At 45.3% G+C, this 60,948-nt stretch overlaps 1 protein-coding gene across 5 annotated transcripts; it reads right to left on the reverse strand.

Annotated features, from left to right (window-relative positions):
- Positions 1-30,954: 30,954 nt before the first annotated feature.
- Positions 30,955-56,080, reverse strand: DACT1 (dishevelled binding antagonist of beta catenin 1). Of its 5 annotated transcripts, XM_030483087.1 has the most exons (5): positions 53,016-56,080; positions 52,309-52,490; positions 43,072-43,204; positions 41,306-41,461; positions 30,955-38,980 (listed from the first exon to the last, which is right to left on the reverse strand). In XM_030483087.1, exons 2-5 carry the CDS (start codon positions 52,339-52,341, stop codon positions 37,122-37,124), a joined length of 2,181 nt encoding a protein of 726 aa, XP_030338947.1. In that variant the 5' UTR covers positions 52,342-52,490; positions 53,016-56,080; the 3' UTR covers positions 30,955-37,121. The 5 variants fall into 5 exon arrangements, with proteins under 5 accessions (XP_030338947.1, XP_030338944.1, XP_030338943.1 ...); XM_030483084.1 differs by lacking the exons at positions 52,309-52,490; positions 53,016-56,080 and adding an exon at positions 45,352-45,794 and having other exon boundaries at positions 41,399-41,461; XM_030483083.1 differs by lacking the exons at positions 52,309-52,490; positions 53,016-56,080 and adding an exon at positions 45,352-45,787.
- Positions 56,081-60,948: the final 4,868 nt, after the last annotated feature.

Genomic DNA, 60,948 nt, shown 5'->3' on the forward strand with positions numbered 1-60,948 from the left:
GATATTGCTGAGATGGCTGCAGCTAGCAGAAAGGCTGGAAAGCACAGAGCAAAGCATCTGCTAAGATACGTCTCTGCTTGGATCCTCATGTGGACAAAACTACCCACAGGAATAACCTAGCTTAACTTTTTCATTTCCACTGTTCTCCTCTTCTCCTCACTGCTCCTGCTCTCATCCTCACCTCCTTTGCAGCACTTGTAGGAGGGCTCCCTACTGCCTCCTTCTATCTTTTGAACCTGCAGCCCAACCTCAAAGGGGTGAAGCCTGAGATACACTGACTGAGCTGTTCTGCCCAGCAAATTAGCATACTGCCCCACCAACGGAAGTATCTCTTCCCAGCAGAGCAATTTCCCCTTGCATCCCTGCTTTCTCCCTACTTCCCAGCCCATCAAGGAGAGACAGAACACCTGCAATGGGAGCAGATAAAGACTCAGTCCTGCTGCCAACTCAAGCATTCATTGACATTTGAGTAACCTCCCAGCACAGAAAAAACCTCAAGCCAAACTCCTGTATGGCAGTGATCAGCTCACAGACACCCATGTCTCAAACCCCTCCCAAAACCCCATTGCAAACTATTTACTGCTTATATTGTGTTAAAATTTCTTTCCCAAGTCCCTGCATGGCACCAAGCATGCCAATCCCAGCCGGAGCCTCGAGTACCACTGTAATGTTAATAATAGACACAACCTCTTAGCGCAAACCAGCTATTGTATATTGCCATGCACACGAGCTTGCCTTTAACAATGTCTGCATGCACAAGCTGTTATTCCCTGCATCAAACCCAGCGAACAGAGGAACCTGGGGCAGTACAACATGCTAGCTTAAGGTAGGGTTAAGTAGCTGATGATAAACTATCACCGCCATAATCGAAACCCACGTACGCAGCGCCAGATGTATTCAGCATCCTTCAAACAAAGGCTCCAGGCCAGCACTTAGTGATGTGTGAGTCAAAGGGTTTTCCCAGAACTAGGCTAAGCCTGGCATAAGGGTTAGGAAGGAAACTGCTCCATGTGGCAATATTAGCCTCCAAGCAAGTTCATGCGACACCACCAGAAAATGGGCCTGAGTCTGGCATTGTCCTCCATTGGTAATGTGGGAGCAGAGGCTCCTTGCTGCAGAAAACCCCAAGTAAGTTGTGGGGAGGGTAGGTTGCTCCATCAAAGGAGATTTTCCAGACCACCTATTGCAGCTACACTGTCAGCCTCATAGGCAAAGGAGGCAGGCCCCAGCACTGGAGTCTTCTCACTGCCTTTGTGTTCATTAGGAGGAAAAGTGTTGTGAAGAGGTGGTTAGCAATCAGCCAAGAAGCCAGGGGCTGCCCAGAGAAAGGTTTTCCTGCGTCACAGCGGTTCGACCATGTTGAGGGCTCTGGATTCCTACCATTGCCACTTCACACAAGGCCCTTTTTGGTCAGATACAAGACCACAGTACTCACCAGGAGCATTTATAGCCACAACCTTTGCACAAGGCTTCTGCCCTTGGTTGCAGCATGGATGAGGAAGGGAATAACCCTGGGAGCAATCTGTGTTTTTCAGGGGCAACAGAGGCAGAGAAGAGCCCCATACCATGCTGGATGTTATCGTTGGCCTCCTGCTGCCAATACAGCATATGCTCTGTCACTCCAGCATTTAATGGGAATGAGATATAAAGGATACGCGAGGGAAATGAGGGCAATTAAGGAGACAAGTCCATTCCTATGGCCATTGCCTCAGTGACGCAGCAGTAGAACCAGGGCATGTGTGTGTGCCAGGGCCCACAGGTGGTCATCACTGATTTCACCCATGCAACGCGTAGAGCTGTGGCATTAGGCTGCTGGTCCGTAAGGCTGTCAGTCTGTAAGGCTGCCAAACACATCTAAGTCACAAAGCCTGTTTTCATGTGCCCTGGATGGTGCTCCCTGTACAAAGCATCTCCTTGAGGTGGGGATGGTTATTGCAGACAACTATTTACCTGCTTCATACACAGGATTGGAAAAACTGCCTGATTTAACCCACCCGAAAGCACTCTGATGGCCTTCCCTGCTGCAAGAAGCAAGGGGTGGGAAATAAGTGAGTCTTTGTAGCGGGAATGAGCTTTCTGCCCAAATTTTACGCCTTTTCTTTTTTTCTCCCTTTCTAGCTTTCCTCAGGAAAGCATAAGCATATAGAGGAAACGAAAACCTGGATTTAAGTAGAATGCAATGACAGGACCAGGCAAGGAAACCATGAACGGGAAACAGATCACCCCAGGCAGACCTAAGGGTAAAACACAGGCAGAGAGTGGAAATTAGTGCTGCCCAAGCAAAGTCACTTCTTGTATTTCCCAACTTTGCAGTGCTTGGCTTGGCAAGCATGTCATCTTGTGCACAAAAGCCTCCAAAATGGAGGGTACAGAAGTTGTTTTGATGGGAGATGTCTGGAGCAAGACACCAGGGTTGGGATCAAAAGTCAGCCAAATCACATGAATCAGTGGGATTTGAGAGACTGATCTCAAGGCTTGTAGGGAACTTAACTGACATTGCAGATCTGGAACTCTCGCTGGTTCAAACCCCCTTGACAGTTCAAAGCCAGCAGCATTTTCTTGATGCATAATAAATTGATTAATTCTTGCCAGGAGTAGAGATAATATGCTATTAATGTCCTTAGGTATGGGTATGTTCATGGACATTTAACATACACCATCCTTTCTACATTAAAAAAAAACCCCAAACCAACAAAACTGAAACACAGGAAATCACTTGCAGAGCCATAAGACCAGCTCCCTAAACACTGCGCTGCATCCCTCTGCAATCATGCATTTCCTCCATTTCCCCAGCTTCAGTTTGTAAACTATTTGTATGCTGATGGGTTTTAAATAGCTCCCAATGAGGATTTTACTTGCAGGGAATGGCAGAGAAAAAAAAGCAAAAACAAACTTGTGGGCTGGAGATCTATGTAAACACAAATTCCATGCAACATCAAGTTCCTCACTGCATGTAGCTCCTTTTACACAAACACACCATCAGATAAAGGAATGTATGTGATTCATTCACTGCCCTCTGATGTGGTGGAGCTCTTGAATGAAACATTTAAACAATCCTGCTTTACTATGCTGCTTAAAATCAGACTCATAGGGCTTACTAGCTGAGGTGGAGTGGCAAAAGGCAGGCTGAGTTTCTAGCAGACATGGACTTGTGCAAAACAGATTGCACCATGGGTGCTAAAAACTCTCATGGGGTCTAGAAAAGAGGTTTTGTTTAGCTGTGCTGAGCTGTTGGCTTGTGGAAACTAGGAATTCATATTTATATCTGTTGGCCTGCTCTGCAAGCTGTTACAGGCTTGACATTTATTGCCAGTGGATGTTTTATCTTTTCTTGCTTGTGCTAGAAATATCATGGGACCACAATGATGGCAGACTGCTAGATAGTGCAGTCATTATTAGACCAAAATAGATGGGTCCTGTCATTCTATAGTGCTGCTGATGCTGCTAAATTTTCAGTCACATTTGCTTCTTTCCAGGAAATGGGCCAAAGCTGCTAAATTGCTAAGCATTTTGGGAAAGAGCTGTAGGCACACATGCTTCATGGAGGGCTGGAGTGAGCCCACACAGCTCTCTGAGAACTGAGCACTTTGGTGGTGGAGAACCAGGACTCTCTGCAGGGAAGTCTGGTAGCCCCATTCCTCAGAAGCCAAACTAAAGCCCTGGTAGAGTCACTTCCAGTCCCATAAGAGGCTTACACTGGGCTTCAGCCCTATCTGCAGATACCACCGAACTGACCCCACTGGTTGTAATGGATCAAGCACCTCCCATATGAAGACAGGCTGAAAAAGTTGGGACTGTTCAGCCTGGAGAAGAGAAGCTGCGTGGAGACCTCATAGCAGCCTTCCAGCATCTGAAAGGGGCCTACAAGGGTGCTGGAGAGGGACTCTTCATCAGGGACTGTAGTGATAGGACAAAGGGGAAGGGGAAGTTCAGGTTAGATATAAGGAAGACGTTCTTTGCTTTGGGGTTGATGAGGCACTGGAATAGGTTGCACAAAGAAGTGGTAAATGCTCCATCCCCGGCAGTGTTCAAGGCCAGGCTGGACAGAGCCTTGGGCCGCATGGTCTAGGGTGAGGTGTCCCTGCCCATGGCAGGGAGGTTGGAACTAGATGATCTTCAGGTCCTTTCCAACCCTAACTATTCTATGATTCTATGATACCCAAAAGAAGAATTTGACCTCCAAATCCCCAGGCTCTATCTCCTTGACACAGTCTCCCTAGCCAATGGTTACTCACATGAAATGGGGATGGTTTTGAGCTGCAGCCCAGAATCCTGTTTTGTCCCCTAAGTCTGTGTGGAAAATGTGAGCAAATGCCCAGTTCCTCCTTCACACCACCAGCAGCCCCATTATGGGTGCACCAGGGACCTCTTCTCACATTAAGAGACCTCACTTTCCATTAGTTCTCCAAGTTATAAAACACCAGGGTAGGACTTGTGCAGAGAAGGGAAACCATAATCCCTGATCTCCCCTTAGTTTTACTTCAGAAGAAAAGTTAAAAAAAAACCCTGTTTTTAAATGGTTCTGAGTCCTCGTACTGCCTCCACAGGCCATCTGCTGAGATCACCCTCTCCTTTCCTATGGGATGTGTTATTTCCAGCTACTCCCCAAGGACCAGAGAGGAAATTCCCGTCTGAACACAGCAATCCCTGGTTTGTGTAAGGTGTCTCGCAACCTTGGAGTTTCCCTACGGAAGCCTGCCCCTTTGCTCCTGACCACAAAACATTTGCTTTGCATTTAGCAGGAACAACCAGTTTAGTGTTTGGATGAATGATTGGTGTTAATTAGTAGCATTCAAAATTAAAATGAAGGTCAAAAGAGGGTAGGCATTATCAAAGAGCCTTGTTTGCTCAAAGGAAACATTAATGACACTTGTTCAGTGCTTCAAGATAAACTTGTTCAGGCAGCAAGTTAATGAAGAACTAAATCCTCCTTTCCACAGAACGCCACTACTCCTCGAACACAAACCACACATCTTTCATCTCAAGGTGTGCCCTGCCCTATCTCTCATCTCTCCTTGCCATTTCATTTCTCCTTGCTCTCAAGATGCCAGCTCCCCTCCCTCAGCAGCTGCAAAGTGGGCCCACCACCAGCTCATTGGACTTGGGCTGACAGCTTACTATTGTAGAGGTGTCACCCCAGAGGCTTCTGCAAAGGCAACTCACTGCCCTTCTTCAAACTCTACTTTAGTGTGACAAAATGGACAAGGGGATGTCACAGAACTAGGGTGTATGGGGCAGATGCTCTCAGGACCTCAGGCTTCTCCAGCCTACCTTGGCCATTCAGGGGGACCTTGACAGGCTTGAGAGGCAGGCCCATGCGAACTTCATGAAGCACAAATGCAAGGTCCTGCACCTGGGTCACAGCAATCCCAAGTATAAACACAGGCTGGGCAGAGAATGGATTGAGAGCAGTCTTGAGGAAAAGGACTTGGGGGTGTTGGTTGGTACTAATATGATCCAGCAATGTGCACTTGCAGACCAGAAAGCCAACTGTATCCTCAGTTGCATCACAAGCAGTGTGGCCAGCAGGTCAAGGGAGCTGATTCTCCTACTCTGCTTTCATGAGACCCCACCTGCAGTATTGCCTCAAGCTCTGGGGCCCCCAACATAAGAAGGGCATGGACCTGCTGGAGTGAGTCCAGAGGAGTCCCATGAAGAGGCACACCTCTCCTATGAAGACAGGCTGAGAGAGCTGGGGTTGTTCAGCCTGGAGAAGAGAAGGCTCTGGGGAGACATTAGAGCAGCTTTCCAACATCTAAAAGGGCCAACAAGAAAGCTGAAAAGGGACTTTTGACAAGGGCATGTAGTGATTTGACAAGAGGTAGTGGCTTTAAACTGAAAGAGGGTAGATTTAGATTCAGTATTGGGAAGAAGCTCTTCTCTATGAGGGTGGTGACGCATTGGCATAGGTTGCCCAGAGAAGCTGTGGCTGCCCCATCCCTGCCAGTGTTCAAGGTCAGGCTGTACAGGGCTTTGAGCAACCTGGTCTAGTGGAAGGTGTCCCTGTCGGTGGCAGGGCGTTGGAACTTAAAATTTACTTCCAACCCAAACCATTCTGTGGTTCTATGATTCTGTGACCTGAAGCTCCTGGTTTTGCATCTATCTGGGTAGATGCACCACCAGATCACAAGCCCCCTCAGACAGGGCCACCTTCCTGCCCCGTGTCTGTGTGCAGCACAGCGGGGCCTGGCTGAGACTCCTGGCAACACAGAATGCATGGGTCCAGACCCTTCCCAGCTGCCTGCAGGCACTTTGCTGGCACAGAATAAACCAGAAGCAAATGACCGGATCCTCTCACCTGAGAGCTGGGTCACCTTCTGCAGGTGCTTCACTTCATCGACAACAGAGGGAGCCCGACGATGTCTGTGCTCCAGAGTCAGGCACCTCAGGCAAATTTCGGGTGGGATGAATCCAGGGCTAAAAAAACATTAATGCATTCAGAAGCCAGCAATAGCAGCATTGGAATATATTTATATATACACAGAGAGGAAGAGGGAGGGAAAATGCGTGCGCACCCTTTGGCTTCTCCATGACCCCCAAAACGCCATAAATCACTTTCAGCAGGAGAGCAAGATGCAGCAAGATTTCCCTCCTGCCCCAGCTTCCATGCTGCCATAATTACGGCAAATCCCATCCTGCCATCAGCAGTGCAGTGAGTGGGGCGCGGATCCAGCAGAAGGAAACCAGGGTGCAGGAGCCGGGGGCTTTCAGGCTGCACCATGGCCACCGCGCCAAGAACGCTGCGCTCCAGCTCCCGCTGCTAAAACCACTGAGGGTCAAGGAAGATGATATTTCCATCTTTTGGAAACAAAATACTGGGAACACGCCTACACAGTCTTTGTAATAATCTCCCAAATTCAGTTAGAAGTAAAGAACAGGCAGAGGCCAAACTTTTCCTGGCTTAATAGAAATGCTATCAAAATTTAACCTCTTCCCTGCTGGCAGCACACAGATCTCCCATTCCCAACAAAGACAGGGCAACAGCATTCATGTGCATGATGAACATACGCTTGCCTTTGCAGCAGTGTCATTTTTCCTCTCCCCCATCCCTGCATGCACAAGCAATGCAGACAGAAACATTTCCAACACCAGCAAGGATGAGCCGACATGGTTGCATGACAACCGTCTGTGGAAAGATGCAATCTTGCATCCCACATCCCATTCGGCTGCAGACGTCTGGCAGAGACACTCTGTTATGCCATGAGCACCCGTGCCACCCCATCTCACACGCTAGAGAAAAGGCATGAAAGATGGGCTTCCAGGGGAACAGATGGGCACCTGTCATCAGCCATACATCAAAAGATCAGTGCTTTGGATTGTACATTACAAAAAAAGAAAAAAAGAAAGAAAGGAAAAATAAAAATAATTTAAAAAAAGACACCTTCTGCAAGATTTTCAAACACATGATTCTCAGATGCTGTATGAAAAAAAAATTGGCAGCTCTCCCTCTTTTTTTGAGTAAGCAGGAATGAAACAGCCCCGTATCCCACATTTGTCACAGCATCTCTCACCATTTTGGAAAAGCAGCAAAAAGGGGTCTGTTTCTCTCAGTTATTTCCCTCTGACTTTTCAGGGCAGCAGTAGGCAGCTGCATAGAGATGGTCAACCTGGAGAGCAGGAGCAGCAAAGTGTTAGAAAGCTGAACTCTGCAACTCAGCACAACCACTTCCCAAAAGGTCAGGAGTTAATTCTGATCTATAGGCTGGTGGCCATAAGGATCCCAAGCCCTAGAAATCGATAGTGGACTCCAAATGTGACACGTTAGCAATGTGGTGAAGATGCTCAAGTAACTTTATCTTGTCTAGCAGACCTCTTTGTCAAGGCTGTTTGCTCCAGCCCAGCTGTCTCCAAGCTCAGGAGCCATACGGCTGGTAGGACTTCAGAGAGGGAGATCAAATTCAGAGGCAGCAAAGCATGCGGTTGTTTGCTTTCCACATCCCTGCTCAACTTTTGGCCTCCTACTTTCATAATGAATTTCTCTAAGGCTCTCAGCATTGCTTGCTTTTTTGCAGACTGCACTTCCAGCTACAAAAATAGCACAGACACTAAAATGATCTTCAAGAATCAGATAAGAGCCCCTCCCAGGAGGAAGAAAACGGTTTCTTTCTTCTCTTTTCTCTTTTTGTTCTCTGTGTTTAAGAAGGCTGATGTGTTACAATTATAGATTGTGATTTCCATCCCAAAGTGCTTTGCAAGAGCTCTGCCAGCACCTCTGCACAGAGCTGGCAGCAGGTACTGCTTGGGGCGAGCTGCACAACTTCACAGAGGAGCACAGCCCGCCCTGGCTGCTCACATGAACTGTCCAAATGACTGCACAGCATAACTGTAATACACCTTCTGGTGCAGAAATAACCAAAGACGACAGACAACACTGCTTTCTGACATTACTTCCTGATACAATGCAGCTAAGAAAGGAAAATGCATAGGTAAAAGCTTTGTCACGTAATAGGTTTCTGTGGGTCTTGGGCAAGTGCCACTGAGTTTTGCCAAGGAAAGCCTTAGGGAGCCTCCCACATCTTCCCCAGTTTCCAGCTGGCCACCCCACGCCTCCCTCCCGCAAGTCTGATGCTCACCAGGCTCTTCCCCAAGCCACCTCAGCTCATTAACTCAGGACGAGTGCCTGGGGCCATGTTGGGCTGGCGTTCTCCCATCCCTGTGAGTTCTACCAGCTCTCAGAGGGGTCCCACCAGTCCTGGAGCTGGGGTGAGATAAGCCCTGGGAAAATGAGCATGGGAGAGGGGAGGGAGTGTGGGACTTCTACCAGTCCTTCTCCCCAGTCCTTGCTTTTCATGGAAACTCATTTGAAACCTTTCTCTTCTCTAAAATGAGAGCTTTATAACTCCCTTATCTGCATATCCTACTGATAAGCACTCTGATGTATGTCCGGTCACACTGTGAACTCCCTGCCCCTTGCTCATATATATGTGCACAGAAACAGATAATCACAAGCCCCCAAAAAGAGCCCTTAGATGCTACATAAACATAAATAAATAAATACAGTACAGCAAATGGGGCCAATAAGAGACCTCGAGTGATGTCCTAGTTCACCCCTAAGGAAGGGTAAAATTACAGCTTATTGCCCAACCCAGTGCTAAAAATATCCACTGGCCGAAATTCCAGTCTTCCAGGGCAACTGCTTCCCTCCACTCCCTCCTTTTCACCCTTCAAAGCTTTTCCTGGGCTTAGATGTCCCTCACTGCATTTTAAGCCCAGGCACTTTCCTGTCCCCAGCAGACACAGGGAACAGTTCGTTCCCATCTCACTAGCAGCACACATCTGGAGACAGTTAGTCTCCTACTCGGGATCTGCTACGTTTGCATCTCTTTTCTAGACAAACAGTGGTGGTTTGTTCAGGGAAAAACAGAGTCAGTGACTGGCCATAATGCACAAAGCAGAGCTGGTGACTGTGCTGAAAGGAGTGGATGATAGGGCTCATTTGTTGGTGAACTGGTGATAGCATGAAAATAGGGTTCAGCAGGGGTACTAGGGCCAGGTATGATGAGACCCCAGCGATATTTTGCAGCACAACTTGTCTGCTGCTAACAGCCCCAGCATTCCATTCCTGTTTTGCAGCAAGACTGTGTTTGCAGCACTTTTCCATTTTTTTAATGCTCTTTCAAAGATTTTCCTTGCAGGAGGTCAGAAAGAGAGGCATAGTTATAAAAACAGACTGAGCATAGTCTCACCAAACCCACATGCTCCAGCCTGAAGGTATAATTGGACTGAACATGGCCTTGTTTCATCATTTATTGGGGTCCTCACCCAATGCACCCCCTCTAACATGGAGCATGGTGTCTGCATATGACAGCACCTTGCAACATGACTCACTTCCACCAAGCAAAGCACATTTTCCACCCACAGAGCTGCAGCTGCTCTGCTGGAGGTGACCAACGTGGCTGCAGACAGGAACGCACGTCGATCTGCTGCTGCTGCACCCACTGAGCAAATGTGCCCTGCCAGCAATTTGCACTGACGCACCAACACTGACGCACCAACGCACAGCAGCCCCTGATCCGAGGGCTCATGCTCCCATTCCTCCTTGCGTCTCCTCTCACAGAGCCCTTAAAATGCAAAGGAAGAACAAAAGCATGCAAGAAGTTGAGTAGTAGGGATAGCAGAAGATAAAATATGCTGCACACGTTCCTGGACATAGCACACTGATGCTCTTTTTTCCCCTTCAATACCAGCAGACTCACTGAGCCTTAGCTGTAAAGCTGCAATCACCTAATTGAAAGGGAAAATATCATTTACTGCAAAACCCACAGTTTAGCCGTCCTGTCCCTTACAGAAACTCCACGAGTTTCGCCTAGCTCAGTATAAGACAGCTGATGAAATCCCATCTGAAGGTGTCAGGGCCTCAGGTCAGTCTAAACACTCTCCTGGGAGCATCCCGAGTCCTCTTCCCGCCCCCAGCCTCAGAGACGCTGCTCCATATTTTTGCCTTACTGTTTTTCTTGGCAGCTGTTTTCTTTCAAGGCAAGCTATGGCTGTCTTGCTTTGAGGTACTTAAATTCATATTCTTGATTCATTTCTTCCCTAATCACTTGGGATACTGCGTTTTACAAAAGGGAGTATAATTAATCTTCCAGGTTTGTGCACGTGTGATGAAAAAGATGTGATCTGTGACAATTTAATGCCCTAGCTAGCTGCTAGACAATGGAAATTTCTGAGTTATACCCAAAAAAGCCACACCCAGGCTCACAAAGACTGCAGCAGCTGACAAGCATCTTCTCCAAACTCTTAAACGGGAACATTTTTTGAGGGCTTTTTTGTTATTGTTTTAAAATCGGCCCCAAAAATCAGTTGCAAAAGAGCAAAGCTGACAACTTATGCAGTGGTTCAATGAGTTCCAGAAGCTGTTGAATTTCTCACAATGTTATCAGCAATGTGGGAGACCCACCGAGGTGCATTTCGTACGATGATTGCTGTTAACGTGCTCCCGCTCCACTCTAACATGCATTCCTGCTCCCGCTCCCCTCTAACACGCATTCCTCCCAACCTCGGTGGCAGTTTGGCAGTCAGCATCACATCGCTTGCAGACAGCGCCATCCCATCTCAATCACTCTCTTAGATGTTAACAACCCTGCAATGGCCAACTTCAGTGTTGGCTGCCCATAACAAAGCTATTAGAGTGACATTTTGGAAGGAAATGGTGGGAATGCTGCAGTAATCAGACAGAGTTATAAAAGGTTAATGAAGATGAAAGGACAGAAAATACAGAGGAAAAGCCCAGGCAGCCAAAGAGATTTTGGCAAGATTTGCTAAGCTGCTGCTTAGCCACACACTAATACATTTCCTGCATTTCCCAATCCAGCTGCTCATTTCCAGTAGCCTCAGCAAATCTGTATCGCTGGGAGAAATGCTGAGCTACTGTGTGGCTGGTAGCATTTGTAGCTACTCTTACCCATCATGGAGCAAAATGGTTAAGTTTCCAAAAGGAATTTGGGAAGAAAGTTCATTTCATCTAAATACAGTATCCCTGGGGAAGCTAAAGTCACAAGTGCTCCAGTTCAGCCTGGAAACACATAACTGAAATATTATTGATGTGTTGCTCACCTAGAGGAGAACTCTTCCAAGTCACCTCAGTATTTTTGGAAAGAAAATTTTTCACTCGGAGTTATCAGAGAGCTGTTAAGAACAAGCAACCCTCTGGTACTGCTGGGTAGAACAGGATAGTATAAGGCAGTACTTCAAACCAGAAGGGAGGAAACTTCTTCATTTCTTTCCATCTTCATCATGGGACAATTCCTGACAGTACACTTGTTCTGTAGTATCCAGATTTCACACTATGGGACTCCACTCATTTCCTTTAAAAAGCTATTTAATGCCTTAATAGGTGTCCTTATCACACTTTTTTTTTTTTTTTTTTACCACACCATTGTTGTCTTCATTATATCTCTCACCACCTAAAATATCCCTTCTTCCTCTCTAGCACTTCAGGCTTTCAAATGACTGCAGGCTCTTGCCTAATCTCTCTCCTACTTCTCATCTGATGTCAAGACTGGTGCTTAGCTAAGCTATGCACATAGCTCGCTGTCAGCATCCCCACATAAATCAGTCTCTCCAGCTCCAGCATGTTGCCGGTGCTATTCTCTGAATTCCTGCCACTCGTCACCACGTCTCCACCGGTGGGTGCCAAGAAGGGGACATGGACCTGCTGGGTGGGATCAGATGAGCTCAGCAGAGGAGGACTTGCAGCTCCTGGTCTCCCCGACACAGGGCATCTGCATGTACAACCTAGCCCATCACCCAGCAGTTTTGCTGTCACCTCATAAGAATTCATTCTTCATATTATCTTCCACCAAAATTTCTTTAGCCATGTTATTTAGCTTAAGTATTTCCAAAGTAAGCTTTGCTCTCCTCTTCTGATGCTCATTTCTCTCAGTTCCTCCCAGTTCCACAGTGACTCCAGGTTTGACTATGCTGCATTTAGCACTGACATCATTTATGCAGGTACCATGCTCAGCCAGATTTCCCACCAGCACCGTCTGTAACTCAAGAGACACCTCTTTCATCCCAGACACACATCGCCCTGCAGTTATGGCTGTCAATACCGATGTTAAGGGTGCATGTAGGCAGAGTTTACTTCTAGTTTGGACTCCATACAGCTTACCCTTTGGGGAACTGGGGAAATTGCTGCCTCCTTTCTCATTCCCCATCCCAGTACAGACTTTTATGTTGCATCAGTGGTGTGACCACTGCCATGGTATACAACACTAGCCACCCCAGCTGCAATGCTGGCCATCCCAGAGACTGCCCAGCCCAGGCACAACAATGGTGCACAACAATGCCCACGACTGGCAGCAGCATCAGCCTTTCCAGCCTTGGGATTTTTGTGGCTGTGACAAACTTCGAGCTGGCTTTCAATTTATGATGTGAGCTGCCATATCCATGCTGCTTTGAACTGCCTGGATGAGTAAACCCTGACAAGCTAAAGTTCATGGGGACTGCAGTCAGTCATATTACAGCCCCTGACAGATTTAATTGCAGATTAGAAATTCCATAGCAGAAATATTACAAGAGACTTGAGATACTAATTGTTTCCTCATAAGGTAGGAGCTTAATTTTATTTTTAAACTCCCAAGTGCTGACAGCCAATATTTTGGTGTGAAAAAGCTAAAGAAGCAACTGCTACCTCACCGTGAACAGGTAACAGCTTTCAGAGATTTATCTTACACCTTAATTTGTTCCTAATATTCGGATCCTGACAGCAGGCAGAGTATTATCAAGCTAAGTGCTCCTTTGTGTCAATACACAGCAGTAGAAAAATTCCCTGCCCAAATGAGCTTTGATTGTTGTATCTGTTGGAAGAAAGCCATGTTCTCTCTTGTGCCATACTAATGCACTTTTAGTGACAGAACTGATTAGGATTCCTGCTTTGGATTTGCTCAGATCTAGCTTGGTTGGCTTTTTAATCTTTGGGATAAGCTGTGGATAGAGAATTAGCCATTTAGATATAAATGCATCGCTGGGAAACAGTTTGCCAGCACCCGCCACAAAACGACTTCAGTGTCTGATCTGCGGCTGCTAGATAATGAAGTGATAATCAGGGGTGTGGGGGCAGAGGGAGGTGGAGAGTTGCCTTTCAAGAAGCACCAGACATCTTTGCCTAATTCTGTCTCCACTGGCACAGAAATTAGGAGAGTGTTGAGGAATGTGTGCTGAGAGCAAAAACAAGCACCCTCCACTCTTCTCAGACTTAAAATAATGCTTGATAGGGGAATTACAGAGTCATCACTGGCAAGCTGAGGCACAGGGTGCATTGCTTGGGCTGTTGGAACCTCACGGCTCTCCGGTGCTGTATTTTGATACAGCTGCCTAATGAATTCTGGCAGGCCACACATCCTTTCAGTCTCGGCGAGGCTGACAAGCAGCACTGCAGAGGTGAGAGACACCAGGTCTCGGGTTTAACCCAACAGCGAGCTTCTCCCATCTGAGTCTGCAGTGTCTGACAAGGGGAAATGCTCCCTGGCATGCTCTCATCTTGCGAACAAGAAGCACACCCACATGTCTTGGGTGTGCTTCTTTCAGAAGACTTCTTTCACCAAAGGTGTTATTTTTTCCCTGTCCTAAAACACTCGGACGTAGCCACCTCCCTCTAGTTACCCAGCACACAGTAGCAAAGCCTCCCGAGGCTGAGCAGGACCCAAAAGTGACAGAACACCATGATGGACTCTGCCACAGTACCCAAGCACGGCAAACTGCTGCGTGCTGTGGCAGACTTATCACCCCACTTACCATCCCACACACTTACCACCCCACTTTCTCGAGGGCTGGCTTCAAATTGGACAGCAGCATAAACACACAGACCTCAGCCTAAAGATCTCAGATTCTGAAACACTCGCCCCACTCTGCCTGAAATCAAGGTCATTTCTAATTCTCATGGATGTCAGAAAGATTTATCCAGAGAGATCTTATTTTACAGCCTGTGTCTTCTGGTGTATTTGCTCTTTCAGTGACCTGGGTTCACAAGTTACTGCACCCTCCCCAAACCTTCTCTCACCCATGTTGGAGGGCTATAAATTATAACAACCTCCAATGCATTCAGCTGTGGTTCTGTCCATTATCTGTGCATGGCATTAACCCTGTGAAACTTGGTCACCCAGATCTGCATTTCCCAAGCTTTGAATCCTTATCCATTGCTAAAGCCCCTCAGACAGCCAAAGAATGAAGCGTGTACAGCAGCGGCATTTCTAAAGAAAACTTGATGGCTTTCTGACACCCGACACATGCAATTCCCAACAGAGTTAATTCAAGCTAATTCCTCAAAGGCTAAGATGAGAATATCCCCATAAATTATGTTCCTGCTTCATTCCAGACAACGGCGGCATGAATGCATTACACACAATCTCCCAATTTACAGTATTAAAACTGGCAAGTCAATCAAGGAGACAGCATAAAGTCACTTGAAAGTTGAAATTAATTTTCAGCCTCACTGCATCTGTACTGTAACCTGAAAGGTTGATTTTCGAGGGCATCTTTCATATTTCACACACAGCAGGACCCAGTCAGCAAGAGAAGAGCCTTCTCCATGGATGTGACGTGTTTGGTACAGCAGAGCCCCTGCTTGGGGGATTTTGCTGTGGTGCAGGATTTGAAGGCCATTTTTGAGGCAGCTTTCAAAGATGTCTTTAGAAACCTTTGAGTTTCCAGACATACAGAAAACAAATGTAGAACCAAGGGCACCATATCTCTGCTGCCGTCACAGAAAGCCAGGGCTGATTGCTGAAGAGGGTGCACACACAGACACACATGCACAAAATCTAACCTATAACACTGCAACTGCCAATTCGCTCTCATTAACAGAGAGTTATTTTTAAAGCCTGTGTTTTTTGGACACAGTCCTAATGACAAGTTATTTTTAAATGTCACTTTAAAGAAATAAGCACATTTTGTATGCCATTCATGTCACTCTTTTAGGGACTGAAATATCACTGAATTCTACTGTAGGGATTATGTAAATTAAAGTCAGATTCAATAAGACTGCCCAGCTTCTGTGCTGCTCAAAATCAGAAGGACTCAAAATACATTTACAGGAACTTCTATTGCCTTGCAGAAGCTCTGGACATGCAAACGTCGGAAATTATTTGAGCCATGGACTTTACCCAGTTAGTTATCTGCTGCAAGATACAGGGTGCTGCATATTGGATACAGACAAAATGAATACCCACATGAAGTAAAGATGAAAAGCTTAGCCCAGATCAAATAGAAAAGCTGTGACAGAACCAGGGTCTTGTGAGTCCCACCATAGTTTAACTCCAAAGACATGCTATAACCTATGGACTTCAACATCATATGCCATGTTATAAATGAGCCATAGGTCAACACTACCGCATCACATTTTCATTTATAAGGCATCTTAGGCATGCAGTATTTGGCAATTAATGTTTGCACCAAGTTCAAGTCCAGCTATGGTGAATCTGCAGTAATTCTCACTGGAATCCATAGACTTTAAGGGCTCAGGAAGATCCTAACCCTTTCACCTGACCTTCTGCACAACATATAACACAGTTTCTGCCTTAAGCCCATAACTCCTGACTGAGCTATGACCCATCCTCAGGGAAATATGCAGACTCAACATAAAGGCTTAGAAGATGGAAAATCCAACTCGTCCTTGAATTACAGTTCCAAGGTTAGCTGCCTTCCTTGCTCCAAGTCCTCCAGCTCTAATTAAGCTGACTCTCATTTCCATTGTCACCTCTTCTGCTACAATGAAGCACCACCTCCTATTAGAAATTTCTTCCATACACAGGTGCTCCAAGACCACAATCAAGTCATCTCCTAACCTTTTTGATCAGCTAAACCAAGGAGGTTTCTGTATAATAATATATTCACCACCAGCTGCATTGTAAGTCTGTACATGCAGGGATGCTGCTGCTGCTCTGTAGTGAGTAGCAGTTGCTGCTGCTCAGGTCAGCTGAGGTTCAGTAAATGTCCACACAAATGCCCTTCACCCAGAGCTAACACAGGATTATCTTTGTAACACAGCTCAAGAACAACAATAAACTCATATATATACTTTTCCTTTCATCTGGTTGCTTCGGAGAGAATAATTCATTAATGAAATGCTCAACTCAAGAAGTGTTAAACACATTGACACAGCATCCCAAATACATTTAAATCAGGTAATATTTACCTATAAGAAAGTATAATGGTGATTTAAACACAGTTTTTAATGACTAAACAGTAAAAAAATTGTTACCAGTTCAAACTCACAGAAAAGAGCCCACTTTAGGACAACATATTTTCATTTCTATAAATGAAAGGTGGGAAAAATATTGCTCGTCAGTGATACATGAGCAATATAATGTTCTGTTCCGCTATTTTACCCAAGAGATAATGTTAATCCTTTTGATTTATTCACAGCTCCTTAACTAATACTGTAATAGATGGTATTGACAATTGAACTCACTTCTGTAAGAAATTCATTCTATTTGCAGCACCTACAGTAAGAAATGCCTTCACGGTCCTGACAGGAGATCTAAATAAAATTAAAGAGCTGAGAACAAAGGCTGTAGAAAAATCAGATAGGCATAACTGATTAGGAAAAGTGACTTGCTTATACAGGGGCAATTTTTGTATATATCTAAGGCAATAGATACACATAAAAACGTTGGGGGGGTTCAGTTTAAACACACACATCTTCAACTGTACAACATAGAGATGACTGAACTACTGACCACCATACACTACTGGCTCTGAAAAGGCTGGCAAAGACCTGCATCAATTTAATCTTATTAAAATACAGAGCAATTTAAAGATATTATCCCCAGTGACTTACTGATGGCTCAATTGCTGCTATAACCTATGCAAGGCTTTGAGTGATGAAACTATCTTAGTTCCTGCCTTGTCTCTCCTTTTCAAAATGGTTTCAGAGGTTACTGCTATCATTGGCTCATCAGTGCTCAAAGGAAATACTTTCAGAAGCAGAACTAGAAATGTCTCCTCTTGTATTACCAGTATGTAATTAGGGGAAAGCTGCATTCCTTTCAGCTGTACACACAAAGTCACACAAAGCGTTTTCTAGAAATGGACTTAACTAGGGTCAGACAACAGTAATCAGCTATAACTCATTCAAAAGCATTCAGAGGAATTAATACCAATTATGGGGTATGAGCTAATTTACTCACTTTTTCTAAGAAAAAATTAAATAAAATCCCCCACTCTTGTTAAAAACAGAGCACCTGGCACAACAGAGCGCTGCCAGCCTGTCACAAAGAGTCATCTATTACACCCCTGTGGTGCGTTTGCAGCAAATCCACAGAATCAGCAATAGCTCAGGATGAGGCACCAACCCAGAACCAAATTTGTACCATTTAAATACTGACCTATGATTATTCTCAGGCAACAGTAGCAAAAGTAGCAAAAAGCAGCTTAAGGTTTGATTACTAAAAGAATGTAATATTACACAATTGCACAATAATAATTATAATGGTCCTAAACTGCCAGGGCTATGGCAACTTCCCTCTAAGCTACATGCTTTAGGAAGAGAGAAAATATGGACTATATCTGAAAAAACAAAATCCGTTCCTTCTTGGGTAATGCAGGAGAAAGAGAGGTGCCTGTGCTATGCAGTACAGCCACCTTTCACTTGGTCCAGCAGCACTGAGCACGCACGCACCAACAGCTCAGCTAGCGCAATCAGCAGGGTGAATTGTCAGCTTTAACAATTTTGAAGTGTCTCCCAGGCAAACTACCTCATAACAAAACAACGCTCGCTCTCGGCTAAACTCACAATCCCACACAATGGGACCACCAGGAGCTACAGCACAACCAAAACTCAGAGCCTTGGCTTTTTAAAGGCATTTGTTCGGTTGTCTTTCAACAAGCGCTAAGCAATGTGTATTTGTACCTGCCATTTATTAAAGCTGGTTCAGGAAGGAGAAGGATTCAATGCCTGCTTCAAATCATTCCCCCTATAAATGGTCATTTTTACCCATGGTGAAAATAGAGGATTCCCAGTGCTGGGAACGCATAACTTGAGTCAGAGTAATCCCTCTGAAAACTCCCTGTGAGGTGATGAAAGAACAGGAGTTTTTCTGAGAAAAGGGGGGATTCCAAGCACAGCCATCCTCTCTTTGATGCATGGAACACTTTTTAGCCTGCAAGGAGAGGAAGAGCTCGGAACAAACATGAAGACATGGAGATACTCACTCCCAGCACAACATGACATTTTCTGGAAAACTTGCAGCAGGAGGTCCTGTTATAGAAAATGTTAATATTTTAGTGGATGGCAGAAAAAAACATAATCCATACTGTTTACAAATTAAGAGTTACCCAAAACATTTCAGTCCTTCAATTCTATTTTAAAAGGGCTGGCATGCTGAAGAAGACATGTAGCTGTTTCTAAGGAATGCTACCCATTCTGCAGGGATGGAAATCAAAATTAAGAAGGGGGTGAAACAATATTTTCAGCCATCCATGGGATGTCTCCCATTGACTTTCCTCAGAGCTCAATAGTCAGAGAGGGAACAAAGGTGGGCAGAGAAGCTGGATATATATTTTATCAGGAAAGATAAGCACAAGAAGCATATGGTGGGGAATTAGGTGATCTGAGGTGTGAAAGATGTCTCTGAAGCTACGGACCTCTGTGTTGGGGTCCACTGATCAGCCTGGAGGATGTGACAGTCTCAGCTGAGGGGAAATGGCAGGAAATTAAGCCCAGAGAGTTTCCTGGCCATGCCAGTCACCTTCTCACTCAGAGCATGACCAGACCCAGATGTGGGCAGTCACCCTGGGATCATGCGTTACCAGTGATACACAATAGCAGGTAAAAGCAACATCATACCAGTGAATCATGAGATTAAAAGGAAATAGAGATCATTGTGCTTCAGGTGGAAATATGCTTTGTGGAACTTCAGAAAAAGGTGTCTTTTTGTATAAGGACTGCACTCTGCTTGTCTCCCCATTCTGCAGACACCTTAACCCGTTTTTGGGGTTAATAATCTTTTGCTTATTTTCATTTGCACCTCAAGGCCAGAGTCAGCCTGTTCAAATCCTCTGCTGCACAGCTCACCATCTAGCCAATGGGATAATTTTGCAGCCAGTGTTCTGACTGCTTTATGATCCTTAACAAGATTTAGACCGTTCCCTGCTTTACCTCTGTGATGATGCGGCAGATTCTGCCAAGACAAATCTTCAAAGGACTTTGCATAATGTCATAACAAAGCAGCAACAAGCCAGATCTGGACTCCAGATCTCCCTTGGTGAGCTCCACTGTATGAGCAGCCCCCAGTTATTCCTCCACTCTGCTGCTGCCCAGGGAAGACCTTGCACACCTGATACTGGTTTTAATGCAGAAGAATGCTTGAGAAAGCAAGCAGTAGCGCATCCCAGACCTTCCAGTTCCTGATCCCATGCCTTCCACAAAAATCTGGTATTTCCAGATATGTCGTGAAGCTGCTGCAACATCCTTTTGCGAGATGAGTGCACAAACTTAAATCTGAGGCAGATCAAGGAATCACCCTGCACAGATGCCTCTTTCCAAATACCTAGCGCTATCGTCCAAGTCTTTTAACTGAGTCCAGCGTCCTCTTGGTGATTATCCAAGGCTTTGTTAGACATGCAAATGAGACACTCATCTAGGATCTTCTTAGATGAGGACTTCGTGACGCGCTGCCTTCCTTACAGTGACAATGAAAGAGGTTTTTTGCTCATACTGGAGGCTTGCTGAGTGTGCACAGAGAGCAAGCCCTCAGAAACCAAGGTTTTGAGGAGCTGACAGCATTCCCAACTGACGGCACACCAGTTCGCCTGTTCAGCGAAACCACTGTGAACAGCAGTGAGTAGGCAGGCAGCCAATGGAGATTGCTGCCTCCTGTACTCATCTTCACCTTCCTTTCATCCTGCAACCTCACTTACCCTTCTCACCAAAGCTGTAGGCTTCAGGCTGAGGCTGGCTGCCTGCTTATACATTATTACTCTGGCCTCCTAAAAGGAGCTCTGGACACTGGTAGAGTGCAGAGTAAGAAAGCAAATTACCATTTCAGAATCAGCATCTAACACACCCAGTAGTATCTGAAACACTAGATTATCCCAACAGTCATGCTAAGAACTAGTTTTCCAACTAACTGCTGAGAATTGTTGACATTTTGAAACAGGTTACCTGATGGATTATTGCAATCAAGTTATGGGAATGGCACAATTTAGTAGCATTTATTAGGTGCTGCAGTACTGCAGTGTTTAAACATTATCAATGAATGAGACAGACAGGTATTAGGTAATAACCTGGAACCACTAAATATACACCTTCTCTCTGTCTTATTCATTCCCTTACCCCAACATTTTGTGATTCTAAAACATTTTGTTAGCTTGAACATATTCTGCAGCTGTAGGAATGGGAAAGGCAGGGATCAAGAGATGAAGGGGGATAGTAAGGAAGGAGAAAGAGCTCAGAGTAACTCATGGAAAACTGGCAGCTCGAAGGCTGAAACTGCCAGAGCCATCCTGGAAGTGAGCTTTTGCAAAACAGCTTCCTGGGACAGGGCCTTCAAAAGGGCAAACAGCACTTGAGAATCCAACCTGCCAGCAGCTAAGGACATGCAGCTCTGACTCAAGGTGATGACAGAGCTTGAAATCCCAGTTGATCTGCATGGGCAGCAAGAGACACACACCCAGTGTTATGCAGAAGAGCTCATTTCAGTCCACAAAGTGGCCAGCATGGTGCTGTACCCACAGTAATAAACTTTGCACAATGCAGCTATATTCTGCTTGTTCCAGAGTCAACCAGCTCTCCACTGCCCAGCATCAACTTGCTCCAAAAGACCAAGACTTAAATGCCAATACTTACAATTTTAGAGTCCAGGATGGGCTCCCCCATACTGCATTTGAGCATTATTTCCACATACTGCTGTGTTTTACTAAGCCATTTCTGCTCATTTCCAGGAGGATCTCACAAGGTTAAGGAATTAGCCTGGGGCATGGGAAAGTTGAGCTTCATTCCTTGATCTGCCACAGAAACCCAAAGTGCCACTGGGCATATCACTCAATGCCTGTACTTGGGTCTCCTAACAGTAAAATAGGGATAGGAACCCTGTGAAGGTGTTGGCAAGAAGATAAAACGTATTACCATCTGGGAGGTGCTGTGATGCTGTGATAAGAGGGGCCATGCAAGAAACTTAAATAAACAGTTTCAAAACTCTCAGCTTTTTGGTGCTTTCTCTTCTACACTTGACTTACCCTGTGATTTTACACAGCCAGCTTCAGTATTGTTTGCTCACAGCTTCCTAAGCAGTAAAAGTTTTCAGCCCAAATAACAGGTCTTCCCTCAAATTGCAGAAGGTTGTGATCTTTACAATGGCAGTTTGCACCCTGCGTTTTAAAGGGAGTAAGAAGAAATCTCCATAGTGCTTTGAGGCCAGTGCACCTGAGGCTTTACACTTTGAGCACAAGAACATCTGTGTCATTTCCCAATGCTATCTCATCGACCACAACATTCAACCTCAGAGCACACTACCAAGTGAAGCCTCTTCCAGAAATACTACATCTCTAATGATTGTAAGCTCTATTGTTTGTCCATCAGCACTCCAGCAGACTGTTTAGGAGAAGGAGCGAGAAATGTAGACAAGTCATTCCTCAAAAGCCCTAGAAAAAGAAACCAAATGCTGTAAATACTTTCTAGGATCAGTGGTTTAATCTTTCATAGGCACTGAAGAACTACAAGATGACATGAAGTCACTGCAGGAAGATGTAAACAACCCATGAAAAAAACCCACTGCGTTTCAAAAGATAGGGTACTTCTAAGGCCATGGCATTCTAAACAGAATTATCTGATGCCAGCATTGTTTATTTGGTGTCTGAGGTCTTACACGCAGGGCAGCCACAGCTTATCAGAGAAGAGTTGTCACCCATTTAGAGAGAAGCTTTAAGCTAACAAATTCTTGCACTATGGAGATACCAACCACATGTGAGAATGGGGCTGATCATACTCATTTTCCACTAGGGAAAGCAGTTGCAAGCACCCCTACCTCCTTCCCCAGGATTAATGCCAATCAAACAGCACAAGGAACAAATAGGTGAGCCAAGCAGGAGCCCTAACAGTATTCCAGTTATCCAACGTGCATATATATACAGCTAAACACATAACATATTCAGTAACTTCAAAGCACCACATTGCCTGGCTGAATTAACTCCCACTTCCACCCTATTAGAAGATGCTTAAGAGAATAAGAAGCTTTCAGTCATGTTCTGTGCACTGGGGTACATTGCATAGAAATCCAGCAAGAAAATGGTGAGAACAAAATTTTCAGTTTCTGAAATGACTTTGCTGATGGGCCAGTGTCATGTAACATCAGATATCCTTCTGGCCCTTTGAGAACCTGTGAATTACAGTTAAATAAGGCCTAGCAGCTTGTTCCTTGACATTAACTGTGGAATTATGGTGACATATGAAGAGTCAACTCATGTTGCGTTGCTCAGCATTTACCCTGTGCCAGCCAGGAACATGCTTGGATAATTCTGTCTAAGTAGTTACAAAACCAGCAGAACTTGGGAGGAAAGGCTTCTGCAAACTTTGGCACCATTCCAGTTCACCAGCTAAGTGCTTCCACCTGATATTCAAAACAGGCAGGTAGAAAATTATCCAGAGACACACCATCACGTTCTTCCCGAACAAATGCAAGAGGGGCTAAAATACCATTTTGGGCAGTCAATTTAAATCTAAGTATTTCCACATTCATCCTCCAGATTTTCTGGAAGATGTACAGGTTGCTTTGCTGTAAAAGAGACCTGTGTGTCTGAGGGTTTGGAGCTGCGTGTTAATTTAGGTTTTCCTCCTCACTCAGTAGGATTCAAAGGGAGTCCAGCTTGTTTCATCATGCCAACCTGTCGTTTTATTCCACCAGGCCTCCTATGCAAATAAAATCACCCAGTGTGTTTGTAAGGTCTGCTCACAACAGTGTTATAACTAATTACCCACAAAAGCCATGATGAATCTAAGCAGAGCATGCTCAGAACTGCATCTCACCTGACATCTAAAAAAATTAACGCGCATTACAAACACTGATCCCCATGGTCAATGCCCCTCGCAACAAGATAGGGTTTGCTCTCATGTAACAGGAGACACATCAGATGTAGTTCTTACATGGTATGGTGTCCATACTCAAGACACTACCAACTTTACAGGTTGCAAGGAGTCAGCAATCATGTCAGTGCTTCTGACATTGCAATGTCCATTAGAAAGATGTATTAAGCTTTATTATAAACAAACAGGTTTTGGTAGAAGGAGCCATATTTCAATTACTTAAGCCCTAATGCCAACCTTGGTCTGCTTCAGAAGCAAGATAATACAGCACTCACAGTATATTATCCTTGCTTTTCAGTAGCCATAGATAAGTATCATTATGTCACTGTGAAAAAATGCACTCAATTATCCTACGTTGTTATTACTTAATCTGTGTTTCAAAAAAAGCTTTAGATTGAAAAGATGTTAGATAAAGGCTAAGTATTGTAAATAAAGGCATTGCTTCACTGAATATATGCTGTAAAAGCATGAGCTGTGGTTGCACACATTTAAATGAACAAGGCTCCTCTAAGCGCTTTCCCATACTGGCAGAATCACAGTCACAATGGGCTGCTTGCACAAGAAGGTGGTTGGAGTGCTAAAAGCGAAGTGCCAAAGTAAGCTGGGGAAGGAGGCTGCATCATGTAGGAGAGAAGCCTTGCAAAGACCTCCATAATGCTTGGCATTCTCTCCGACACATAGAGACTGGGTCCCCACTAAGGTCTGGCCAGGCACCACACATAGGACCAAGTTGTGTATGACATGACTGAAGGTGATGGTCCAGCCTGCGGCTTTCTCAAATGGGAAAAGGAGCTGTATTCAGAAGAGCATGTCAGCCAGATCCTCATTCTCTACACAGTCACCGGCGAGAGATAGCAGGACTCTTACTTGGATACCTTACTTTGGACACCCATGTTTGGATTACGGCTGCAACCCCGTGTCAGTGTTGTGTACTTTAATGCTCCCAGAAAATGGGTCTGGCATTCTGAATTGATGACAAATTGATTGAAACCAGATGTCATGAAAAATGTCTTTTCCAAGTTCAATGGCACATGAACGGTCTTAGCATGCCCCCGGATAATCTGACTTATGTGCCCCAGCCTGCTGCAGTAAACTAATTGAGAGGATAAATATTTTGTCTCTGCATTGTTAACTCCTTGGGGAAAAGAGCCTTTTAATTGCATACACTGCCCATGACCTGGTAGGCTCTAAATCTCACTGGATGATGTGCAAAGTTATAGTGGGACCTCAGCTGGAAACCCTGAGCTCATGTTACTGTCTGGATTAGCAAAACTTCAGACTATTAAATTGTCTGTATTCTTCAGGCATTGCTAGGAGTTTGGTTTCCTCACTGAGCTAAGCTCTGTTTTGGCATAGTCAAAAGAAGACAAACAACACACCATAGGTACAAAAGCACAGAAGTGAAAGCAGCATCAAGCTGTCGTTTAGCCAAGTCAGCAGATGCACTATGGCAATATTGGCTTTGCAGGAGAGCAAAGATGGCCAGAGCCTGCATGCTCAAGCCTCATCACTTTGCAGATCTCATCATAACAGATATATTTATACTGGCTTCACCTCATTAACATACCTTGCCAGACCCAACCTTGTGCTCTTCAGCCTGCACATGCAGAGCAAGGCCCCAATTTGGTCAGCTTGTACTCCCCAAGGCAGATAAAAATCGCCTCAAAAGCCAAGCCTGATTCATGGACTGCCATTAGACGGTCCCTGGGAGGACGATTGATTGATCCTGTTTACCTTTGGCACTGCAAGGCATTTAACATCAGGTTGGGAGAAGCGTAGCTCTGTAGTTGTTCCTCTAATGGGCTTCAAGACAGAGCTATTTGTTTAGGAGCATGATAAGACTTTTCAGACCACTGGCTCCCTGGGCAAGGCTCTGAAAGTCTATCACAGCACACACAAAGTCACAGCACTAAATATGCTCTGCAGAATATTACCAAGAAAACCTGTCCCTGTTACATTTCCCAGTCAAAATGACAAAAAGCCCAACAAACCCTACAGTGCTCTCCTCACATTATTTCCAAAAACTGGGGAAAGAAGCCTGCAGCTCAGGTACAGAAGAGAAAAGGTTGAGAGCAGACTCTCTTGGTGACTAATGCAGCTGAGATAAACATCTAGATGCTCACTAGAACATACAGGATCACATGCAGATTAAAGGCTCCTTCCGAGATTTTGCAAGCAGCCACTAACTCCTACCCAGCCATCTATCCAGAAAGGGCCTCTGACTTGTCAACCAATCCATTTCCCGCCAGTGCCACAGGCTGGGTGATACAGATCTCTGCTGTGTTTTGTTATGAGAGCTTTGATGTATGAGTCTCCGCCACAGCGGCAGCCCCCTTTAGGGAACAAAGCCACAGTCTAGCCAGGCTCTTTGCCAGTTGTCCAGGTATTAGGTTCTTTTTTCCAGCTTCGGGGCAACCCTATCACTAACCTTTTCCTGTGACCTTTAGCAGGGAACCTTCTGCTCACAGCCATCTGCATCTTCCCCCTTTTCTTTTAGAGCATTCACCTGAGTGTTTGCAGCAATTACACACACACTGGTTTGCATCAGTCACAAAAGCTGTAAGCCTCCAATTAACAGCCTCATGCCTTTTAATGATACAACGCTAAACAAGGAAGAGAATTAGAGGGAACATCCTCAGAAATGGTTTGCAGCAGGACAGAGCAGTCTTTATTACTGTTTATACAAGGGTAGCACCTAGGAAACTCAGCTAGAGGCTGTGAAAACAAACAGAGAACTTGGGGAATTACTTTAATATGGAAAATTTACAGTCTGTAGCACAAGACAGAGTAGGCGGGTGAGGTGTAGTGTAATGAGGAGAACACAATGATTTTCTAAGGATCTGAATAACCTGCCAGCATCCTTCACTTGTCACTGCCAAGTTCCTGTACTCTCCCTCCTCAACACCACTTCAAGAGTGTGAATGCTGGCAGAGGGCTCAATAGCAAAGACAAGTGCTGCTTTGACTCTCAGAAGACCCATGTTGCAAAGCGCAGGAGAACATGTTGTCTGTCTTCAAAAGATAGCTCAAGATACTGCACCTGCTCAGAAGGTTTTAGGCAATACAGCATTTCGGAGGAATTCACCAATTCAGCAAAATCTCAACAAGGTGAGTCAATTTTGCCCACGTTCCCATGAAACTTGCACAGAGATCCAAACATAAGAAACCTGCTGAGTTTCCTGCCTGGTCACCCATCTGGTTCCTCCACCATTCAGGTTTCCAGGGCCCTGGGGCAGCCTGCTGCCAAATAGGCTGCTTCTCAAGAGGGGATTTCACTGCTCACATACTTCTCAGTTTGGGGTGTCCCAGATGTTAGACTGTCACAGGGACAAATCACAAGAGCATCCGCAGATGGAGAGCCCATGAAACTCAGTGGAGAGGCTCAGCACCCCAGAGGTCGGCTCTTGAGACAACCCACAATACAAACTGATGCACTATTCCCTTTTGCAGAATTTCTACCTGGCTGTGTTTTGCTCCTCTTTGGAGGAAATTCAGCCTAATTTCATCCAAGCTAAACTTCTTCCCAAAACAGAATCATTTTCTTAAGCCCATTCCTAGCAGACACTTTCATAGGACAGCTGAAGCCATTTCCCTCTCAACAGCAGCCTCTGCACATCAGTCCTGTTTCACCTGCGCTCAGGTGAGAGGCAGAGGGCTTTATACCCTGTACAGCCCACCATAAACACTGCAGGGATATACAAATCAGTCAAATCTAAGTTGGCAGATGATACAGACTATTTTACAGTCCCGAGCTCTCCGAAGGAGGAGAATGAGGTAAAATCTCTGTAATTTATCTATCAGCTTCTAATGGAAGTATTTGATCTGCCTGAGAACTACACACCTGATATTGTGAATGACCACAGCACCATGGGCTGACCCCAGAGCTCAGACCAGCTCATCAGACGTACAGACAAAGGAAATGGGGAAAAAGGAAGAGATTCACTTGGAAAAATCAGTGCCTAAATTACTTTTTTTTCCTACAATTTGCTAGAAATTATGGGGGACAGATTTTTCAAAGATTGAGATGGGATTGAAGGATACATAAAATATACGAGAGTTTCTTATTCTGCTTCAAGTAGCACCGGATATTTCTCACTGCTCATGGACCAAGAGACAGCAGCAGCAGCTGCTGTGCACAGACATCTTTGCTTACCCTATCCAGTCAACAGTGGGTGCCACTGGGAGCCTAACTTTATCTACATTATGAGAAACATGTTTCCAGAAGATCTGTGTTGCTCCCAGAGACATACCTGCAACACATCAAGCAAGCACCAAGGCTCCTCCTTGTCACACAGCTGAATGTTCCGTAAAAGCTGAGAGCTCCGGAGCACACTGTAGGGAAGTTCTCCTGGGAAACATCTGTGGGAGACACTGACACCAGCTGTAGGGTTATGTAGGGCTTGAACAACAAACCATCTGTCAAGGTCTGCTTATTAGGATGTTTACTCACAAAATCAGCCTTTTCATCAGTGTATCAGAAGTGGTTTCTGAAAGCAGCCCTGACCACCAAGAAAAAAAATGTCAGAATCAATCAGCAGGAACAAAAGTGGATCCAGCAGCCAAAGGAATCAGTTTCTAGCACAAGGACCAGCTACATCTTGCCCAGCTTCACAGCTCCCATTTGTCCATTTTGCTACCCCTCCTAATTGTAGATCAGTAAATTTTGGCGGTTTTAGATTAATATCAATGAGGATCCTTTGACAGGCCTTTTGTTTCCTTCCCCCACAAAAAAGCATTGACTCTCTGCTATACAGTAAGGATGGATATTTATTATTTTCCCTTCTTTTGCTGTGTTTCCCGTCCATATCATGACACTGGTGTTGAGAAGTTCATAAAGTGGAGAAACATAAGAAAACCTTTTTTTTTTTCAAATGTGAACTTCATTTCTTATTTCCTATTTTTGTAATGGATCCACCAAGTTTACTTAGACCAAAGACACAAGTGCTGTGCTCTGAAGTTATGAGGAACACCCCACACCTGGATGACTTCAAATAAGAGTCAACAGGACAGAGGAAGAAAGTTAAACAATCCCACTATAGTGGCAAAGAAGAGGGAAGGGAGGAAGGCTTGGTGCGCCCGCATTAGTGTATGCATGAGCCCAAACAACCTACCCAGGGTGATGGTGGGCATCTGCAACAGGCCCAGGGAAGACACATACTCTGAATCAAAAGCCTATAGGTCAGAAATAAAAGCTTCTCTCAGGGCTAAGACCATCTTTCAAGGGCAGCAAGTCTTAATGTATATCAACACAGGAAAAAGAAAGCAGCAGGGACCACAGCAGAGATCACTATCTCCATGGCAGGGGAGGGGGGGGGGGGGAGAAAAAAGGGAGTTTGACATTTAACAGTAATAATAAACGTTTCTGAGCATGCTTCCTCCTCTCCCTGCAGGAACATCTTCACCCTAAGTAGTGATGGGCGTCAGGTGGGTGGAGTCAGATTCAAACCTCCCAGACACAATATCCCTGTCTGAAAAATATCCTGGGGTCGCTGTGGATTGTGCAGATACAGGATTGCTTCAGCGTGTCCTGCACAGTGTTAAAGAGAGGGGTGTGTTGCCCCGGTGTGTTGCTCCACATCACTCAGAAGGCACCTGTAAAAAATTCATATGTTGCAGATGAGAAGGGGATAGTTTCTCTTCCTTCCAGGCAACTGAATATGAAGGAAAACACTACATGAGGTGTTCGACAGGAGAGACGAGCCAGAAGTTCAGTTTCATTCAGCGCTTGTGCTTTAATGACAAGCCACGATGTATTTCATGAAGATTTAAAAAGCAGCAAAGGAAACACTTACCAGGATGAACATGCTGTCTGCTCTGGCCTGGAGGCATGAAGGTGGCTTGAGTGATAGTAGAGACTGGGATATCCAGGTCAATACCCAACATTGCGCTTGACCTCACTGGCCACCAGGTGAGATGGCTGCTTGCACGTTGCAGTCAGGCACTGCTCCTGTGGTTAGTGCTATGTCCTTTGCAAGCTGCTTCAACAGGATTTACAGACTACTCTCCTACCAAACCCAATGGATCTCCTGCCCCACTCCTTTCCCAGCCTTTACCCTGCACTGGGAGATACAGAGCATGATGCAGCATTGAGGACTGACCTGATGTCTAGAAAGAAAAGGCCATCATCATCATTTTGCCTTCCAAGGCTCTGGATTTTTAGCAAACTCCTACTCTTTCCTGAGTTCACCTTCCCAAGAGAAGAGCAACTTCAGGAAGAAAGTCAAGAATCGAGGAAGGAAAACTGTAATGAGATACGGGTCTAACCTGAAAAAATGCTGGGAACATCTCCTTTTACACTGGGCCCTTCCAAAAGGAAACCAACCCACTGTAAATAATGTGTCTGGGAAGAGAAGACAAACTTTTAACCCTTCCCTTGCCTCTACTGTTTGCTCAGTCAAACTGCAGCTTTTCTTGAAGCCAGGCAGCCACCCTCTACACATTCGTCCTTTGTTCTCCAGCTCTGGGTAGCCGAGAGCCAGGCACTTCAATGGTTGGAACTCCAGGCCCTACAGGTTTGGTGTCTGTGACTGGCCCTCCCTGACTGCATCATTCTCCCAGCTCCACCTGGATATCCAAGGGAAGGGAGCAAATATAGAAAGGGTGATTCTGTCTCTTCCCAAGCACCATTCCCAGGGCTTACACAAAGTCCTGTTATTGATACAAAGCACAAGCACATTCACACTGATATATTTCCAAGTGTTTTTAGCTCAGTGTTTTCAAATTCAACAAATAGCAAATGCATCTCTTCCCTTAAAAGCATTTCTTCCTATTATTGCTTCAAGCACAGGCTCAAGATAGTGCTTTTCCTGAGTTCAGATTAACAGTTTCAATCAAGTTTCACCATACATGGTCTGACTCTTAAGGGAATGCACAGAGTCCTTCCAACATTAGCCAAGAGAAGTCACTGGGACAGCTTATACAAACAGACATAGGACTCTCGCAAAGGCAAGAGAGACCTTGATTCACTAGCATTCCTGAGCACCTGCTTAATTCACTCCAGTCATGAAGTACCTAAAACATGCTCTGAAATGCTTCGCTGAGTAAGAATGGGCTTAATCACATGCTTAAACACTTACTGCACAAGTACTTCACAGATGAAGATTGATTAGATTCTCCTCCTCCCTGGACCCCATGCTTCCTCTTCTCCTCATGAAAATCTCATTTCTGAGGACACAAGGCTCACAGAATGCAAGGAGACACAAGGAACACATCTTCCAACAGGTTGCAAGTTTTCCAGCTTCCTGCCCTTGACCACAGAAGACTTGAACATTTTGGGGGAGAAAACAATTTGCTTACAAAGCCATTACATCATGAGGTCAGTGTCCAAATCATACAGATTTTCCTTCAGTAGTGTCATGAAAATCTTAGTTCCTAGGACTTCCAAATCCTTTAAAAAGAACAAAAGCCAGATTTTCAGAGCTTGGCTCAGTGAAATCAAGTTATTCATGTTAATATACTTTATTGATCTTAAAGGAATACAGCATGGAAACAAAGGCCATTAACTGAAAGAGAGGTTCTCTTCATGACTGTTTACATTAACAAGTCATTCAGCACAAAGGGAGCAGGTCCAGGCTGAGGTCCCCACAAGTACAATATACGCAGTTCAAGTGTTTACTTCAGCCTAGATTTTGTCTGGTCCTCAACGTCATTTGGACCAAACTTGTCCACATTTTTTGACAGGAAGCTATTCTAGGCAGACATCACTGTTTCAGACCCCCATGTACCTGTCCAGGTAGAAGCACATTTTCTGTGTCCCTGGAGTGGACAATTTGTGTTGGCATTCCAAAGGCATCTAGCTAGCATGCACCAAAACTCCTCTGCTGTCCAAACCAACATGCAGTAAGTAGAGAAGACCACAGGCTTTGCTTCCAGGCTGCTCTGTTGCTCCAAAAAAAAGCACAAACGTAGACACAGAGGGAGAGAAAAACTCTCCAAGGACAGTGAAGTCCCAAGGCAAGGTGCAGTAGGTGCACTCTGTCACTAGGTCGGTTCATTTGGTATAGGAGGTCAACAAGTTTTCCTACAGTTTAGAAGTAACTGTAGGATGTAAAATTGCTGCCCAACAGTGACTCCCATGGTAGACTAATACACAGATTATATATTAGTAACAGTGTTTGCATTACAGGGGGACAATGTTCACCATAACAGAGCACTATGGCACAGACTGCGCATGTGAAAGGGTAGATGGAATTATTTTGCCATCAGACAAGAGTGACCAGAAACACACGTCCATAGTCTGAATAAATGCATGCCACCATCAGCCAAATGTGCAAAGTGAACTTCTTTGCAAAGCAATGGAAAACTCTTCTTCAGCAGCAGTTGAGAGAACAAAGGACTAATAAAGAGGAAATTCGATTGCATAGACAACTCCCATCAGCTACGCCAAGATCATAGGAATATAGGAAATGGTCTGCTGGGTCAGCAGGATGATGCCTCTCCTCCAGCTACTGGTGCTTCAGCAGTTGCAGGAAAAGAGAGTCTTTAAGGGGAGCATGCAAGCCCCCATTCACCTTACACTCCTAGCATCCACAGTCACTGACTGGGGATGGTAGAGCACACATTCTTCCCTACCTTCTCTAACCCCTTTGAACTTGCTGGTATTACGTCTGCCTCACTATTTCCTGTGGCAGCTAATTCCCTGCTGTAAAAAACACCTTCTATCTTTCTATTATCCCTTTTAAATGGATTGCCCACTTGTTTCCATGTGTCTTCCCTCATTCCAGCATTGTGGGATTTTTTAAACCCCAGAGCAATTCTTTCTCACCACAGACCTCCATCTATAATGTTTAGTTAGAGAAAGAAATATCATGCCATGCAAGCAGCCTCAACAAAATTCCTTGGAAGTTCAAAGAAATTCGGGAGAAAAGCAAGTTTGAAAGATAGACCTGGGGTTTATGAACTGTCTCCACTGGTTTGCGGCGTCCTCTCTGCACTGTGCACAGGACACTGCAGAGTTAAGAATGGTCTCATTTTTTGTACTAGCAGCTCAGTTGTATGTGTTATTGTTGGCTACTCCAAATGTACATACTAGGTGCTGAAGTTAGTCATTAAAAATGTCTTTAGATGTTTCTGTTTCCTCAAAATATTCATGTGCTTGTTCCCTCCTGTCCTGCAAGAAAAATCACACGCTGAGAGAGAGCCGTGCCCGGTGTGGTGAGCCATTTGCTCAGTAGTGATCACAACTAATGAAAGCCTTCATTGCCCATTGTGGCAGAAAGGGATGCAGGTCCCTCAGGGTTGGCTTTGCTGGCTGCCATCTGAGAAGCGCCTGAACTTTCTTTGGGCCAACAAACACAGATTTGGGATTAGTGAAGGCACAGCACTCTGTCGTGGAGAATCTGTTGCCAAACCTTATCCAGGATAAACCCCAAGCCAGAATAAACCTAGAAAACTTGTAAGGGATGGACAGATTCCCTCTGAAGCCACAGGACAGGGAAAGCTGCAAAGGGCTGGGACCTACAGGCTCTCTGAAAGCAGGGGTTGTGCCAGAAGGTCAAAACAGACCTGGAGGACTGGAGCTTATCATTTGTCCCAGTAAAGCACTTGCAGGACTCGGCCAGATGGTTAAAGCACCTCAGCAACTGGCAGTCCTGATACAGGCCTTGATCATTTAAAGAGTACTGAAAGAAATGAGGCAAGTCCCTCAAAGGACTGTTTAGCCTAGTCCAACTCACTGAGCTAGGCATTAGACTGAAACACCTCCTCTTTGAGCCTCTCCTGGAAATAAATACAGATGAATCAGAATTAGACCACTCCATATATGGGACTCTCCCTTCCCACTTTGCTTCAGACCCAGCTGTCCAAACCCTTGCACCACTGGCACATTGAATTTCTCACAACAAGCGTGAGGTCCACAACAGGGGCCCCATATAGTTGGGACATCTAGGCACAATGCCAGGGCCTCTCTCTGACCCCACACATGCACAAGACACAGCTTGCTTCATTATCTGCTGACCCACAGCTGGTGGCTGGGGTTAGGGAGCAGAAGGCAGACCAAAAAGCCTGCTGGAAGGCAGACCACCCAGTGACACCCTCGTCCCTTCCAGGTGACAGCACTTCAGAGTGTTCATGGTGCAGATTCCTGCAGTGGGAGAGATGGTACTTCAGAGGTGTGTAGTGACACCATATAACCTGAATCACAAGGAACCCAGCAAAAAGGGTCTGCTCTTATTCTTTATGCTAAGCATGTGCTTCTGTACTTTCCTGCACTCAGCTATATATGGAGCACAGGGGCAGCTAATCCCAAACGTCCCCTCCACAAGCTGCCCCCACCTTAAAATATGTCCCAGTGCAATGAAACATTCACACTTCAAACTTCCAAAGACTACCATAAACACTGAGGATAATTAAAACATGAACATTATGAAAAATGCACTGGCAAGGACTCAAGGCTATGGAGCTAAAAAGCCAGGTAGCTTTAAACAAGTGCCAGATATTTAACTGGTCTCCAAGATTAGCAGATGTTTTTCAACCTGATGTTGCAAAAACTGACTTAGATGTGTTTCTGAAATCAGAACCAGAGAAGAGAATGTGTTGTGTGTTGGGACTATATCAAGTACTTTTCCAGCACTGTAATACCTTTTATTAAGAAAAAAGAAGGGAGGGGAGGCAGGGCGGAGGGAATGTAAAGAGAAAAAACTAGGCCTATTTAAAGGATTCTGGATGTTTACCTCAATCATGTAAGAAAAGGAAAATTCCTTCCCCAAACTGGAAAGACTCAGTTGCAATTAAGATGGCGATAGCATCAGCCCATTTCCCTGTCTATTCTTCAGCAAGAGTACTGCAGAATACAGTTGTTGCAGCTGATACAGTCTTAGCAATATTTAGGTGGTTATTTTATCATCTATTTTTAATCAATTACCTAAAAAGTAACTATTCAGCAGCTCACTTTGAAAACCAGCCTCCCTTACCTGGTACAAGATAATCTGCTATAGCACTGCTATTAAAAACTCATCATCCCAAAGCCACTGGTTGGTTTGTCTTCTCACCAGCGGCTCCTTTACAGCTAGAGAGGCAGAGTGCACGTCTGAAGATCCTCTCTGCTATTCTACTACACCTTTGAGGAGATTTACAGGGATTTGCACGTGTTTTTCTCACTCAAAGAGAGATAATGTGGGATGATTAAGAGATATTCTAGGAAAGAAACTACTAGCTTCGACAAGTTTCTTGACATTACCTCTGTTTGATATAACACCCATCAATTATTAACGGGAATGCATTAAGCTGCTGCTTAACCTTAGTAATGCCATGTTTAAAATCAAACATTACTTCTCTTCCCTCTCTGCAGTGGCAGTCATTGTCCACTAATTTCTGGATAAATCATTCTACATCAATATATAAAATTTTTGTACATGTATATATATATGTATAAACAAGCTACCCTCCCATGTGTAAAACAATGGAAGAGTTACGACCAGATAAGGTGAGTTACAGCTTTTCCTGTTATCACGGGAGATGGAAGTGCAAGGACTATCTGGGTCACTGAACCCAGAACCTTGTGACCATACTTCAAAATCCCTTACAGAAACTGGCATTCCTCTATTAAAAAGGGGGGGAAATGAGAGGGACATTTTATGGGTAGGGATTTACTACACTGCAGATTAAAAAAAATAAAATCTGCCACTTAGAAAAAGTGTTTCCACTTTCTCAGAAGCTGCTCCCAGAGAAATTTAATTCTGGGTGGATCTCTCCTTCCTACATTTGCAATGCAAGGAAACCTGAGAAGAAAACTGCTCTGCCTTCCAGGTGGGTGACAGCAGAAAGGACACAGAGGAACCACAAAGGAAGATGTCTTCTCAGATCCTGCTATAGAATGGACAGTCTGCACATATATCCCTGAAATTCATATCAGTCACAGCATCCACACCAGTTGTATGGCCACTGCTTCACAGATGCCACAGCAGATGAACCTGCAGAAACCAGCCCAACCTCTGGGCCTGTTCCATCGGTCATGCCTGGCATAAACCTTCAGCCTCCCCCCAGGCAATGTCAAAGTTGTTGCCACGAAGGGAAGCAGTGCTGTCTAGTTAGCTCCTTTCTCCTGTGCTGCCAGACTCACCTCCAGTCCCACGGAAAGAAAGAAACTGAGACAGAGACCAGTGGGTGACACAACTGTCATTTCTTTCCATAACCTTGTCAGGGTTGTTACACAATCAGCTACCACACCTAGAGAGCACCAAGGACAGCAAGTCTATGCTCTCCTCCACCCAGCCCAGCTCCCAGAGCACACAGTTCTTGGGGATTCATTTACTGGATGTTCCAGAGGGACACCCGTTGCATTACACAGATCTATTTGGTTACAGAAGCCTACCATCTGCCTCTGTGTTGTACCAACCAAAGTCTGCAAGCACCCTGACAGCAGGGAAGACTAATACTACATTTCCATCTGCTCCACATCATGAGCTGCCCAAAAGCAACAACCCGAAGATGCCTCTGAGCTCCTAAATCTCACCTTGTCCTTAAAAAAAATGCAAGTTACAGGAAGAACAAGAGGAGCCATGACAATCCAGTTCCCTCAAAGCACAAGTCACATCCTCAGCAACATTTTAAACTTGCTCCGTTTCCTGCATAGCTGAATGCAAGGAATGTTAACAGGTCACATCACCGATACCTAAGGAGTGACAACGTCAACATAAAACTATTGACTGGGTCTGCACCAATGTAACAAACTTTTAAAAAGTATTAAAACAGACTGTTTATTACAGCATATGATGTGTTATATTAATTTACACAATGATATATATATAAAAACAGCCATAGATGATGTACAGTAAATCGGACATCAACGAGAATATTAAAACTACTGATACTCATGCACATGACATGCATATGGGGTTTTTTTTCTTTTTCAAAAGCAGTTTTACACAATATATTGAAGTTACTAAGCCTTGGTCAGCTGCTCCAACAAGTTACTCTGAACACCATCACCATCCACAGCGGGACTCCCAGGAGATCGGAGCAGAGTGTACTCCAGAGAAGGTGACTTAACCTCAAAGACAAATTGAACAGGAGCACTTTCCTGGAGGGGAAGGCTGGGGGAGGACACAGGGGTGAGTTTCAAGAAGAGAACAAACAAAACAAAAACAAAAACAAAAAAAAACCAAAATAAAAGAAAAAAAACCACCCAAGAAACCAGGCCAGACAGCCAGGAGGAAGTTCAAGATGTGGCAACAGGAGCAGCAGAAAGGGACAAGCAATAAATGAAGACCACCCGTCCTCCCTCCCCCCTTATCCCCTAAAAACTTATGATCTTAAGCTGTTGATATCCTGTATAAGACCCAGAACTGCAAAAACTAGGCAAGGGAGCTCCATTCCCAGGAACATTAGCCTTTTCGAAGCCTTCTGACACCATGCACTGGAGGCTGTTCACCACTGAAATGGCAGTGTTACTTTTTTTTTCTTTTTAAATGACTATAATGGTCTTTTATTTCCATGTAAAAGGCACTAGTATCCACCCAAGTTCTGAAGACAAGCGACATAATTTACCTTAAGTTTTAAATATTTGTATATAAAAAAAAAAAGAAAAAAATCTGTGGAAATATATACACAAAAGCACCTTGCTTCAGAAAGCAGAAGCAGATACATTCCACCAAGTCACCTCACTAGACAGTTGTCATAAGCTTCAGTGAGCCCGACCGAAAGCGGAGGATTTTCTTCTTGAGGTTATGTGAGGCTTTGATTTTAACAAAGGCCTTTGCTGCATTTTCATGCAGCTCTGGCGCCGTGACTGTTTGGATGGGGAGTGTCTGGACAAACTGAGACCAAATGAGGCCCCCGCTCTCATCAGAGTCGCTGGTGGTCGTGCTTTCCCCTACAAACTCCACCTCACTCAGGCTTGACTCACTGTCTCCAAAGCAGTTTGTTGTGTAGTTGCTCTGCTCATCCTCGCTCGTGTCCACTACGGTGGAGTGGAACAAGGACTCGCACTCCGCTGAGTACTCTGAGTCGCTGGCCACATAGGCGTATGGGCTGACGTAGGGCAGGGGGACTTGTGAGTAGACCCCCACACCATCCCGACGGTTCCTCCTCGCCCTCCGTAGGGCCTCCTCATAGGAAATCTCTGCTGATGACTTCCACCGGCGGTAGTCAGCCCGCTTGTGTTTAGGCTTGGCCACCACAACCTCTCGGCCATGCCCGTGGGAGCGGACGGCAGATCTGTGCAGACCAGCCTGCCGACTCTGGAGGCCTGACTCCAGCTGCAAGCCACCGCCTCTCTTCCCCCGCGAGGAGGGCTTTTTCAGTTTCTTATTTGTATCCAACTCCTCAGGAAAGCGGCACTTCTTGCCCACTGGCTTGGTTTTCTCCCGCAAGGTCTGAGAACCATTTTCCAGCCCATTGGCAAGGTGGGGCCTGTGTTTCAGCATGGAGCTTTTCAAAATCTTGACATTTCGGGTGCCTTTGTGAAGCTTCATGCTTTGCTGCTGGGCCGGAATGTACTGGGCGTTCACCAGCAACCCATCATCCAGGCTCTGGGAGGAAGAGCCCTCACTTTTGAAATCCAACGCGGGCCTCTCCTCAACAGCAGGTGATGAGGAGCGAGCCGCCTGCAAGCTGCTCTTCAGCAGGACTTTTTTGGGAGGCTGGCTGACCCTGTTCTCTGGCTGCAGCGCCACAGGCTTCCCTGGGCTCTCTTTGGGAGACACTGCAAAGACTTGGCCGTTCTCCTTAGCGACATCCCCCACTGGGGCCACTGTGTTGCGGTTGTGCTCTGGAGGTGCCGGTTTCACGCCCCGTGGTAGGTGCTTGCTCTGAAGTTCACTTGTTGTACCAGGCAGGAATGATGATGGCAAAGGTGCTTTCCTAGTCTCCAGCTGCTCGCCAGCTGGCTCTCTCGGCCTCTGCTTTAACGGGGAAGGTGCTGTGTGTTCCGCGGCAGTGCTGCCACCAGAAGACAAGCCTGCTTGCTTGGAGCTCTTCAGGTTCATGATGTTACCATGAGCCACCAGCCCTGCAGACTGCCTGACACACATGCTTCCATGCCTCAAGATCCCTTTGGTGGGATCAGCATTGAGACTTGTCCTGGGTTTGTTAGTCCTTACCGCGTGAGTCTTTTTCTGAACCAGGCTTAAGATGTAACCGTCTATCCTCTTGCTCGCGGAAGGGCATGGCACTGGCCAGGAGCTCTGTGGGAGAAAGGCATTGGCGGATTTTCCCGAGTCTGTTTCAGATCCGACACAAACGTCGCTAATATCACAACCAAACCTCTCCTCTTCTCGCTGGGGATTTTCAGTCACAGGGAGAAGAAACATGGGACTCTGCACAGCTACCGCATGGAGAGGGCTGGGGTACCGGTAGACATCATTCCCGTTTTTAGACACCAGATCACACTGGTACTTTGGATGCACATCTGCAACGACATCGAGGGAATTTGAGTGCGGTGTGGACAAAGAGCGACAGACAGAGCCTGCAGGCTGGTCCTCATTCTGGCCTTCCTTATTATAGTCCATCCAGCCTATGAGATCTGAAAGGCATTTTAGAAGAGTTTAGAGAGCCTGCCAGGGACAGTTCTGCTACGTTTTTCACGTGCCACCAAGGATGCTGGTCCCATCTACACATATGATGCCACGTTTTAACTACAGCAGCACTATGCAAACAGTAGAAAACTCGCAACCAGGGATGCCATTCAAGCGATATAAAAGCAGCACTATTCTTCTCTGAGGCTCTTTCTAACTCCATCTATGTAAGATTTGCCCCAGTATGACTACATCGTTAAAAAAATAAAAATTACAGCCATAAGGAACATTTACATTGGTTTCAGACCTGTGCCTAGGTTGCTAAGAGCTTCCTATTTTACTTTCAAGCCAGTCAGATGTCTATAAGGGTCTCATGTTTGTATGTTACACAGTCACTTGTAAGACTCACTGCAAGCCTCAGTATGTATGAATTTTATATTTTACTTTGCTAAACCCAAGGACAAACATAAAAAATATAGAGAAGATACCAATGAATTTTTTCAGATTATTGACAAATTTCACTTCCAGATTTTATCAAGCATATGGTGGGACAGAAAAAATCCAGATCTAACTGTATTTTTGTTATTATTATCATCAGAATGATTCTATAACTAGAACCAGGCTAACAATAATAACAGATACTTCTTTTGAGCAATAAAAGGTTAAAGAATGAGAAACGGGCTCATCTTTCCTCACAAGTACAAGAAATGCAGGTCAACCCAGCTGACATCCTAGCCTTAGCTCTGCAAAGAGAATTCTATATGAGAAATCCAGTGCGTTTCAAGATGCATGAGACAGATTTAATGACTGAGGCACTTACTCAGGAGGTAAGAGACCTTAGAAGAAGAGCTTCAATCGAAGCACCCAAGACCTAAGATTATTATTTTCTTAAGCTTATGTTGCCCTTGTCTTCTTGGGTAGGGGTACAATCCAAATGATCCTTCTAGATCACTGTCAGTCCTGTTTTCTACCCTTAGGCTAGAAACTTCAGGCAGGGTATTCATCTTTGAATACTCAGTGCTCATCACTTATCTAAGGCTTATTTCAAAAGAGGTCTCACAGATGTCGACGAAATTAGTTGATAGAGATGATGTTCCTGTGTGAGCAGGAGAGGGAGAACAGGGAGGTTAGGAGCATGAACTTCCTCCAGATCATAGCATAGTTTTCTCATGTTTCCTAAATTGTATGTCAGGGTCAGGAAATGTTGACAAAACGTTGACACTTCTCTGAAACATGCCAGCTTGTGAAATTTCATCTCTGAAAGTGAGACAGTGTATGAGAATAATGAGAGTTTTAGGGATTTGTGATGTATACAGAAAAAAATAGCAACGCAGTCAGCTGGAATTCCTTGTGTATGTTTATATGTATGGTCAATGAAGATCACATACACCTTACAATGGGGAGCATTAAATTACCTCAAGCTGCTCAAAGGATAACTTAGAGGACTTCTCAGTATCCCAGAATGAATGTTTCCCAGGCTGCATTTTCCCACTTCAGAGTTAGAAGAACGTGAATTATTTTGTCCTTGATTCACAACAAATCACTATAAGTTAACCTTAAAGAGCAGAACGGAAATTGGAAATACTATGATTAGAAGCATCCAAGAATGAACTAAGGCTTTTGAATGTCTGCAACCAATAGGGCTTGATCACAAAAGTCCTACTGAAGTGCCCTTTCTGGACAACAGACAGAGGAAGCCTTCCTATTTAACGATCCCACACATTGAGGCTTGCATCTTCAGCCTAGTGTCCAAGGAAAGTCAACAGCTCTCGACCAAAGAGACAAAATATTTTTTCCCTGTTCATGATGCCTATTTGTTTATACTCTATAAATGCAGGACACACCTCAACATGGTCACCTAGGGGTTGAGGACCATCAGAACTGACAAAGTGACTGCTAAAAGCACACTGACATGCACCCTGACCTCCTAAACTGCCCCTTACTTTGTCACTTTAATTAGGACATGGCTATGAGTTATCTTTTATTATTGCTATTTACTAAAAATGCTTTTCTAAAGCATAAGAACCGTAAGAAATCAGCTGACTAACATGTTTATAGGTACCACTGCCCTCTACTGGGTAGAGCAGCTGTCATATTTTCAAATGTTATTTTCAGATGTTTAGTGCCATATTCACATGTAAGACTGGACTAGTAGAGGGCAAACGGTCCTGCTTCATGACCCATGTACATGACAGGCACTGAAATCTTTTCAGAGCATAATACATCAAATGAAAGGAAGAAGGGTTAATCCAACCCAGATACTCCTGAGGCAGTATTTCCAAAGCCAAAGCCACCTCCTGGAGTACGATGTATTCGACCTGCTTTTACTATACCTGCAGATTTAGGGCGTCCATCTGAGATATTCAGTGTTGCCTCCAAAGGGCTGCAAAAGCAAGTGCTAGAATGGCAACTGGATAAACACTCACTGAAGACAGAGTTAGATGAATTGGAGAGAGATCCAGAAGCTCCATCACTCAGCTCATAAAACCCTATAAAAGTAAGAGTTTGGATTTATATTAGTTATGTCTACACAGAGTTACCATTTGTGTCCTCAGAAAGGCAGTCAAGCTCACGTTTATGTTGGCTTGCTCTATCGCAATTAGTAATGGGTATTCATTCAGCCACCCCAAAAAATAGTGCACAATTTAGTAATATCCTTATTGCTATGAAGGATTCCATTTAAAAGTAAAGCATTTTAAAGTAAAAAAGCAGAACTTTACTTAGGATATGAAATTTTGAACTTTTTTTTAACCTTTACAGGGGCTGGGGTTTTAACCTCTATAGGGCTTTTCAGATTTTAGCAGAAAGGATCCAGGTTGTGATTGACAGCCTACCCATTTAAGAGTGTATTACACTTCCGAGACAGACTCTCCAGCTACTTGACTACAAAATTTTTGCCAAGTGTTGTGCCCAAGGCTATCCATTATTTTCCTCAAAGTTCTGGAGATAAATATAATATTTGAGGATGACACAAAAGAAGAATAATGGTAAATAATGTGCAGACACAGAAAATTCGATTTCCTGGTAAACTGGGACTACTCAAGAAAATTACGACATACCATAATCAAAATTTACATTGTACGTTTAGGAATAAGGAATGCAGGGCATGCCTACAGAATGGGGATGCATCCTGAAAAACAATAATCCTGGAAAGGACTTAGTCAGCATGGAAAAGCAGCTCAATCAAGCTTAATGATATGGCAAAAAAAAGCTAATGAGATTGTTGGATGTACTAAGAGACTAATGAATAGCAGCAGGGAAATTACTTCAGCAGTCTATATGGCACTAGTAAGAAAGACACTGGAATGGTGTGCCTAGTCCTTGAATCCAGCATGCTTAAAACAAAGCTAAAAATTTGGAAAGGGGCCACAAAGCTATTTAAGAGCTTGGAAAAATGCCTTGAAACAAATGACTTAATGAACTTGATCTGTTTAGCTCATTAAAAAAAGTCAGAAATTATACTGTGTAGCACCTCTTAGAGGAGAAAAAGCTGGGTACTATAAAAGACCTTACTCTTTGGGAGAAAAGCATATTAAAAAAAAAATCATTGCTGGAACAAGTCATATTCAGATTAGAAATTAGCAATGGTTTAAACAATTGCAAGTTGGTGGATTCTCCACTTTTTACTGTCTTCAGAACAAGCCTAGATGCCTCCAGGAAAGGTTCCCCATAGTTAAATACCATTTACTGGCTTCAACACAGTTACGATGGGATGAAATTCAATATATGGGGGACCAAAGTGTTTATTCACAGTTTCCTTCTGGCTGTAAGATCAATTTTGACATCTTCCTCCTTCTGGTGGTGCTTCTTTTCACCACTTTCCCTGCAGCCTCCTTCCTAATACACAGGACAATTAGAACTTCTTGAATTAATTTGTAAGTGGCCTTGAAAAAAACCATATCCCAAACACTAAAAGTCTAATTAAGCTTGAAGTGCTCCTCTGAATATGTTGTCTACAAACAGCAACCTTTCCAGTGGTAGGTGAACTTTGCTAGTAGGTGAACATGCTATAGACGTTTACTGTTGCAGTACTGAAAACTACAGCCAGTTTAATTCCAGGTACCAAGGGAGGCTCCATTTTGCTGAATATTTGCCTTACCTGAACTTGGACGACTGTCTGTCTCAAGGTGTTCATCTGTCGTTTTTTCCACATCCAGGCGGAGATCACTTATTTGCTTATCTAGCTCTTGTAACTGATTTAATAGGCCAGCATCCCTCCTCCTCAAGCAGTTCTGGAAACAAGACAAAAACCATCAGCTTCATCGGTGGGGCAGACATGAAGAAGGTCCAAAGATGACCAGCCCTCTCCATCCGAGCATCGTGGAAATACCTTGACAATATCCTTTTATTAAAAAAAAAAAGACGACAAAACCAAAACAGAACAAAGCCCTGAAATTCTAGACAAATGCTCTGGATAAATACTTAATTGAAGAATTATGCAGGCACTTCATTGCAGTCTTTTCCAGCCAGTTCTACATAAGGAGCACGCTCCATAATTTACGAAAACCAACACACTGTGTTGGCAAAGTGCTCCTTTGCAGGACCACAGCTGTAACAACAAAGCTGTATCGTATGATATGGTCAAACCAGACCTGAGCATGTGAAATGGGCTACGTGGGTGAAAGGACAGCACTGCCAGTGTAATAGGGGATGTTCACCACCACAGTGATGTTAGTCAAAGATCACATCTGCTCACACAATGAGACGAAACAGCTCTGCCAACAAGTGCCTGTACTGTGGGAACCGCCTTGTTCTGCTGCACATTACAAGCTTAGAGTCTGCCATATAGACAGCAAGATTCCCAGGGCTGGGATCACAGCCCATTTATTAGTTTTGCAGTGCAGCAGGAAGGAAGAGTAATTCTTCCTCTTCACCCATCATAATTGCATAAAATTACTGAGATGAATTTTAAGGCTATTTCTGAAGGTAATTTGATGACATAAAATAAGCAATAAGAAATGATTCTGTAAGGCACTCATTAACCCACGGTCAACACAATCAGTTTCCCTGTGTGTATTATAATGTTGCTTATCCATCATCTGTGCAGCTTCATACCCTTTAATTGTTCTGGCTTTAAGGAAAGTGGGGGAAGCAGGAGGAAGGTTTATCTCTTTTTTTTTTTTATAAGTGCATCATTTGATCAGTGCCCAGCGGTGCTCTGATACGCTCATTGCAAAGAGTTTTGATGCTCATAACTGGACTGGTTCTAAACCCATTAAATCCAGGACAACCTTCTGCTGCAGTGGGCCAGTCTTCAGGCAAAGGGAAAGCAAATGCTAATAGTATTAGCAACACTCTTTTAAGATGTGATGGCATTTAACACCATCCTTGGAGAACCAAAGGGGCGATCCCAGGTCTTCTCCCACATTTCTGGGGGGAGCGGGGAGCTGGCTGGAAGCCAGGCTGGCAGGGGTGGTGGGTTCCAGCGGTAACTCACCGCGCCACCTACTGCCACCAGTGCCCCCTCCTCCTCCGAGTACCCCATCTGGTTCCAATCTACTATGTCAAGTGCACAAATTAAAGTGCTACCACAAACCCCCGGGTTTTGGGGGGGGGGTTGGGTTGGATCTTTTTGAGTAATGATTCCCTGGTCCTTCACTACAGCTCTTCGGCACTCACACCCCTTCTCAGCAGAAAAATCTTTTATTCTTATAATTTCGAGGAGGAAATAATCCTAAATTAACTAAACCAAACGGCTAACAAGAAAAATAAGAGGGGGAAAAAAAAGGGTGGGGGAGAAATCAGGCAAATCATGCAATCCAACTTCTCCCTGGGTGAAAGCAAACGCTGAGCCGTGCACAAAGACCACCAGGCACAGCTGTACGCTATTTTCATTGAAAAATGATCTGCCGCTTCATGCCGCCCTCCATCTCTTCCCACACCAGTTACAAAGCGCGTCCTTCAACAAAAGCATCCCTTATTTTAGGCGGCCGGATCCTGCCCGTGCCGGGGCTCTCGGTGCCTTCTTTCGGGGTTGCGACCCAGGAGCTCGCTCCCAACTTCCATTCAAGGACACAGCAGCGCCTCTCTTGCCTTGAATGGAAGTTGGGCCGCCAGCCTGGCTCTGGAAACCGAAGGGGAGCTGCGAAGCCACAACCAATACGTCGGCAAAATCCGGCCGCCACCGATTTGCCACCGCTTCGGCCAAGCCCGCGGCTGACCGGTCCTGGGCAGCGGCTGCTCCCCGCCGCCTCATCTTCACCGTGAGGGCGGGCGGCGGGGACGCGGTGCCGGTGTGACAGCGGCATGTGCACGCACCCCTCGGGGAGCGGCCCCGGCCCCGGCCCCGCGCGGGTCACACCGCCTGGAGGGGACGGCGACAGGCGCGCCTGCCCCGGCGCCCCGCAGCCCCGGCGCTCCGCAGCCGCCCCCCGCTCACCAGCTGCCGCCGCAGGAGGAGGATGTTCTCCTCCAGGAACTTCTCCTCCAAGCTGCGCGGCGGCGGCCCCTCGCCCGGCGGCTCCCCGCGCCCGCCCGGCGCCCCGGGCACCGCGGCCGCCGGCCGCCGCAGCAGGAGGCTCTTCACCAGCAGCTCCTGCCGCTGCCTTAGGTACTCCAGCTCGCCCAGCCCGGCCAGCGTGGCCTCCAGCCGCTCCCGGGTGCGCTGCCGCTCCGCCTCCGCTTCGCCCTTCTCCCGCCAGCGCGCATCGGGCTCCCGCGGCCCCCCCGCCTGTCCCGCCGCCGCCGCGGCGGCTGCCGCCGGGCTCGCCTTCATCGCAGCGGAGGAGGCGGCCGCCACTGACAGGCCCTGCCCGCGGGGGGCCAAGCGCCGCCGAGCGCCGCGCTGCCGCCACCGCCACCGGTCGCGAATGGGCCGCGGGGCGCCCGGCTCCCTCCCCGGCTGCCGCCGCGCCCGCCCAGCGCCGCCCCGCGCCCGCCTTCCTTCCCCTCCCTTCTCTCCCCTCCCCGCCCGCCGGCGGCTCCACGCCCGCGGTCGCCTTCCTCCTCCTTCTCCTCCTCATTCACCCTCCTCCTTCTCCCACCCCGCGCCTCGTCGTCCCCCGCCGTGCCTGGCGGGGTGCAGGAAGGTGGGGTACACGAGCGTGCTACCCAGTGACCTCTTCGAAAACTCCAGCCACAACCTCTGGAGCCCCGCACGGCAGTCACTGACCGCCGGCAGCACGCAGAGGTGTCGTGTTGCTTGTACAGCCCGACACGCCCGAAACGGGGGCATAAATGTTGGATCTGGGGCGGGGGGGAAATCCCGGCATGAAGGGTGAGAGTGTAAGGAGAGAACAGGGAAAAGTGGAAGCAGAGGAGAACATGGCAGTCCTTGCACCACGGTGCTGACCGTGGCGTAGGCACAAGGATTAACGTAGCAGCGAGGTGTTGCTTCAAAGCCAGTTTGAGTCGACCAGCCAAAAAAGCCATAATGAAGTGAACTTCGTATAGCATGTGCACTAATTGCAGCAAGGGATCTGCAATTAGGCTTTCAATGGGCACGCAGTGGAAAGGACGGAAGGGGGGGAAATACAGATGACAAAGAAATAAAGAAAAATGTTAGTATCAAAATAGAGCAAAAGCTGAGCTGCAGAGATGTTTTGATGGGGGGAGAATGGAAGAGAAAGAAGAAAGCATTGAGAGAGCCCTTTGCAATATGGGGTTTGTTTGGAAAGATGTCAGTCCACCATACAGCGGCTCTCACTGACATTATGAGCATAATGAAATACTCTTCCCCATTCTCCCTCTGTTCCTCAGAAGATTATAAGTGTTTGTGGTCCTGAAAGGTCTCAGATGAAATTTGTCTCCCTGCTCCCATGCTTTTTGCAGTAGACAATACTTTAGAGTATGCCTTACACCTACTTTATCTGTTGTTGGTGTTGGTCCTTGTTCCGAGAACCTGATACAGATCATTATTTCACAGTCTTCCTAAACCAATGTAAAGTGCTCTCCAAAAAGGAGATCCATTTTCCTCCTGCAGCTTATAACCAGCCCTCAGGCTCCCCCAGACACTGGCCCAAATGTAGATGAGGCCACACACATCAGCTCAGAGAATGGTCTCATCTAAAGCTAGCTCCATTGCTTTTTGCTTTTGATCTCTTCCCAGTGTTGGTTCACCACATAGTCATGTCAGCACAGTGCATCTCTGTAGTTTGGATTAGGAGTGCCTTTTTGAACCAACTCTCTAGGTCGTTCCAGTGTACCCTGCTGTGATTCACTTCGCAGAGGATTTGAGAACAAATTAACTGAATTTATGTGGGGTAAAACAAAAGGAGAAGAAGGGAGCACACCTAAAGCATCCCACATTAGGTCTGTGAGCACAGCTAGTCCAAAGTAACACCTTTGATATACATACAGCATGGATGGCAGGTCCTCGGCACAGCCACACTGCTCAGTACATCCATGCCTGCTGTGCTGTTCTAGCTGCCGATGTAGATGCAGATATATGTCCCAGAAACAGGGAGGGGAGAGAGGCAGCATACGAATAAGCAGCCAAAGAAGGCAGGGACACGTCTTTGGGGAGCAATGTCACTCCTGCCAGATTCAAGAGACCATGAAATTGCAGCCACAGAGGGAACTGACAAACACTGAAAGGACAAGTGATGCTCCAAAGGCAAAGAATTGACCGAGGTTGCTAAGCAAAACTGGAAATAAAACCCAAGTCCCATACTGAACCACTGTCTCCTTACGTATTATATGTATCTGGGCCAATAAAAGGCACAAAAATAGGTTCAGCTCCTGCCCCACAACCTATGGCCACCCTGTTGACCTAAAAACCTGTTCCAAGTCTTTCTTTCCACAGTGGAGCTTGACACACAGCACCCTTTCAGCATGTTTATGCTGAAAGCGGTGTTGCAATGTGGAGTTACTTTCCCAAGCGCGTAACAGCAGCTCTCCAGATATGGAAGCAGAAAGCTCCCACATTTTACTTCACTCTTTTTAGCCAGATTTTGCGTGTAGCTCCGTGCCTTGTATGCATTTGTACACAAAGCTTCATGCAATATTTATGCAAAGCTATTTCAACTATTTCTGTGTTGTTGTGCACTGTGCACTGTGCAATGTAGACGTTGCTTCAAAAATAAATTACAGCACTAAATAAAATCTGCATTAATGTTGAGATTTATTTATTTTGCCATGTACCATTTGATAGATTTTGGTCCAATTCCTCCTTCCCAAGTCACCTCCCCCACTCTGAAGAGCATAAGATGTTGCTCATCTCCTGTACTCCCTGATGACATTTCTGTGTTCATCCTTCACAGCGCATCAGTTCCAGGAAGGAAAAGAAACAGAAGAACTGCCAAAACAGTCAACTGCCTACCTCACGTGGAGAGGAGAAAGCAGCTTTGACTGAAACAGGCTCACTGCGTGCCTAGGATCAGCAAAGAGAAAGGGAAAGGGCATCTGAAGGAACTCAGGTTTAACCCCATAGATGAAGCAGTAACAATGTGCCAGAGAAGCAGTAGGAATGAGGAGGGTGGTCAGCATGGGAGAAGATATGCAAGTGAGCAGCCAGCAAGTCATAATTTATGTGAATAATAGAAGGAAGACAAGGTGTGACCATGAGTGAGGGAGGGCCACAGAAGACTATTCCAGAACCAGGATGCAGCTCAGCACAGTGGTCATGGAGACAAGGGGAGAGAGAGCCCAGAAAGGCAGGGTTTGAAGGCAGCAGAAAGACCAAAGAGAACGATCACAAAATACAGTGTCTCTAATTTACTCAGGAAGACACTGCTCAGAAAACAACAAAATAAAGAGCCCATAAGCAGCAAGAGAAAAAGTCGGGCCGTGGAAAAAGTCAGGTGGTGGAATACAGATGAAAGAACCAGAAGAGGACAGTAAGGTGAGAATATGGAGAAAAGGTGCTTTTGCTTGGTATCATCTTCAAGTAAAACATATTTTAAGCACAGAAGGAATAAGAGACTAAGACTCAGTCACACTGCAGTCGATCATCCCAGTGAAAAACTAGTCTGTGAGATAAGAGGGAGGCCCCAGTCTCCAGATTAGCTCTGGACAACCTCTGGAGGCCTTTATCTCAGCAAACCAAACATCTCAAAACTCTTAGCAAGGGCTAAGTAATAGGACTCTCACACAAAATAAATAAATAAATAAATAAATAAATAAATAAATAAATAAATAAATATCTGAGTCTAAAACCTCTGAGTCTAAGTCTCGTCAATTTCCCTTCTGGCTTGTGGCAACAGCTCTTACACTCCCTTGTAAAGCTATTACTTCACTGGGGTAATCAGCTGAAATTCTCTAAAAACAAATAATCCCAGATTCCCCATCCTAAACTCAAACATAGAAATTGGAAGGAAGGAGGCAGGGAGTTATCTGCAGGGAAAAAGAAGAGACAATGGTTGAGGAGCTCTGTTGCTAGGATGTTATGAGAGGTGTAATTCTGTCTGGTACAGAGGCGGTTATGAAATGGCTCATCTTTTATGGTTATCCTGGCTCAACTCTGATGAGTATATTATTAGGTGGTAGAAACACTATGTTCCCTTCACTACTCATTCATAGGGAATAGAGAGATGCTCTCTGCCCCATGGAACTTACAAGATAAGAAACAGCAGGTGACTGCCACTGGTGATACAAAAAGAGCCCTGAGAAAGTAGTGGTTGGCATGATGGGCAGGGAATCCAACATACATAGGCAACGGGCAAGAGTTTCTGGCCCCCACCTCACCATTAATTCCCTTCCTACTGGGAGCAAAGCCCTACATCCCAGTCCATACGTTTGTTTTTCCCTATCTCAACCCTGCTGATTATTAAATTCACTTTAGGTTAAATGAGACTGATTAACACTTGTTACTTTTCCTGGGTTCATTCCTGACCAGTCACACCAAAATGATTGCAGGAAATTGCAGAAATTGAGGAACGTTACAATTCTCTGGTTGTAAAATGAAAGCAATTGCTTTCCTTGCTTATTGTAACACAGCCCTTCAGAGGCAGGGTGATATGTTATCCCAAACATCCACTTGGGGACTATGCTTAAGACCCACAGCTGTCACTATGCCCCTGATACTTTATTTTAATCTATTCTGATGTTAATTTTCTAAGCATTTCTTAATTGCATTGGATAATATAATAGAGTATAAATCTTATCAGCAAATCAGACTGACATTGGTTTTTTGTTACTGTATTACCATGGTTACATTATTATTACAAGTGAACCTTGTGCTCATTACTAACCACAAACAATTTAGCAAATAACCTAAACTGAAACAAAATATCCTGGCAGTGTTTCTATCTTTTGTCAAACAAAACCAATTTCTCTGGGTGCTGGGTAACTGCAGCATACCTGTGATGCATTTTACTCTTCTCAGACTTCTTCAGCCTACATTTATTTCCTTGCGTTTGTACAGCATTGAAATATTTCCATGCTGTCAACAAGACTCGGAGGCCAAATTCCTTACACGTGAAATAGAATCTTTAACAAAAATTCACAATATTCAGATGACAAGCACTATCCCAGCCTGTCAAAACATTACCACGTTTATATTGTTATGGCAAGAACTGCCAGTGACTGCTGCATTAGGAACCACTGACAACTTGATTAGGTCCCTCAAGGTCCACTTTCCCATTAATCTGATTTGACTGTGGTCTCCCATCGAAAGACACAGTCTCCCTTTCCCTCACCCTCAGTGCCACTGCCCATGTGCCAGGTGAAGGGACAGATAGATATTTCCTGTGGGGTCACTGCAATGATCTGACTCCCCCAGTCTGATGTACAAGAGGATAACATGCACTGGAACCAGGGAGGACAGCAATGCTGTCCCTTTCCCTGCTTTTGGCCGTTAGTTTGGGCATTTCCTACATTTGGCTCTTCCTCTGCTGCAGATCATCATCCCATCAGCTGTGCAGGGACCATGGCTGGAAAACAGATTGCTACCCTGATTTGAGTTAAAAAAAACATAACCTCTTCTTTCCTTTTTCTTAACCCAGATATTTCAGCAATCCACTTTTAAGTATGAACAGTTTCACTGGCACGCTGAGAAGGCAGAGCTGTACAGGAATAAAGAGACAAGAGCAGGAAACCCGCTAGCAATAAGCTCCATCCAGGGGAATGTGAAAGGAAGGATAGACTGTTTGAAAAACAAGAAGTCACAGAGGAGGCCATGGAAAAGGATGCAAATGACAGCTGCTTGTGAGGAAGCAACATTAGAACTTCTCCAGACATTCCTGTCAGACTGTGAACCATACAAAGACATTCATTTCTTTTTTGCAAGCAGAAGCTCATCTGTTGAATCAGGAAGAGGAATGACTTTGAATCATTCATTGCTGCCTTAAATGGTGTGGTGCTCCTCAAGGTCATGAAAGACCCACTTCTGCTTAGCAAAGCAGCCAGAGCAGCACAGAACCACAGGGGGGCTGGTGAGCCCTGAGCCCACCAAGGTATCTTAGTGCTGCTCCAGCAATGCCTACTGCCTGTGGCAGGTGTCAAACTGGCAAAGGAGACGTCGGACTTGCTTCTAGTCCCTAGATTAGGGAAGACATGCGAGAGAATTGAATGGAAAAGGTGGAAAAGCAAGATCAGGTCCATTTTTACCTCTCTTTTAAGGATGAGAGGGTCTGATAAGGACAGCATGAGGAGGGGGAACATGGAGTTAAACAAACCAGTGTTGCTCATGATGTTCACAGCTGACAAGAAGCAGAGCTTGAAGCTACCCCCCTCATTGTTCAACGTAAAGAAACTTTACCAGCATTTTAGCAAATCACCTAATACATCATGTCCTAATGCTGACTGATGGGAACTGCATTCCCTCCACAGGGAATTCTCCCTTTAGGCCAGGAGTTGTCATATGTAAAGGAAGAAGGCTCAAAAGACCTTGTGGTTGTATTGGTCTGCTGGGTGGCCCTCAGTGCATCACTTCGCTCTCACAAGCTCACCCTCCCATTTGCGTCTAAGAAAGAACTTAATTTTGCATGTAAGAGTTCAGCCTAAAATTTTAAGTTTTATCTCCACTCATTGTCTCCCTGCTCGTTTTCCATACTCGGAGGGTTAACCGGAGTGAGTCTCCTTAGCGTATAAAAACAACAGGTCAAGGAACCACTAAAAAGAAAACCAAAACAAAAAAGCAACATAAATCTCTTTGCCTGAAATAATTCTCTTTCCACTGTGCTAGGGAGAACAAACACACACCTCCTATTGCTGCTTAAAGCACGTGCCTGAAGAAGGAAGGTGTCGCTGGCTCCAGGCTTTGCATCAGTGAGTGCCATAAAACTTGGAAGGTCAGTTGCGCAGTCATGGAGCCCATGACACATAAACAGCAGGATCTGAATTGGAACAGATAGGGCTCCAGAGGGACTTGCCGTCAGCCTCTGAGCCTTAACCTAAAACCTGAGCTGAGACACTGCTGCACGTGAAAAGCTGGCTTTGAATTCAGACAAAAACTGACCTGCAATGGTACCTGAATCTCTGTTGTTTTCATTGTCGCATAATTTTTTTGAGTATTGAGCCTCTTATCAATGTTGGCTAAAGAGGAAATATCACTTTTTAATCTTCTTTAATGAAGACCTCCTTTAATGAAGGCTTTGTCCTGGAAGAACACATTTCCTATCAACCCAGGCATCTGCAAGCCTGCAAGAGAAAAGAATGGCATTTCAATTTCCAGAAATTATTGAGCCAAAACTTTAATCTGAATCTCACAGCTGAACTGTTGATTCAGGGCATGCTGCATCTTTGCATTAACATTTCCTGTATTAGCATCAGATGTGCAGAGAGGAACATTTGTTTATTTAATTTGTTTATTTAGTAAAATACCCTACAACAGCAAGGCAGCACTGGGGAAGTTATTTTGTTTCAAAAGATGTTGGCATTGCAAATTAAAGCCTCTTTTTTATATAGTACTGCTAGTCATGGGACAGCACTGACAGCCCTGTCCCAAGAGTGCCTCGGCAGCCAGCCTGTCTGTCCCTCCAGACCTGGGAGAGGACACAGGGAGGGAGGGCGGCAGCTGGTTTGTCTGCAGAATCCCACTCCAGTCCTGTGATTTTAAGCTTGTCTTTCCTTGAAAAGGAAACCTAGTTTCTGATAACCATTTTGGTGCCTCTGCAATAGGCTGAAATTGTTGCCCAGAACTGTTCCCGCTTTTCAGATTATTACCTCCAAGTGGCTCTCAGATTCCAACTGCTAGTCTCATGCATAATGTATTTCATTTCAAGCTTTTCATCTGTGCATAAGGTTTCCATCTATTTTCATCCTGGTCTCAGCCAATCTTTCACCTGTAAAGCAGGAAAAGTTGCTATTTTCCCCACTTCTTTCTGGAGTCTCATCACTCTCAAGCGCTACTTACCATTTCCAGCTCTTGTGAAACCAAACTGCTATTTCAGGGGATGAGGTTAATATCCATCCTCTTGTTGCAAACTTCCAGGGACACCTCCTCCTTCCCAGCAGCATCTTTACTGGCTGAAAAGTTCGCTGCCTGCAGCAACTCTCTGTTCCCTGCTGTTGGTGACAGATCAGGCAGCTGTGTTCCTGTGATCACTCCCTAACCCTCATCATCTGCAGGGAGTCAGCTCATGATCACCCTCTCCTTTTAATCAAACTGGCTTCAGGGGCTCTTGCAGCAAGGAGAAGCTAGTTACAAGGAGCAGCACAGCAGCTGCCAAAAAAAGGACATCAGAAGGCCTGCAGTGTGCCTCTTCAGTTGGGCCAGCAAAACAGCATCACACTTTGACATCCCGGTATTGCCATGCTGCCTTAAGATCACTGATGGAAACTGCAGGACAGCTAAACCTCTCCAGGAGTTGTGCCAGGGTATGTGTTAAATGTCCATAACTCCCCATGCTTCATAATCACCTGGTAGACAGGGACAAGTCATTTAGTTGATTTGGAATATCAATGAGAGCAGGTTTAGAGGAACAAGCCTTCAAAGCAGGAATGCAGAGCAGTCAAACATCCAGCAGTATCTGGATGCCACTGCTTTTCCAAATCCTTTCAGATGCAGCCTAAGGGGTTAGTATTGACTTTAAAAGCCAGAAGCCCTGATTCAACAAAAAACAGCTAAGCACTTAATAACATTAAGCACATGCTCAAGTCTCTTCCTATTCAACAAAGCACTTAAGCACATACTTCACCCCTTGTAGATGGCCCTGAACCAAAACACTGAGTTCCCAGAATTTCTTCAATCTTTGTTTAATTTTGGAGGAGGGCAGGAATTTGAACCTTGATCCATGTTTTGCCAAGTGTCCCTGTTTACAAGTGAGTCAGGCTCCATCTCCAGACCTACACACCCAAATGCTGGCACATTCACGTTTTGGATTGGGATCTGAATTTTTCAGCTTGCGCCTCACTCTGATCTATGCTTATGTTCATTAAAGAGATTGAACAGCAGGCAGGGAGCTCTTAAACCATGTTTCTGTGCAAGGTTTAAATTGATGATACTTTCCCCAGCTCCACCTAACTGAGATGCAAACCTGAGTCACCACCTCGATGTATAGTGTGCAAATGCTCAGCCTAGGACTGTGCAGGATTTGCAGAGCTCCTCCAATTTGGTTGCTCTTCCAAAAATTTAAACCCACCATGGTCCAGCTCTGTAGCCCAACTCCCAGAGCCATGTGAAATCCTCAGATGTTGGTTATTATTGCAATGCCACATAGCATTCACTTAGCAGTTGCAGAGGAAAAGTGCGAAGGGAGCGAGCCGAGAGTGCTATGAGCCCGCCTGGGGAAGCAGCTGAAGAAGGTGACTGACAGCCAAGAGGGAGATCCTCGATCTGCCTCCAAGCTGCTGTTTCGAGCTTTCATCACCACATTGCTTTGCGCACATTTCCAAATGTCACTGCATCCTCCAACACCTCCTGTTTCCTTTTTCTTTTTTTTTATTTTGATTTGTTTATGGCAAAAGCTGAGATCCTCCAGAGCAAAGCATCAGGAATAGTAGCAAACAAATAAAGAAATCACAACAAAAACATCTGGGCCATGTGGCCAAATCTGAGCCTGCTTCCCATCTCACATCAACGCCAGTCGCATCTCAGTGCGTGGAGCTCAACTCTTCCCTCTTGCTTTGGCAAGGGAGATCCAGGGCTGCTGGCAGAGCAGAATAAAGCTACAAAATAAAAGACCAGGCTTGTTCCAGGGAGACCGAAAACAAATAGCAAATAGACTGCCAGTTGTCTGAGCAAGCAGGGGAAGTGGTACTTGGACATCTAAGGCAGCAGGAAGAGGTGAGAGCCCTCCCATAGGCATTATCAATTGCCTGGAGGAGGAAGAAAACAAACCTAGTTAAAAAGGCAGAATTCAAATAGCCACACCATGGGCCTGCTGGGAAGAGCACCACTGGAGGGTTTGCTTATTAAATGGTTGCCAGAAAGACACGAGGAGGAAGGAACATCTAGCCAAGGGCTATAGGGCCCATAAGGAGGCTGTCACTGAGCAACAAAAGGCCCAGGGAACAACAGTCCCTTCCTTGCTGGTTATGGCAGCAAGAATACCAGGAAAATCAGAGCAGCTGGAGGAACTGGTTCACTCGGGCTTCCTTCCACTGCTGCTGATGACTGATAGACTAATAGTCAGAGAAATAGCTCCTGTCCTTCCCAGGCAGCTAGGCTCAAGGGGAGTCTGGCACAAAGACTAAACATGAGACCGGTAATGAGGTAGGCATGATAACTGCCTTGTGGGCAATACCTGCCTTAAATCTGCCATGCTAATTGTCTTTCCACTATACCTGCTCTGAACAATGGCACATGTGCTGGAGACACCCAACATCCTTCGTTTATGTGGCAGATAAAGAGGCTGCAGTAAATGCCGCAACTTACCGAGCAGAAAGCAGCGATGAGACCTGCCAGAGATAAGACAGAGATGAGAACAGAGCTGGCATGTGCACACAAATATTACTAGTCACCATCTGGCATTACCGCCACAGGATTAGGTTCCTTCACACCACTGGATGACACAGTTAAACAGGGATTCCTCCTGGGAAAAATCAGGCTTGGAAAACTGAAGGAAAAAAGGATTAAAATCAACAGCTCCTTGCAGGCCAGCAGCACTGTGAGATCCTGTCACACTCAGTTGGGCTCAGCTATGTCGTTGGGAAGTGGTGCTGTCAGACACCTCTGCATTTTTGCACTGGTGATGATGAGGTGCGCTGGTTCAGCAGATGATTTCCCAGCCTTTGCAAATGGATGACATTCTGGTGCAATGAGCTCTTGAAATTACCCTGCTGCATTCCATGGCAGTGGTGAAGGCCAGGTTGGACGGAGTCTTGGGTGACATGGTTTAGTGTGTGGTGTCCCTGCCCAGCGCAGGGGAGTTGGAACTAAATGATCTTAAGGTCCTTTCCAACCCTAACTATTCTATGATTCTATGATTGCAAGAGACAAACACAGCACCCTGTACGCTTGTGATGAGGCAAAAGCTTTATCTGTCATGGACAGGTATATGATGGCGCTATCAGGTATTTGAGAGGGACCCAGTGCTGGGAAGGACTGGACAGCAAATGTCTGCACAGTAACAAGGGTTTGGCTCCTGGGTGTCACTCACTGTCCTACAGACCATATCCTGTCATCTCTTGTCCTGTCCTAAAGCCAGAGCGAGATAAAAGTTGGGAGGTGGATGGACTTAGCCCAAAAGCCACATCCAGATCATTGGGTGCTGGCTGGACTGTGCTGATCTGCTCAGGCCTTCCCCACCACTCACCACATCACAGGTCATTTCCAAGAGGGTGCACCAACCCTCAATGTGGGCACAACCCCAGGTTTACCACAGCAGAGGTTCTGCCAGCACTTCCTGCTTAATGCACAAAATCCAGATGATCCACACTGGCTTAGCCAAGAAGCAGGGGAAGAGGACCAAAGGCTGTTACACTCCCTTGTCTTTCCCAACCACCCCCAGCAGCTTATCCAGGTGAACTTTTAACTAAAGTGACCAAAAAGCATTTTTCGTTCTTGTTCCCTAGTACATACACTGGCTTATTGTCTATGCTATAATTGCAGAGACCATCAGAAACTTGCAGCCCTTGGAGAACACACGATGGCTGCAGCAGCCACCCTGGGAGATTTATGAGGGTAGCAAGCTTTTGGTTTCCCTGGTGACCCTGAGAGGATTTATAGCCCCATGCATTGAGAATGAACAAAGACCTGCTGTTCCTCATCAGAGACCTTATGATTCTGTCCATGGGGAGGAGGCTTCAAACATAGATAACATTTGCAAGGAGAAATAGCCATTCCTGGATGTAACACGAGAGATAGGCAGAAAGAAAAGCATCCACAGTACTCTGGGAAATCTCAGAAAATGAAGCTGGGAGTTTGCATTATTTGGAGAAGGTGGAGAAGGAAGGTTAGTTGTGGGGCGGCAAGGATGAAAGGAGCTTGGTAGAAGAGTTTGTTCATGTAAATTTGGCTTCTGGGGTGATTTTCTCTCAGATATGATACAATTAAAAGTTGCTTCTGCACAGGACTCAAGTTCCAGCTTCTTCTATCTACAGAGCACACAGTGCCTTGAGGTCTGTACGAGTAGTCTTGGACTCTCATTTTGAGTGGGCTACGCTCTTTGACATACAGATATGAGGTACCTATGGGCAGTTTCTGGAGTACAAGGGCTGATAAGCTTTCAAAGACTTCACTGGAGCCTGTGCACTTTGCCCCTCCATCTGTGCTGGGGCTCTGATCTCCCTGTAATCAAGAGCACTACCAGCAATAGTTTCTGAAAGACTTTGCTACAGAGCCATGACCTGTGTGGTTTTCCTCTCAGCTTGTTATCCAGACTTAAATGGCTGGCATGAGACTTGCACTCAGACAAAATACTTGATTCTGCTAATGGATCTGACCATGAATCCCACACAGCTGTTTACTGTACCTTTTGTATTGGAGTCATCAATGAAGGAGGAAGGAAGGTAAACAGTAATTACTATGCAGATTTCAAAGGGAAGTGCATCTGTGCCTTTGGTTTCTGCTTTGTTTGGTGTCATTTTCACAGGACAAAGTGGAGGGTTTTTTCCTTAACCCTTAAATTAGGAGGGGAAGTATGAATTTGTTGTGATACTAATTTTCACATGCATTTAAAGAAAAAGGAACAAAAAACCAACAAACAGTAGCACCATTCCCTGGAACTGAAGGTGCTGCATCTCAGTAAGTGGCTTCCTGGAGGAATAGATCCACAAAGGAGCAAATTCCCATTCTAATTAGAAGGGAATTTCTGAGACAACTTTTTCCTTGAAGAAAACAAAAAGGCAGAGCTGACATGTCTAATGCATATATTAACACTAAAGACATGGAAATTAATTGGATTTATTACTAGTCACAGCTGCAAAGATGGCTCATTTCTAAGTTTATTTTACAGAAAGTGGCGGGAGGAGTGGTTTAATAGTCATCTCAGTTAAGTTAATGAGCCAAAACTAATGGTCTCTTCTTGTTTAGAGAGGCCCCAGTTCAGTGGAGCACCTAAGCATGTGTGCAGCTCTCACTGTGGTTTCCTAAGGATGCTTTGCATCTGCTGGAGTGTTTGTTAATGAGTAGGACACTTACAGATGCTTACGGTCTTGGAGGGAGAGGAAGCATTGTTCTGAATGGCAGTCAAAATCAATGGGATGAGCAGTTAGGATCATCGCATATTAGCGTTTCTGTCCAGAAGAGAGGAAATTACTTTCCAGACAAAAAAAAAAAAAAAAAAAATAGAGTGAGAAACTCGGTGTCATGAGAAGGTTCCTGCTGTCTTAAAATCCTTACTGCGAAAACAGCAAAACCTCTCCCTGCATTTGCATGGGGTGAAGCGCAAAGTGGGTCCGGTGGGACTCACACCCTAGGCGCAGGGCACAGCTGGGACAGAGATGATGGCACAAACATAGTGAAACTAACTGCATTTCCATCGTAAGTCAAAACTGAGTAAATCAGCCTGCCTGATTACAAAGAGGTCTTCATCTGTCCCAGAAGATTGCTGGCTCCTGGTAGTCACTGGAAGGACTGGGACTGGGCTTTTTGTGCTGACTGAGCTGCAGAAGGAACATTGTTCCTTTTTTTCTCCTCTTCCTATTCTGACTGCAGAGTCTTATTCTCTTCCTAGCCCAGCACATCACAATCTTTTTCTTCTCCCCCCTCCTCTCCTCCAGATTAGTTTTCTGCTATTTTAACAAGCCAAACTAGCTTTGCAAGGGGTGGGATCCATTCCAAAAGAAACCTATAGCTAACTTGTGGTGACTCCAGCAAGTACACCGCTGAGACAGAAAGCCAGGAGCCCAGCTGCAGCTCAATACTGGCACCAAGATTCCTAAATCACAGACTCTCTCATGTTTTCTAGGCTGCATCACTTGAAAGGATGCTGAAAAGGTGCCTAAAGGAGCTTTCAGAGATCCCTCCTCTCCTGTAGATGAAGAAAACCAGAAGGCGTTTGATGGAAATCTGACCATGGAAGTGACAAGATGGGTGTCATTTGAAAAGCATTTATCTTGTTTCTCCATGAGAGGATTTGGAAGATTTTGGTAGCTTGCTTCCCAAATTGGAAACCAATTTTCTGAGGCAAAGACAGGCTGCCTTGGGCAGGGAAGCGTTAGACTAACAACAAACGGGAAAGGTGCAAAAAGGGAACAAATGGAAACTAATTTAGCACATAATGAAGGTGCTGAGAACAAAATTAATCAAAGCAAGGAAGGAAGTAGAGAGAAATTCTTTCATCAGCTATCCACCAAAGATAGGTCCTGGCTAATAAATAGGAATCACTGTTGTACAGGCAAAAATTTGGCCTAGCTGGAAGGATGGAAACCTGGTGGGAAGCTGATTGGAGTGTTAAAATCACGGCTTTTAGGAAGGCTGAAGTGGGGACAAAATGAAGAACTGTTAGAAATAAGATGATGAGCATCCAGGTCATTGGACTCAGTAGTAAATTTATGTGAAAATTGATGGCTCAATCATCTAAAATAGAAAGCACGAAATAGACCAACCAGTAGCTGCAGTGAAGCACAAAATCAAACCTGCAAACCATCTGAACATCTCCCTGACCAGCTGCCAAAGGCAAGGAAGGTAAAAGCGCCAGATTGTCACGGGGAAGCTTCAAATGGAGCAATTTCTGCAGGAAAGCTGCCTCCAGCACTGAAACAGCCTCCGTGTTTGTAGAGGTGATGGTGATTATTTCCTATCTCGAAAGAACTGACACATCCAACAGCCGAGGATTGAATATTAGACATCTTTTCTTGACAGATACAGCGAATTTGGTCACAGGACTAAAAATGCACAGTAGCTTAGGTAGGAAGTGGTTGCCACTTAAAACATTTGTTATGTGCAGACAGAATAAAGTTAAACCCAGTAAGATACTGCCTTGCTGCTCTCCCAGGCTCCTGTTAAGAACCTGAAAACGTTCATGAGCCAAATCAGTTCAGAGAAAGAATTTAAATGTGGGGGGGGAGGGGGCACAAACAAAAAGCACCACCACTACCCCAAAAAAAACCCAAAACCAAAAAACAAATCCACAACCCAAAAATTATAATTGAGGAATATTGAAAAACATTTCTGTATACTGACCAAAAGCCACAATCTGACAACCAGGAGACTATTACAGTGGTTAAACAACAAACCCTTCTTCACCAAGAGAAGAACACAAATATGCTTTATGAAACAAATGGAGAACAGGGAAGCTGAAAGCAGTGAATACAAATAAGAAGGTAGGATCTATAGATCATCCGTATGGGAAACAAAAAGGCAGGACACAGCCAAGAGAATTAGGGCAATTGAAGCATTGTTTTTTTAAAGGACAGGGAAACTTCTTGTTTTCCATGTGAGGGGCAATAATCCTGCAGAAAAGGCAGTGATGTAAAAGCAACATTTTTGGTGTATATCCTTTGGAAACAGCCAGATGGTAAGGTTACATCATATGGGGCTGATGACATACATTTTACTCCAGTGGTAATCAGGGTGGTTGTTAGACAGAGGCTAGGTATTCTTTAATAAACAGGTTTGTACAACCTGGAACGAGGCAGAACTGTCTGTGATGGGCTTTTACCTTGAAGTTTCCCATTGCTGCATTGTTGACACAAGCAACGCTGGGAGTTTCTGTGCAGAGGCATGGCCAAAAAGTACGTTAGGTAAGAATGGGTAATGCAACACCTAAAA

The sequence above is a fragment of the Strigops habroptila genome, chromosome 4, assembly GCF_004027225.2.
Source record: "Strigops habroptila isolate Jane chromosome 4, bStrHab1.2.pri, whole genome shotgun sequence".
Classification (NCBI taxonomy): domain Eukaryota; kingdom Metazoa; phylum Chordata; class Aves; order Psittaciformes; family Psittacidae; genus Strigops; species Strigops habroptila.

Excerpts from the sequence above, each read along its gene's own strand:
- DACT1 (XM_030483083.1), bottom strand. The coding sequence starts at position 45,687 with ATGAAGGCGAGCCCGGCGGCAGCCGCCGCGGCGGCGGCGGGACAGGCG. Across the intron at positions 41,462-43,071 it reads AGACAGTCGTCCAAGTTCAG|GGTTTTATGAGCTGAGTGAT; the intron begins GTAAGGCAAATA and ends TTACTTTTATAG. Across the intron at positions 38,981-41,305 it reads TGGACGCCCTAAATCTGCAG|ATCTCATAGGCTGGATGGAC; the intron begins GTATAGTAAAAG and ends AATGCCTTTCAG.